This window comes from Chlorocebus sabaeus, chromosome 6 (assembly GCF_047675955.1).
Source record: "Chlorocebus sabaeus isolate Y175 chromosome 6, mChlSab1.0.hap1, whole genome shotgun sequence".
NCBI lineage: Eukaryota > Metazoa > Chordata > Mammalia > Primates > Cercopithecidae > Chlorocebus > Chlorocebus sabaeus.
The window spans coordinates 38,833,668-38,905,756 of record NC_132909.1 but is presented as its reverse complement, the minus strand read 5'-3'; the positions used below and the strand labels follow the sequence as shown (position 1 = coordinate 38,905,756).

General features: G+C 44.7%; 1 protein-coding gene across 1 annotated transcript; it reads right to left on the bottom strand.

Moving 5' to 3' along the window:
* Positions 1–23,912: 23,912 nt before the first annotated feature.
* Positions 23,913–48,107, bottom strand: LOC140711879 (cleavage stimulation factor subunit 3-like). The gene is made up of 18 exons (XM_073016692.1): positions 48,077–48,107; positions 47,606–47,703; positions 45,508–45,574; positions 45,392–45,426; positions 45,059–45,185; positions 42,583–42,660; positions 41,659–41,821; positions 39,129–39,238; positions 38,556–38,672; positions 38,212–38,286; positions 36,345–36,488; positions 35,831–35,933; positions 32,122–32,191; positions 29,946–30,141; positions 26,376–26,529; positions 25,276–25,370; positions 25,095–25,155; positions 23,913–24,676 (listed from the first exon to the last, which is right to left on the bottom strand). The coding sequence occupies exons 2-18, from the start codon at positions 47,683–47,685 to the stop codon at positions 24,474–24,476; spliced, it is 1,878 nt and encodes a 625-aa protein (XP_072872793.1). The 5' UTR covers positions 47,686–47,703; positions 48,077–48,107; the 3' UTR covers positions 23,913–24,473.
* Positions 48,108–72,089: the final 23,982 nt, after the last annotated feature.

Sequence of the window (72,089 nt, the reverse complement as noted above, 5' to 3'; positions counted from 1 at the left end):
GAGGCAGCTCACAGGCACAGGAATTAGGATCATGTGTGGGAAACAAGTACTTTCCGGTGCAAGCTGGTGGTTGACCCCCCTCCACGCCCCCCTCAAAATTGGTCTGTTCCTTTCAGTCTACTCTCTGGCTTCCTCTCTTCTTCTTGGAGGAGAGACCGACCTTGGATGCGGATGGGGAAGGTCCCCAGCTCAGAGTTCATGGCTCTCTGTCCCCTGCAGCTTGTGTGAGTCCCTGCTCTTGTCTCATTTCTTTATTTTTTCCCTGCCTTCTTCCCACCTCCCCACCCAATGAACAGCATGCACGAGCTCCCTCCTTCTCTCCCGTGCTCCTTCCTGCCGGGGTGCACCTTGCTCTTCCGCCCTTTCCTGACTTGAGCACTGCAAGATCCTGCCCCGTGGCTGCCGCTTCTGACTGCTGCAGAGTGTGCTGGGCGGGCACCCCCCATCATAGATCAGGACCTAGAGCTGGTACCTGGGCGCCCGCCCCTGTGCGGGGCTGCTCCTGCCTCCGGGAGGTGGAGCCGTCCTGCTCTATGCGTGGAGGGTGCAGTCGGGTGGGACTGGAGTCTTCCTGGGAACGGGGTGCCAAGGGCCATCAGGCCTCATGCTGGCTCTGTCGGGACTTGCAGCCTCTCCCCCGGGCAGGGCACCAAGCACTGGAGGTCAGGGACGTGGGGCCACTTCTGGCTCTGTCCTCGTCAGCCAGCTGCTGGCCTCCCTTCTCCCTCATGGAGTGTCCGCCTCAGTCAGATGAGACCGTCTGTGCACCCCGTGTGAACTTAGCCCCTCCTGGCACTTAGGGCCCTGCCAGTTCACATACCTCCCAGCGTCAGAGCCCCCAGCATGGGTTAGTAGAGCTCGTGCCTCTCCCACGGGGCTGTGACTGCTGGGGGCCAGGGCAGGGGTCTACACGCATCTCAGTCAACACGGCGTGAGGGCCTCCTGTGTTCACTGCTTTGGTGCCAGAGATTCAGTGATGGATGGCACAGAAGTGCCCCTGCCCGTGTGGCCTGAGGGTGAATGAAGTCACAGGTGGTACACAGCAAGCGGAGTGAAGAGAATTGATCAATGCGCGGGGTAGGCTGGTGGTGACTGGGGTGGGAAACTCCTTGACATCAGATGGTTGGGGAAGATCCCCCTGGGAGAGTTGTGCACTGAGAAGGACCCAGCTGTGAATTCATGCTGCACGATGGAGGCCTGTGGGCCTGATCCTGGTGATCCTGGGCCGCTGACCAGCTGGGGCAAGGGCATGAATTTTATTCTAGAGGCCACTGGGGGTCTTAGACAGGGGAGGACAAGGTCTGATTCGGGGTTCTGAAGGACCCTTCTGGGTGGAGCCTGACTGTGGCAGGCAGGAGAGGACACCAGGGCACCAGGGGAGGTTGACGCAGGTGTCAGTGAGAGGCCAGGGTAGCTCAGACTGGACCTGGAGGTGGCCCAGGAAGAGTGCAGTATGGGCTTGGCTCTGGTTTGGAAGTGAAATCAGCAGGATTTGCTGGTGGGGTATGGAGTTAGGGGTGAGGGAGATGGCTGACCTGGTATCCTTAGGGCCTGGCAGCCTAGCATGAGGTGGGCATTTAACAAATAGTTGTTAAAGGAATGAGAAAAGAAAAGACAAATTTTGTGATGTGGTCACTTTGATAAAAAACATCCAGCCAACTTTTTTTTTTTTTTTTAAAAGAGCTAACAAGAATTCTCTCTGAAAGTGTACAGCAGACTTAAAATGGATTCTGGTACAACGGCCTGATTCAGACATTTCCAGACACACATTTTTATTCTCTCAGACTTGAGATTGAATATTTAAAAAATAATTTTACTTTTAAACTCTAGAGCCTCTTGTCACCTCCAGCACTCTCTGGTGGGAAGCTGGTTGGTGTCCAGGGATTTTGGTGGCGTAGTCACATGGCCAGCGTGATTGATAAACAGAGTGACCACCTGGGGAGACAGATCAATGCTCAGATGAAAAATGGATGGCTTGTGCAGCAGAAGTTTGGTCTTCATTTAAAAAATTAATTTTCTATATTCTTCATCAAAAAAACTCCTCACAAGCCACGCTGTGTGTTAGAGGCTAAAAGGGAGAAAATTAACTTCTAAGAAAGATGAAAAATCTAGAATTCTAAGTTGTAGTCAAGTGATTTTGGCCAGCCATAATTACAGCATTTTCATGTTAATGTATAAACCTCTTGAAAGGTGTGCTTAAGTGATAATTATCTATTTACAACAAAATGGCTTTGGAAATGAAATGAGACCCATTGTGTGTGTGTGTGTGTGTTTGTGTGTGTGTGTGTATCAAATATGTTATGCAGTGGTTTTTTTTCTTTCTTTCTTTTTTTTTTTGAGATGGAGTCTCACCCTGTCACCCAGGCTAAAGTGCAATGGCGCGATCTCAGCTCACTGTAACCTCCCCCTCCCAGGTTCAAGCAATTCTCCTGCTTCAGCCTCCTGAGTAACTGGGATTACAGGTGCCAGCCACCACGCCTGACTAATTTTTGTATTTTTTGTGGAGACAGGGTTTCACCATATTGGCCACGCTGGTCTCGAACTCCTGACCTCAGGTGGTCCACCTGCCTTGCCCTACCAAAGTGCTGGGATTATAGACATGAGCCACTGTGCCTGGCCCTTTCTTTATTTTTTTTTGAAGACCATCATCCTAAGTATCTCTGCATTAAAATTAAAAACTTAAAAAAAATATAAGCAGGGTAGAGAGATTCATTTCTCTGAAGGGACTGGGCTCTCTGAAAGTTCTTGTGTGGCTTTGTTTTGTGTAATTTGTTATTCGTTTAGATTTTTTGTTTGCTTGTTTATATCTCATTTTGTGTCAAAGAGTTGGAGATAGCTTATTAAAATGACAAAAATAGTAAATTGGGTAGAATATTGATGATAAATTAAAAGCCGGGGTTGAAAAAAAGTTAGAGTAGCTCAGACAGAGGGCCTAGAATTCCAGCACCCAGTGCTATGTGGGCTCTAAGTGGGAAACTAGGGTCTGAGCTTCCTGGGGGCCAAAGTGAAGAAGGTAATTTGACTAATGGCCCTAATTAGTGGGATATGTGCCAGCTCCTCTGATTGGTCCTCTGTAGTGTATTTGGCATCCATCTCATTCCACTGGGAGTAGCTTGAAGGCCTATTCCTGTGTCCTCCTTATTTCTGTGTGGAAAGACCTTGGTAAAGGCTTTTGTATTTGGATAATAACAACAAATATTTATCTAGTTTCTTGGTATATAAAACATGCCCATTTCTGTCATTCATTTTGTGCTTTCTATCCCCCCCACTTCTGCTTTCTTTTGGATTGATTGAAGTTTCTTTTTTTCGCCTCTACTGGTTTGGAAATTCTATATTCTTTTTTGATTTGTTTAGTAGTTACTCATACATTTTTAATGTGTGTATCAGACTTAACACAGCCTAAAATTAATCAACATCTCCATTCCTCCCTGAGGAACTCGGGGACACTCCTACCCTGCCCCCTCTTGCTGCCATTTTATCTATGTCTTGGCTGTCTGGTGTTTACTTTTTTTTTTTTTTTTTTTTTTGCTGACGGGACCTCACTCTGTTGCCCAATGTAGAGTGTGGTGGCACAATCATTGCTCACTGAAGCCTCAACCTCCTGGGCTCAAGCAAGCCTCCTGTCTTAGTCCCCCACCTCACCCTGAGTAGCTGGGATTATAGGCATGCACCTCCATGCCTGGCTAATTTTCATATTTTTTTTTAGAGATGGGGTTTTACCATTTTGCCCAGGCTGGTCTTGAACTCCTAGGCTCAGGTGATCTGCCTACCTCGCCCTCCCAAATTGCTTGGACTACAGACATGAGCCACTGTGCCTAGCCTGGTGTTTACATTTTTTTTTTGACACGAGGTCCCAGGCTGGAGTGCAGTGGTGTGATCATGGCTCACTGCAGCCTCAACCTCCTGGGATCAGGCGATTCTCCCACCGTAGCCCCCCTAGTAGCTGGGACTACAGGCATGCACCACGACACCCAGCTGATTTTCTATTTTTTGTAGAGGTGGGGTTTTGCCATGTTGCCCAGGCTGGTCTCGAACTCCTGAGCTCAAGTGATCTGCCTGCCTTGGCCTCCCAAAGTGCTGGGATTACAGGCATGAGCCACTGCACCCAGCCTGGTGCTTACTTTTAATGCATTTTAAACTCTGCCTCAAACTAGTCATCGTTGTTAGTATTTGTTTTCCAGGTTGCACTTGATTATTTACTCAACAGATGTTTCCGAGCACTTTTTCTGCACTGGGCATGATTCTAGGCACTGGGGATGCAGCAGTGAACGAAACTAGTTCCTGCCTTTGTGAGTCAGGGGAGAAGACAGGCTGTGGATAAACAACTGTCATGTGATGTGGGGTGTTCAGGCTGAGGGGACATGAAGGGATGGGGAAGGGCAGGACTCTCTGCTGAGGTGATGTTTGCATGAAGATCTGAATGGAGGCAGCCAGCCGTGCCCATGTCTGGGCAGAGGCAGCAGCTCTGAGTTGGGGGTGTTGATGGCACATGGCAGGATGTGGCTGGAGCTCCACGGAGAGTCTGAGTGAGTGAGTGGAAGCAGCTGAGTCCCAATGGGGGATGGGACCCAGTAGGGAAGCTCCGGAGGCTTCACACAGGAGGTGGCAAGTGAGGCAGCCTGGGCATTTGGGCAGTGCTTGGACACATGAAGTATGAGCACAGGCCTTCCAGCTCAAGTGGTGAGGCTAACCAAGGGCTCAAGGCTGAAGCTGCTACTTGCCTTTGGTTTGCAATCATTCATTCACTTAACAAACATTTGTGGCGCCCCTGTTTGTTCTACACCCTGTGCCAGATGCCAGAGATACCGTAGGCAGCAAATCAGGCAAGATTTCCACTTAAGAGCCACACGAACAAGAAAATGCCACGATACGATGGAGATAGGACAGGGAGAAGTGGTAGCGTGGGACCAAGTTGGACCATCTAGGCTTAACTTGAAGCTCACCTGCTTCCCAGGTGTGAGACGGAGGGCAGGTGACTTTCCTGTGCAATGGAGGGTGGCAGTGCCTTCCTCCCCCCAGCTGATGGTTCTGCGGATGAGAGATGATGTGTGCCAAGTGTGTGATCTGGGGCTGTGCCAGGTTCCCTCGTGTGAGTCTTCCTCTTCCTGTGCCACTTCTCTTCAGCTCATTCAAGGCTGTGGACCCTTTGGGGAGAAATTGCTGGCTGGTTGATCAGAAGTTGGTGGAAGCAAGATTTTCTTACTGACATGCTTCTTCTCTCTTTTCACAAACATGGAGAGAGGTGTTTGTGTATGAAACAAGCCTGTAGATTTTTTTAAAATGTCATTTTCATACAGGATTTTATTCCAGAACAGGAATAATGAACAAGCCAGAAAATCCTGGCCAGCACAGAATTAAAATATTCTGTCCCTGCGTGCACATAAACTTCGGAAATGTCTGGAAGTTTCCACTATTTCCCTGTCTATACAACCTGCCCCTGCCTGCCTCCTGCACCTGCACTCAGTGTAAACGTTGTCAGAAACCCTGGGACTGGTTCCGTTTGGAGAATATGATCGCCACTTAGAGAGAGTGGAAACCAGCAGGTGCTGTTATTGTTCATATAGAGGGGCGTCTCCCCTCCTGGTTTCTCGTTTATCTTCACAACGGGCCCATCTCATACTTCAGTGCTCAAGAGCAGATTATGCAGGTCTCAGGAGGGCATGACATTCTGCATTTCTAATGAGCTCCCAGGGGATGCCCCTTCTCTGTTCTCCCGAGAACTCTTGGGGAGCACACTTTGATTTTTTTCTTTTTTCTTTTTTTTTTTTGAGAAAAGGTCTCACTCTGTTGCCCAGGCCGGAGTACAGTGGTGCGATCTCGGCTCACTACAACCTCTGTCTCCCGAGTTCAAGCAATTCTCCTGCCTCAGCCTCACAAGTAGCTGGGATTATAGGCACCTGCCACCACGCCTGGCAATTTTTGTATTTTTAGTAGAGACAGGGTTTCACCATATTGGTCAGGCTGGTCTTGAACTCTTGAACTCAAGTAATCCACCTGCCTTGGCCTCCCAAAGTGCTGGGATTACAGTCATAAGCCATCGTGCCCGTCCTGGGGATCACATTTTGAGTAGTAGGGCCCGACACCAGCATTGTCCAACTTCCTAAGAGAGTGGAGAGGCTGTATATCTGTGCTGCCCAGTGTGGTAACTGCGAGCCCACACGTGGGTATTGAGCACTCAAAATTCAGTTAGCGTGACTCAGAAACTGACTTTTGTATTTTTGTTTCATTGTAGCTGATTTGAAATTAAATGTCCACAGGGAGTTCATGGCTACTGCGTTGGACCACACATCTAGACATCCCTGGAGGTGTCTGCTGTTGCTGTCTCTGCTTTGCAGATGCAAAAGCTGAGCTCAGGGAAGAGAAAGCTTGCCTAAGGTCATACAGCAAAGAAAAGTAGAGTCAGGATTCCAACCCAAGGTCTAGGCTCTTTTAAAATCTTCATGGATTGATTGATTGATTGACACAGAGTCTTGCTCTGTCGCCCAGACTAGAGTGTGGTGGCATGATCTCAGCTCACTGCAACCTCCACCTCCAGGGTTCAAGTGATTCTCTTGCCTCAGCCTCTCGAGTAGCTGGGATTACAGTCACCTGCCACCATGCCCAGCTAATTTTTGTATTTTTAGGAGAGACGGGGTTTCACCATGTTGGCCAAGCTGGTCTCGAACTCCTGACCTCAGATGTTCCACCCACCTCGGGCTCCCAAAGTGTTGGGATTACAGGCGTGAGACACCATGCCCAGCCCTAATTTTTTTTATTTGTTTTTAATACCTAAGGAGACCTTTTGTATATGGGAACTACTCTTGCGTATCTGGAAAATCCCCTGCCAGCTCCTGACTTTTTTTTTTTTTTTTTTTAAAAAAAGCAAATTCTTCGTTTCCAAGACGGTTTCAATATTTATGGTCAGGAGTAATGCTTTATAGGCTTAGGACTAACTAAAAAACGTCCTGTGTCAGTTGCTGACGGGATACAGGGATTTTTACATCCTGTGTTTCATATTCGAAATACACGTTTTGCTGCAAAGCCTCGTATCCAAGTCACACGGGGGCTTAACAGCAATAATGACTTCTGGACAGAAGTTTACAGTTTACAGGCACTTTCACGTTGTTTTTTCACTGATCCCTAGCAGCAAACATCCTGGGCCTTGAGCATATTGTCCCCACTTGACAGATGAGGAGACTGAGGCCCAGTGCAGAGAGGTGGTTTCTGGAGGTCATGCAGGTCTCCAGGGCAGGGATCTGGATCGTTGGGCACACTGCCATATCTTCAGCACCACGGACAGTGCTAACCCCCCCCCCAGTAGGCTCTCAGTGTTGTTATTGGCTAAGTCAAGGAATGCACTCATCCCCTTCCCCTACCGCACTGAGTTCCAGATGTGGGCCCTGTGTGTGCCCTGGCAGACTGTGGATATGCTAGACCTCTGCCTGCCTCGATCTCCTGCTCGGCCCCATTCCTGCGCCCTGAAACTCTTCCACCTACCACCCAGCAAGGGAGGGATTTGGACGCTGAGGGCCACACACATACGTCGGGGTGACATGGCTGAGAGCTCAGACTATGAACTGAAACCAGAGCTGGGTCACCTTGCCTTCTCAATGTGTGATCTTGGGCAGGTGACTTAGTCTCCCTGGACCTCAGTTTTATCATTTGGAAAATGGGTCAGTAACGGGATGTTTCTCACAGGGCCCTGGTGAGACCTGAACAAGAGAATGCAGGTGAAGTGCAAGCTTCAGGTGGATGCAGCATAAACTCTTCATTGTTTCCGTCCCTCCTGAGCAAACTGCATTCTAGAAGCAGAAACGCAGTGGAGGCAGTTGGAGGGATGAGGCTGCAGAATAGGCGGGCCCAGCTGGGTGGTGGTGGTTTGTAGAGCCAGGGACACCAGCAAGTACTCTGAGGAGGAGGCATGCAGGGCGTAAGCCCCCTGACCCTTGTCCTCAGTGGGACCAGCTCCGTTCTGGTCAGGTGTCAGTGACCTCCCTCCCACTCAGTGTTCTCTGTGGCTTTTGGAGCCTCCCCCATTGCAGGGCTTATCTGGGTTTCAGAGGGAGCCATGATGTGGTCATGTCCATGGACCTGGCCTAGTTTAATTCCTGAATGAGACAGGCACCAGGGGAAAGGAATGGGCAGACCCCCTCTCAGCCCTGCCTGGCCACATGCCTGCTGGGCAGCCCTGAGAAGGTCATTACTCCCCTGTGCCTCAGTGTCTTCACCTAAAAAATGGGGCCACACACTTGCTTTGGAGGGCTGTTGTGAGGATTGAATAAGGCATTGCAGCTGGGATTCCGCTTAGGCTTGTGGGTCCTGAGAGACCTCTCGAGTTTGGATCCTGGCTCTGCTCTTCCCAGCCATATGGCCTTGGGCATGTTCTGTCTGCTCTCTGAGCCTCAGTTTTCTCATCTATCAAAGGGAGCTGATATTGGGAGAGTTCAGTGAGGCAGTGGGTGATCTGGGCTCATCATAGGGCCTGGCGTGGGGTAAATGCATAACACACGCAGCTGTTGCTGTGATGGTGATTTTATGAACACATTAAATCTAAAGTGCCTGGCACAGAGTAGACGGCTCAGTTGATAAGACTCCTTTCTTTTCTTTCTTTCTTTTTCTTTTTTTTTTTTTTTTGAGACAGAGTTTCGTTCTTGTTGCCTAGGCTGGAGTGCAATGGTGCCATCTCGGCTCACCACAACCTCTGCCTCCCAGGCTCAGGCAATTCTCGTGCTTCAGCCTCTTGAGTAGCTGGGATTACAGGCATGTGCCACCATGCCCAACTAATTTTGTATTTTTAGTAGAGATGGGGTTTCTCCATGTTGGTCAGGCTGGTCTCGAACTCCCAACCTCAGGTGATCCACTCACCTTGGCCTCCCAAAGTGCTGGGATTATAGGCGTGAGCCACTGTGCCTGACTTTCTTTTTCTTTTTTTTTTTTTTTTTTTGGAGTCTCGCTGGAGTACAGTGGTGCCATCTCGGTTCACTGCAACCTTAGCCTCCCAGGTTCAAGCGGTACTCCTGCCTCAGCCTCCCGAGTAGCTGGGACTACCAGCGTGCACCACCATGCCCAGCTAATTTTTGTATTTTTAGTAGAGACTGGGTTTCACCATGTTGGCCAGGATGGTCTCAATCTCTTGACCTCGTGATCCACCCACCTCAGCCTCCCAAAGTGCTGCAATTACAGGCGTGAGCCACGCACCCGGCCAGTGATAGCTTTAATTACTACTATTAATATCATCCAAAGAGGACTTCCGCTTTTTAAAATCGTGCATTTAAAAGTTAGAATTTAGTTCTCTGAAATTTGTTTTTAAAAGAAAAGCGGATTTTTAAAAGTGTATAGGTTTGTTTCTTTGATCTCTCTTAAAAAGAAGGATTTCACACCTTTCGGAGTGTGCACGATGCAAATGAAGATCCGAGAGCTCGCGGAAGGCCGTTTGGAGCTAATTCTGGGCTGGTTTGACAGCCACGACACTGAAGGGGAAGCATGGAGCTGACAAAGCGAGGCTTTCTTTGGTAACATCCCAACCTCTCAAAATAGTCACTTTCCAAACTAACATTTGTCATGTTGGTGTTTGAAAGAAGTTTTTTGTTCATTGATTCAACCATGCACCGCACCCCCTTAAAACTCTGCAGAGGTTCCCTCCTGTGTCCTGGGTGAGTCCAGGCACTGTTCCTGTGGTCAAGGCTTCTGGGAGGGACCCCATGGTCCCTACTAGGCCTGGCTCCACCCCTCCCCTTTGTCTGTCTGAGGCTTCAGGGCAGTTGTCGTATTGTTGGATGTTTTCCCACCTCTGTGCCTTTCTTGTGTGGGCTGCTCCTGCCGGAGTGCCGATCCCGTCGTCTGCCGAGGGAGCTGCTGGCCACTGTGGATACCTGTTTCTGTGATCACCTCCTCATATTTTTCTTTCTTTCTTTCTTTCTTTCTTTTTGAAACGGAGTGTTTCTCTGTCACCCAGGCTGGAGTGCAGTGGTACAATCTCGGTTCACTGTGACCTCTGCCTCCCAGGTTCAAGCGATTCTCCTGCCTCAGCCTCCCTAGTAGCCAGGATTACAGGCGTGTGCCACCACGCTTGGCTAATTTTTGTATTTTTAGTAGAGGTGTGGTTTTACCATATTGGCCAGGCTGGTCTTGAACTCCTGACGTTAGGTGATCCACCTGCCTTAGCCTCCCAAAGTGCTGGGATTACAGGTGTGAACCAGTGCGCCCAGCTAATCACTCCCTTTTATCAACTTTGTGGAAACTCTCATACTCCTGGCCAGGGAAAGGAAACAGCATGCTGCCTGTGGTTCTGTAGAACTCAATACCCTCCCCACTGCTGCTCCCCAGCTGCCTGAGCGTGTCTCCCTCCATAACCCTCGGCCATAGAGGAAGGGATTAGAGGGGGCCGACCAAAACTTACTAGGGCCAAGAAAGAGAACTGGGGAATGGGGAAATGAATAAACAGAGGGGGAGCAAGATGATTTTATTTTAGTGTATCCTAACATTCAAAATGTTTATTTAGCCTTAAAACACTTGGCTTTACGAATAAGTATTTTATTATTTTTTTTTTGAGACAGAGTCTTGTTTTGTCTCCCAGGCTGGAGTGCAGTGGCGTGATCACAGCTCGCTGCAGCCTCGCCTTCCTGGGCTTCAGCAACTCCCCCACCTCAGCTTCCCAAGTAGCTGGGAGCACAGGCACATTCCACTGCACCTGGCTCATTTTTTTATTTTTTGTAGAGACGAGGTTTTCCTGTGTGTCCCAGGCTGGTCTCAAACTTCCGGGCTCAAGCAATCCTCCTTTTTCAACCTCCCCAAGTGCCAGGATTAAGGGTGTGAGCCACCACACCGAGCCATAAATATTTTAAAATTTTAAAAATAGGAACTTTTAGTCTTACTCATTTTTTTTTTTTTTTTTTTGAGATGTAGTCTCGCTCTGTTGCCCAGGCTGGAGTGCAGTAGCACAGTCTCAGCTCACTACAAGCTCCGCCTCCTGGGTTCAAGTGATTCTCCTGCCTTAGCCTCCCGAGTAGCTGGGACTACAGGTGCCCACACCACGCCCAGCTAATGTTTTATTTAATTTAATTAATTTATTTATTTTTGTATTTTTAGTGGAGACAGGGTTTCACCATGTTAGCCAGTGGTCTCGATCTCCTGACCTCGTGATCCGTCCATCTCGGCCTCCCAAAGTGCTGAGATTACAGGCGTGAGCCACCATGCCTGGCCCAGGATTCTAAGATTTGAGAAGCTGCATTGCTAGAACTCTCAGAGCTCCAAGAGCCTACAGTTCTGCCTGCTGACGCTTCTACTTGTCTAGGATCTAGGCTCCCCAGATTATTTATTTAAATTGTGGTGAAATATACATGACATTGATCATTTTAGCCTTTTAAAAGTGTATAGTTCAGTGGCATTAAGACCATTCACATTGTTGTACAAACATCATTGCCTTTCCTCTCTAGAACATTTTTTGTCTTCCCAAATGGAATGATCCATTAAACAACTTCTTCCTCCCTCCTCTCCCCAGCCCCAGGCATCCACCATTCTACTTTCTTTTTTTAAATTTAAATATTTATTTATTTCTTTATTGAGACAGAGTCTCACACTGTTAGCCAGGCTGGAGTGCAGTGGCACAATCTAGGCTCACTGCAACCTCCGCCTCTCAGGTTCAAGCAATTCTCCTGACTCAGCCTCCCAAGTAGCTGGGATTACAGGCGCCCACCACCATACCTGGCTAATTTTTGTATTTTTAATAGAGAGGGGGTTTCACCATGTTGGCCAGGCTAGTCTCAAACTCCTTACCTCAGGTGATCCGCCCTCCTTGGCCTCCCAAAGTACTGGGATTACAGGCGTGAACCACTGCTCCCAGCCTATTTTCTTCTTTTTAGAGACAGGGTCTCATCCAAGGCTGGAGTGCAGTGGTGTTCTTGGTTCGCTGCAGCCTTGATCTCATGGGCTCAAGCAATCCTCCCACCTCAGCCTCCTGAGTAGCTGGGACTACCGGTGCACACCATCACACCTAGCTAATTTTTGTATTTTTAGTAGAGATGGGGTTTTGCCACATTGCTTAGTCTGGTCTCAAACTCCTGACCTCAGGTGATCCACTTGCCTCAGCTTCCCAAAGTGCTGGGATTGAGACATATATTTCTGTTCTTTCGCATCTTATGGAACGTTTGTATTCAGATTCTTCAAGTGCATTTTCTGCATTGATACTGCGTTAGTTTGATAGGGCTTCCCTGACCGAGTACCGGAGACTGGGAGGCCCAAACAATAGAAACCTGTTGTCTCCCAGTTCCAGAATCTGAGGTTGAGATGTTGGCAGGTTGGTTTCTTTTGAGGCCTCTCTCCTTGACGTGCAGATGGCTGTCTTCTCACTGTGTCCTCATATGGGCTTCTCTGCCTGTCTGTGCCTTCGTGATGTCCTTTTTTCTTGTTTTTTTGTTTTTTTTTTTTGAGATGAAGTCTTACTCTGTCACCCAGGCTGGAGCACAGTAATATGATCTCGGCCCACAGCAACCTCTGTCCTGGGGTTCAAGCGATTCTTCTGCCTCAGCCTCCAGAGTAGCTGGGATTACAGGTGCCCGCTACCACGCCCAGCTATTTGTAGTTTTAGTAGAGATGGGGTTTCACCATGTTAGCCAGGCTGGTCTCAAACTCCTGACCTCAGGTGGTCCACCCATCTTGGTCTCCCAAAGTGCTGGGATTACAGGCATGAGCCACTGCACCGGGCCAATGTCCTCTTGTTATAGGGACACCAGTCACTGAATTAGAGCCCACTCATATGACCTCATTTTACCTGAATTACCTCACTAAGGGTCCTGTCTCCAAATGCCATCCCATTCTGAGGTACTTGGGATTAAGACTTCAACATGTTCATTTTGCAGAGGGGGACACAATTTTTAGCCTGTAACAGGTGAAACTGCCATCACTAGAGCTATTTTCTGTTTCCGACATATTTTTCAGAGCATTTTCCAATCTGTTGCAGGAAGCTCTAGAAACCCATTCATAATCTCAGCAACAGAACTTCTCAGTGTAATTGCTCCATGTTGAATGATCAGCTATCAGCATTACTGTTGATTCTTTGAAGATAATGTGTGCTTTCCTCCGCCGCAATTGCTTGAAAGTTTCTTGTCTTTGGTTTCCAGCACTTTGACTGTTATAGGCTGCAGTAACAAGTTATCACAAGCTTCTTGGTTTAAGATAACAGAAATGGGCCGGGTGCGGTGGCTCACGCCTGTAATCCTAGCACTTTGGGAGGCCAAGGTGGGTGGATCACGAGGTCAGGAGATCAAGACCATCCTGGTTAATACGGTGAAACTCCATCTCTACTAAAAATACAAAAAAATTAGCCGGCATGGTGGCGGGCACCTATAATCCCAGCTACTCGGGAGGCTGAGGCAGGAGAATGGCGTGAACCTGGGAGGCAGAGCTTGCAGTGAGCCGAGATTGTGCCACTGCACTCCAGCCTGGGCGACAGAGTGAGACTCCATCTCCAAAAAAAAAAAAAAAAAAAAAAAAAAAAAAAAAAAAAAAAAAAAAAACCAGAAAGGTAAGGTATCCTTTCACTGCTCTGGGGGTCAGAAATCTGACATTCAGGTGTCAGCAGGGCTGGGCTGTGTTCCTTCTGGAGGCTCTGGAGAGGGAGAGGAAGCAGGGAATCCTTCCTTGCCTCTTGTAGCTTGTGGTGGCTGTTGGCAATCTTTGGCTTCCTTGACTTGTGGCCACAGGATCGTGTTTATCTGTGAATAGAGACAGTTTTATTTCTTCCCTTCCATTCTGGATGCTTTTATTTCTTTTTCATGCTTCACTGTCCCGGCTAAAACCTCAAGCATAATGCTGAATAGACATGGTAAGAGTGGACCTCCTTGTTTTCTGACTGATCTTAGGAGGAAGACTTTCAGTCCTTCACTATTAAGTATGATGTTAGCTGTGGGATTTGTAATATGTATGTATTTAGTTGTTTATTTAGAGACAGGGTCTCATTATATTGCCTAGGCTGGCCTTGAAAACTTGGGCTTAGGTGATTCTCCTGCCTCAGCCTCCCAAACAGTTAGGGCTGCAGGTGTGCATCACCATTCCTAGCTCACTGAGAAACCTTCAGAGATGTTCCTTGACAGGTTTAGAAGGTCCCTTCTCTTCCCAGTTTGTTACGTGTTTTTTGTTTTGTTTAGAGACAGTGTCTTGCCCTGTCGCCCAGTCTGGAGTGCAAGGGTGCAATTTTGGCTCACTGCAACCTCTGCCTCCCAGGTTCAAGCGATTCTCGTGACTCAACCTCCCAAGCAGCTGAGATTACAGATGTGCAACACCATGCCTGGCTTATTTTTGTCTTTTTAGTAGAGACAGAGTTTTCGCCATGTTGGCCAGGCTGGTCTTAAACTCCTGGCCTCAAATGATCCATCCACCTCAGCCTCCCAAAGTGCTGGGATTATAGGCGTGAGCCACTGCACCCGGCCAAGAGTGTGTGTGTGTGTGTGTGTGTGTCTAAATCATGGAAGGGTGTTTTATTTTGTCAAATGCTTTTCTGTGTCTGTTGAGATGATCATATGTTTCCCCCCTTATTACGGTATATTACATTAATTGTTGTTGTATGTTGAACGAACCTTACATTCCTGAGTTCAATCCCGTTTGGTGATGGTGTATAATCCCTTTTTATATGGTGTCTAATCCTTTGTTATTGCTTGATTGGACTTGCTAGTATTTTTTTGAGGATTTTGCGCCTATATTCAGAAGGAATCTAGGTCTGTGGTTTTCTTTTCTTGTGATAGCTTTGTCTGGTTTCGATATTAAAGCCTCCTAGACTGAGCTGGAAAGTGCTTTCTCTTCTTTTGCATTTTGGAAGAGTTTGTCAAGGACTGGTGTTAATTCTTGAAATGTTTGATACAAATCACCAGTGAAGCCATCTGTTGCTGGGCTTTTATCATTATAAAATATTCTTCCTTTCCTCTAGTAACAATTTTTGTCTTCAAATCTATTTTTTTCTGATGCTGGTATAGCGACTACAGCTCTCTTTTGGCGTCTGGATACTGTTTGTATATCTTTTCCCTTCTTTTACTTTCAACCCACTTGTTTCTTTGGATCTAAAGTGTGCCTTTTATAAACAACAGATAATTGGATTTTTAAAAAATTAAAATTTTAATCTCTGCCTTCTTTTGCATAAGTATGCTGTTTGTCCAATATCAAAATCACCTAACAGTGCATTTCTCAGAATATGTCTCTGTCATTAACAGTCCATGACTGTGTTCCTTAGTGTAGTTGTCTTTTAAACTGGATAGGAGAACAAAAGAGTTACAAACAGAAATACAATTATACTCTCCCTTTTTTTTTTTTTTAATTTTTTGAGACAGAATCTCGCTCTGTCTTGACTCACTGCAGCCTCCGACTCCCTGGTTCAAGCAATTCTCCTGCCTCAGCCTCCTGAGTAGCTGAGATTACAGGCACGTGCCACCACACCCAGCTAATTTTTATATTTTTAGTAGAGATGGGGGTTCACCATGTTGGCCAGGCTGGTCTCAATCTCCTGACCTCGTGATCTGCCTGCCTCAGCCTCCCAAAGTGCTGGAATTACAGGCTTGAGCCACCGCGCCTGGCCTGTACTGTCTTTTATATTTACCTGTGTAGTTACCTTTACCAGTGCGATTTCTACATATGCATTTGAGTTGCCGTCTGGTGCCCTTTCATTTCAGTCTGAAAGAGTCTATTCAGTACTTTTTGTAGAGAGTGTCTGCTAGTGATAGATTCAGTTTGTTTTTGTTTATCTGGGAATGACTTAATTTCTCCATTTTTAAAGGATAGTTTTGTTGGATGTAGAATTGCTGGTTGACAGTTCTTCCCAGCATTTGTGTATCCCACTGCCTTCTGGTTATCATGGTTCCTGATGAGAAGTCAGCTGTTATTGAGGATTATTTGTGTGTGATGAGTGATTGTCTGCTTTCTGACAGTTTGATTATGATGTGTTTCGGTGTGGACCTCTTTGAGTTTATCATGTTTGCAGTTACTTGAACTTCTTGGATGTGTAGATTAATGTTTTTCATCAAGTTTGGGTAGGTTTTGCTATTGTTTCTTTTTTCTTTTTTTTTCCTTTTCTTTTTCTTTTCTGTTTTTTTTTTTTTTGAGACAGAGTCTCAATCTGTCACCAGGCTGGAGTGCAGTGGCACAATCTTGGCTCATTGCAACCTCTGCCTCCCAGGTTCAAGTAATTCTTGTGCCTCAGCCTCCCAAGTAGCTGGGACTATAGGTGCACAGTGCACACCACGACACCCAGCTAATTTTTGTGTTTTTAGTAGAGATGGGGTTTTGCCATGATGGGGTGTTGCCAGGCTGGTCTTGAACTCCTGGCCTCGAGTAATCCACCCACCTCAGTTTCCCAAAGTGCTGGGATTACAGGCGTGAGCTATCGTTTGGAAATACAGCTATTGTTTCTTTAATTACTCTTTCTGTCCCCTCTCACTTTAGTACTAGGACAGTACTAAGGGCCAGGGAGATCCGCTTCGTTCATTTAGTCACTCAGGAAGCATTGCTAAGCATCCCCTTTACCGTCCCCTACAGCTCTCCTTCCAAAACGAAACATCCTTTGGAGTGTGTTGTCCTTCAGAATCGAATGGATTCTATATGCTGCATTCAGTAACAGGTTGTGGAGACAAGTGTCTCTTCCTGAAATTGCTAAGTGTATTTGGCAGTAGTACTTTACTACTTGTAGATAGAACTGAGAGTGAGGTCAGTATCACCAAGCCTCTTGGATTTCTTCAGTAGTCTCATGGATGAGTGAATGTTTAGAGCAGTAACTGCTACTTTGTTGGCTCTTGGTTGGGTGGATGGATTCTCAGTCCTGGTGTTTTAAAAAATCTCATTCCGGCCGGGCACGGTGGCTCACGCTTGTAATCCCAGCACTTTGGGAGGCTGAAGCGGGCGGATCACCTGAGGTCAGGAGTTTGAAACCAGCCTGACCAACATGGCAAAACCGTTCTCTATTAAAAATACAAGAATTAGCCGGGTGTGGTGGCACGTGCCTGTAATCCCAGCTACTCGGGAGGCTGAGGCAGGAGTATCACTTGAACCCTGGAGCTGGAGCTTGCAATGAGCCGAGATTGCACCATTGCACTCCAGCCTGGGTGACAGAGTGAGACTCCGTCTCAAGAAAAAAAAAAATCTCGGCCGGGCGCGGTGGCTCAAGCCTGTAATCCCAGCACTTTGGGAGGCCGAGATGGGCGGATCACAAGGTCAGGAGATCGAGACCATCCTGGCTAACACGGTGAAACCCCGTCTCTACTAAAAAATACAAAAAAATAGCCGGGCGAGGTGGCGGGCGCCTGTAGTCCCAGCTACTCGGGAGGCTGAGGCAGGAGAATGGTGTAAACCCGGGAGGCGGAGCTTGCAGTGAGCTGAGATCCGGCCACTGCACTCCAACCTGGGCGACAGAGCGAGACTCCGTCTCAAAAAAAAAAAAAAAAAAAAAAAAAAAAAAAAAAAAAAAAAAAATCTCATTCCGTCTAAAGCAAGCTACAAAATGTGATTATTTATGTCACAATATGACTCAGCCATAAATGTACTTCAGGTAAGAAGCACACTAACATGATATCTTACTGATCAAATGCAGTCGGTAGATATATATGAATTTTTTTTGTCTGTGAAGAAAAGCTATTAATAAGTTTGACTTAATAGGCCTATAGTATGCACACACTGGCCAAGATTCTAAATGGATTATTCAGCAGTTGTGTTTTTGTGGAGGTGCTTATTCTCATTTCTCCAAAGCCTTAAGATTCCTGGGAATAGAGGAAATGTTGCTGCCACCAACTTTGCTGGTGAATTTCAAAGAGAATAGGTGTTTGCTGTTTGATTTCCGGTAACCTTTTGGCGAGCTCTGATGTATTTGTAGAACATTTGTGTTTCTTTCCATTTTGAGGCCAGGTGGTAGAGTGGAAAGACTGGGAGCTGTCAGGAAACCAGGGCTCGGATCTCCACTCTGTTATGTACCAGCTGGGGCAAATCAGGGCCCATTCCCAACTCCTTTAAAATGAAAAGACTAGACTTGGTCTTTAAGCTCCCTTCTGATTCTAACATTTTGTGGTAGCAGGATTGTGCACAAAGAATTAGAGAAATATCTGGTTTTAGTCTTTTTTCCTCTATCGCCGCCTTACTGGTTGTACAACATTGAGCCAGTCATTCTCCCCAAGGCCTCAGTATTTTCATTGTTAATTGGGAACACTCCTAATTCACACTGTTGCTGTGAGGATTACATTTGGTAATGAATGTTAGAACGCTTTGTACATGGAAAAGGACTATACCTTTCTTTTTTAACTACAAAGGCGAACATGTAACCCCATACCTGTAGACGCACATCTGCTGTGGTGTTACATTCCACTGTTAGTGCCCAACCTCCCTTCTGTCAACCACATTTTACAGGCCTGTAGGGAAGGTTTTCTTCCTGTCCTCTCCCAACACTTGTTTACGTTCATTATCTCTTCTGTACTAGAGCTGCAGTCTTACGTTTGCTTACTTCCTGACATCCACCTCCACCCCAGTGATTTCTCCCCATCTCCAGCTCTATATTATTTGAACTAAATGAATCCATGAATGAACCAATGAGTGGATGAATGAATGGTAATGGATAATGGTCTATGAAGTCATATTTAAAGGCACTGTCTCATTTGTAAACAATCTAAATAAATAACTACAATGATATTTGCAAGTGTGTATCTATATTGGATTTTGCATTATAGAATTATTTTAATGGAAAGTCTTTTTAGTCATAGTATTCAAAGCAACTTCAAGGGCTGGGGAAGGGGATAACCTTTAAGCCCAGGTAAGCTCTGTTTATTAAACTATCAAATGTTCACTGGTACTTTCAGAAATAGCCAGAGTTCTACAAAATATGTGTTAAGTCTAAATAGATATAATTCTACTTAAAACTGTCCCTCATGTGGGTTTCTGTCACACCTGACTTACATTTATTACCTACCAAACTTAAGAACCAGAACTAAGGTATAGGCCTGGTTCGATGGAGTGTCACTTTTCTTGACTTAAAAGTTAGCTTAAAACAAGAAGGGCCGGGCGAGGTGGCTCACGCCTGTAATCTCAGCACTTTGGGAGGCTGAGGCAGGCAGATCATTTGAGGCCAGGAGCTCTAGACCAGCCTGGGCAACATGGCTCTATTAAAAGTACAAAAATTAGCCGGGCGTGGTGGCATACACCTGTGCTCCCATCTCAGTAGGCTGAGGTGGGAAGATTGCTTGAGTGCAGGAGGCAGAGGTTGCATTCAGCCAAGATCACACCACTGCATTCCAGCCTGGGTGACAAAGTGAGACCCTATCTCAAAAAAAGAAAAATGAAGAAGGGCTGCACATGGTGGCTAATCCCAGCACTTTGGGAGGCTGACGTGGGAGGACTGCTTGAGCCCAGGAGTTCAAGACCAGCCTGGACGATACAGGGAGATCCTGTTTCTACATAAAATTTTAAAAATTAACTGGGCATGGTGGATGGCGGTTTATGCCGGTGGTCCCAGCTACTTGGGAGGCTGAGGTGGGAGGATTATGCTGTGATCATGTCTCTAAACAAAAAGACTTCTGAAAATTTGTATTTTCTTTTGTTTTGATTGTTTTTGAGATGAAGTCTCATTCTGTTGTCCGGGCTGGAGTGCAGTGGCACAATCTTGGCTCCCAAGCTCAAGTAATTCTCCTGCTTCAGCCTCCCCGAGTGTCTGGGATTGCAGGCGTGTGCCACCACGCCCGGCTAATTTTTGTATTTTTTAGTAGAGAGAGGATTTCACCATGCTGCCCAGGCTGGTCTTGAACTCCTGACCTCAGGCGATCTGCTCGCCTTCCGTGCCTGGCTGAAATTTTTATTAAGTAAAACATAAGTTCTCTTGTTCATTGTCATAGTCAAAGAACTACCATGTTAAAAAAAAAAAAAAAAGCAGAATTTATGAACATGATGACTATGGTTTAATAAAATTGAACTCAACATTTATTTATTAACTATAGGCCAATACTGGGTTATAATATCAAATAAATTCATAATTATTGACTAAGGTCAATATACTAACAAAAATGGTGTTTTTTTCATTCTTTTTCATTGGTACAACTTGATTGTTCAGAAAGTTTACTAGTAGTTTCTATTAACCTTTTACTGTACTAAGTGTGGCCACATAGGTGCAACCTCTTGTTTGAAGTTTAGTGGTAAAGGCCAGAGTTTGACTAATTTTTGTTTAGGAAGGACATACATACAGTCCTTGAAACTTTTGTCTAGTTCTACAATCTTGAGGAGATGCTGTCATTGCTTTTATAAACAGGAAAAAGATGGATATCTTTTGGCAAATTCTTTGGGTCCAGCAATACTGATATGAGTCCTTGGAACTGTAGGACTGACTATCCCATGAGTCTGCACATTAGATTTCCAAAGGTAAGTTCAGATGTCTAACATGCTGCTTGTTGAACTGTTTAACAAAAGGAATGATCAAATATCAGGCAGAATCACCTTAAAAACTAAAAATTCATACATATCTGTAGCAGTTAGAGCATTCAAAAATGTTTTCTTCTAATGAGAATCCTTTTTATGCTCAAAGAGCTGATCATTTCTAGGGTAAAAAATCTTATAAATAAATGCAATAGGAACAGTTATACATAGTAGCCTTAACAATAATTGGTATGGTTTGAATCTGTGTCCCCACCAAATCTCATGTCAAATTGTAATCCCCAGTGTTGGTGGTGGGGCTTGGTGGGAGGTGATTGGTCGGGGGAGGAGGGCGAAGTTCCCATGAATGGGTTAGCACCATCCCCTCGGTGCTGTTCTTCTGATAGTGAGTTCTCGTGAAATCTGGTTGTTTAAAAGTGTGTGGCACCTCCCTCCCTCCTTTCTTCATCCTGCTCTGGCCATATAAAATGTCCCTCTTCTCCTTCATCTTCTGCCATGATTATACATTTTCTGAGGCTTCCCCAGAAGCAAATGCCACTATTCTATCTGTACAGCCTACAGAACCATGAGCCAGTTAAGCCTCTTTTCTTTAAAAATTACCCAGTCACAGGTATTTCTTTATAGCATTGTGGGAATGGACTGATAGGTGATTAAAGACACTTTTCACCAAGTGTGTGAGTGTGTGTGCGCGCGTGCACGCGCTAAAAAACGTTTTTTCACGCATGTTTGCGTGGCTTTGTTTTATTGTTTATGGGAACACTTTTGCAGATCACTTACTTACAAGTATTTGAAACTGTTTTGTCTTTTTTTTTTTTTTTTTTTTTTTGAGACGGAGTTTGAGTTTTGCTCTTGATGCCCAGGCTAGAGTGCAATGGTGTGATCTTGGCTCACTACAACATCTGCTTCCCAGGTTCAAGCAATTCTCCTGCCTCAGTCTTCCAACTAGCTGGGATTGTAGGCATGTGCCACCATGCCCAGCTAATTTTGTATTTTTAGTAGAGACAGGGTTTCACCACGTTGGTCAGGCTGGTCTCGAACGCCTGACCTCAGGTGATCCGCCTACCTCAGCCTCCCAAAGAGCTGTGATTTTAGGCGTGAGCCACGTCGCCCGGCCTGTTTGTCTTCTTCAAAACACTAACTGTGGAGTCCTAATTAGGGAAAGGGAGTCAGGCTGCTAGGAACAGGGAGAAGCAGATAAATTATGAATCTGCCTTTCTTCATGGTCCAGGACATGCAGCTGTACTGCACCCAACTTATCACCAGACACCTTCAAGTTAGCTCACTGCAACCTTGGCATTCTCAGTAGTACATAAAACCCTCTTCAGCACATAGCACCATCCTATAAAATCCCCAGCAAGCCTTTGTCTCTTTGCAGACAAGCCCCATCTCTGCCTGTTCCAGCCTTGCAGTGCATCTTCATACCTTCTCTAATCTACCTTTCTCTACCTATAATCGTCTTGGTAAATTTCTTCTTACCCCCACACCATCAGCCCCAGATAGTCGCTGCTCACCCATGACACTAACCACCAAAAGTGGCACTTCAGGAACAAGTCTACACCTCTATATTTTATTTTTGAAACAGGGTCTCACTCTGTCGCCCAGGCTGGAGTACAGTAGTGCGATCATGGTTCACTGCAGCGTTGGCCTCCTGGGCTCAGGTGATCCTCCCACCACAGCCTCCAGAGTAGCTGGGGCTACAGGCTTGTGCTACCATGTCCAGCTAACTTTTTTTTTTTTTTTTTTTTGGTATTTTTAGTAGAGACGGGGTTTCACTATGTTGGCCAGCTGGCCTCGAACTCCTGGCCTCAAGTAATCTTCAGCCTCCCAAAGTGCTGGGATTACAGGCACAAGCCACCGTGCCCAGCCTATACCTCTGTATTTTAAAGTCTATGCCATATGGCACTACTTGTGTCTTTTTTTTTTTTTTTTTTTTTTGAGAGTCCCGCTCTGTCACCCAGGCTGGAGTGCAGTGGTGCTCTCTCAGCTCACTGCAACCTCTGCCTCACAGGTTCAAGCAATTCTTACGCCTTCGCCTCCCAAGTAGCTGGATTTACAGGCTTGTGCTACCATGCCCAGCTAATTTTTTTCTGGTATTTTTAGTAGAGACAGGGTTTCACTATGTTGGCCAGGCTGATCTTGAACTCCTGGCCTCAAATAATCTGCCCGCCTCGGCCTTCCAAAGTGCTGGGATTTACAGGCGTGAGCCACCGCACCTGGCCTACTTGTGTCTTAAGTTTTGATGGTAACTGTGATATTTTTTAAAAACTCACAACTTGAAAGTCATACTTGAAAGGGTAAGAAAGTCTGAATTAGAGGCAGCTGACTTTGTTTTGAGAGGCGATTTTAGCTTTAATGGGAAAACACTGGAAACTAAACACACTTTTGACCAATTTATATAACCTTGCTACATATAAATTTATATGAGAAAATGATTCAGGATAACTTTTTTTTTTTACAAGTAAGGCTTTTGTGGGCCATTTGAAGCTGATTTTAAATGTCAGATTATTTAATCACATCTGAATTTAAATTCTAAACTGTCTAAATTGTTTCTAATATGTAAGATCATTTCTTTATAACCATAATACTTGTCCTCCTCTCCTTTTTGTTTCCTTCCTGCTTTTTAGTTTTTAACACGTAATGAGAAGAGGAGGTAATGTTACCAAAGAGCACAGTCTATTTCTTTGGACTTAATTTGCATGACAAGTTTTTGCTCACTGTAATTAGAATTTAGTTAAATAGATGTCATTTTCCTTAATGTTATCTATGTTTAGCTCATGGGAAAAAAAAGGTTCTTGAGAACTGGCCATGTGTGAAAATATTCAAGTTGAGTATCCCTAATCTGAAATCCAAAGTGTTCCAAAATCCAAAACCTTTTGGGTGTCAACATGATGCACAAATAAAATGCTTAGTGGAGTTTTTTGGAATTTGGACTTTTGGATTAGGGATGGTGAACTGGTAAGTATGATGCAAATATTCTGAAATCTAAACAAATCCAAAATCCTGAACACTTCCGGTCCCAAGTATATTCAGATAAGGGACACTCTATGTGAGAACAAGACAGCAGGTGGTTAAAGGAATTTCCACACTTAGGTTGCTTTCAAGAGAGACAAAAATATTAACAGGATCTTAATCTGCCTCAGATTTACTGGGGAGCAAATGCATTCATATTTGAGGATTTCTAAAATGGTAGAGGCTGAGGTGGATCACGAGGTCAGGAGATTGAGACCATCCTGGCTAACAAGGTGAAACCCCGTCTCTACTAAAAAAATACAAAAAAACTAGCCAGGCGAGGTGGCGGGCGTCTGTAGTCCCAGCTACTCGGGAGGCTGAGGCGGGAGAATGGCGTAAACCTGGGAGGCGGAACTTGCAGTGAGCTGAGAACCAGCCACTGCACTCCAGCCTGGGCAACAGAGCAAGACTCCATCTCAAAAAAAACAAAAAAAAAATGTTTTTAGTTAGCACCAAAAAAGACCAGGAAAGAGTATGTGATTAATACATTTAGTAAATACAAGATGACTTTTCCTTGTACTGACATTTATTTTTAAATGGTATTGGATAAATAACATAAAATAAGTAGTTATTGTAAATAAAATCTGAAAGGAGCAGAGGAAGCATGATGTTTCTGAATCCTTTTATTTTTCAAAGGACTTTTAAAATTTCAAACTACAAAACGGATTTCATACATTCTGCCATAAATAAAAACAAACAATAAAGCAGGACTCTACATAAGCAAACCAAGAACAGTTGTTTTCAGAAAATGTGATAAAATGCTTTACAATCATAAGCCATCCAGTTTTTAAAATAAAACTGTTGAAAGACTCACAAATCTTCAAGCGGCACATACAAGACACCCTTGAAGAGGGAACAAAATGTGGTTCTGCCATTTTGTATTGTTCTCACATTTTTGAAAACCTAATTTTGCCTAGAGCATAGGTCTGTTCCATATTCTAAAATTCACACAGGTTGGTTTTTTCTCAAGAACCATACGATAGAGGCACCAATGACAATGCAACTTTGTTTCCAAGAACCTTGTAACAAAGCGTTGTCTCTTTTAAACATACGACTTGAGGCAAAAGGAATCCTGGACAGGAGTTTTCTGCAGAGGCGTTTAAGCCCTACCGAATCCGCTTCTGCTGCCGTGCTCTGTAAATGTCATGAACAGCGGGGACAACGGCTCCCTTTTCTTCATCTTCATCTGAATCCTCGTTGGGCCTTTTGACGGCCTTGGTGAGTACTGCATTACTTTCCACAGGGCCGTTGCCTTCTACAGCTAGCTCTGGGGCCCCACCAGTAATGCTCCTCACAGCTTCCTCAACAGCTGTTAAAACAACAAAACGTAAAAACATATTCCACTATGAAAGGGTATGTATGTTCAGCTGTGGACACTTTATAGTTCACTTCATAGCCTACTAATTTAGCAAAACATGGGATAGTACTACTGATACTAAATAATGAAAGAAAAAGACAAAAGCTGCTGTTAAAACTAATAATTTTCATAAGCCAAAGTGTATGTTCACATGAATAGAAAAGATAAACTTTTATGACATTTTACTTAGTGGAATTCAGTATGAATAAGCCTCTCTCTGCCAAAGAGGGTTTGGGTAACTCCTGGGTTTCACTGTACTTCAAATTGGCTGGCTGGTTTCAAAAACTTCAGTGGCAGAGAATAATCATCTCTACTGCTTATGAGACAACAATGTGGAATGACACTCTGAAACGGATTTTCTGTTACTTACTATTTGGTATCTTGCATCTTCGTAAAATTTCCATCAGTTCATCCACTTGTACGAAAGGACCCTATTTTGACATGAATAAATTTTAATCCCAGTAATCTGACAAGTTAAAACAGCAGTAACTTTATACACAATTACTGTAACCCACAGAGCCAGTATCTACCATGAAAATAAGTGAACAAACCTGGAAACAGATAGGAGGAGGGAGAAGTTTCATTAAAACAACAGCTGCAGGAGGGACTGGGAACACTCCACCAGGTACAGGGTGTAAGCCTGGAGCTGTGAGAAAAAGAAAAGTATGAATCAAGTGGGATGGAAGAATTTCTACACAGAGCTAAAATCAAGTGACTTGCACATAAAGATCTTCCATGTCTATGCTGCTTTGTTCTGGACACTGAAAATACTTTTAGGGCTTTACCAAACCAAAGTGGGTGAGACAGAGCAGTCTCAATGCCATGGCCACTGCGAGGCAGAGAAGTAGACAAGTGACTTTGTATAAGACAATTGGGGACTGAACTAAAGTCAGTTTTTGTCAAAGACTGTTTCTGAGTTACACAAGTCATTTGTTTAGCAATCCTTTTTCAAGCCAATTATTCAACAGCATATTTAATCAGAAGGGCTTTGTTCAAAAAGAATCTAGAGAGGCTACTAACCATTAGTAAGTAAAGAAACCAAATTGTATCAGTGAAGAAAGTTTCCAGCTGTTCAGGTAAAAAGCTGTTTAGCCTTTTTTTTTTTTTTTTTTTTTTTTGATACAGAGTTTTGCTCTTGTTACCCAGGCTGGAGTGCAATAGCAAGATCTGGGCTCACTGCAACCTCCGCCTCCTGGGTTCAAGTGATTCTCCTGCCTCAGCCTCCCAAGTAGCTGGGATTACATGCGTATGCCACCATGCCCAGAAAATTTTTGTATTTTTAGTAAAGACAGGGTTTCACCATGTTGGTCAGGCTGGTCTTGAACTCCTGACCTCAGGTGATCCACCTGCCTTGGACTCCCAAAGTGCTGGGATTACAGGCGTAAACCACTGCACCTGGGCATAGCAGCATTTCTGAAAACCAAGTATTACTGCCAAAATGGGTTCCTGGAATCTGGATCATTGAAATTTTGTTTTTAGGACATTCTTAGTTAATCTGTTTCAAAGATTAAAGCTAAATCACTTGTCATAGTGACCCTAAGTCTAATAATTAACCCACAATTGAGAGGCCATGTCACTTTACCCCCACACTTTGGATTTAAATCAACAAACAAACCGAGGTCTCAGTACTGGATCTAAAGTCATGGCTTACATGCTAAATGTCGTGGCTGAAATGGAATCATCTGCTGAGTGTCTGGTTTAGGGTATTCTGGTTTTCTATCCACTTCATCTTTCAGAACAGGCACTATAGAAGGAGCTACAACTGGGTCTGGAATTATAGCTGCTAGCTTAGCACGGGAGACATCCTGAAAATGCAGAACAGAAGAATCCTAAACCTGAAAAAGGGACTACTAGAGAATAATAGTGCAATTCATAACCTTGAGGATACAGTGTGAATATCTGGGTTAAAACCACAGGAAGAAAATGGAGACGGATAAGCAAGGACTCTGATGATGGTAAAGATTGTTACTCAACAAGGAAAGCCATTTGGTTCTAAGACTCAGTGTATTATAACTTTACCCCAACACAAGTTAAAAGTCATTAAACTCAGTGTTGCCAGGTAGGACATTTGTAGGACAGATACAAGTTTTTTTGGGTAGTCATAAGACTGGGAACTAAGTAGAGGTCAGGATAATTTGGAGGAAAATTCAAGATTTTAGATCTTCTGACACCTCCCTTCCCTTAGAATTGAACATCAGTTTCATTAAACGAAGCTGGATTGTGACGTCCTGTTTTGTGAAGGCATCACACGGGTTAAGATTTTGCTATTGCAATGAAAAGTTATTTCCAATGTGCTATTTATTACAGGGGACAAGGAATATTTATTGAGCAGACACTATTCATCAGGCAATTTTAGCCATTTATTCTCTCTTTGATGAGGCAAATAGTAACATCTCCATTTTATAGAAGGGACTGAAGCTCACAAAGGTTTTGATATTTCCCAGGTCACACAGCTAGTAAGTAGAGAGAGGAGGATTGGGAGGGCAGTCCTCTCTGACCTCAAATCCATCCACAGTCTTCCTTTCAGTACACTAGCATTGCCCTGCCAGGGCTGAGACAAGATATGCCAAAGGGAGCAATACAGTCACCTATGAACAGAGGCCCTATCTCAGAGGAGCTCCCCTGCTCCAGGCAACCCAGTGTCACTCTGTCTGTCTAGAAACAAAATAACCCCTTTTTGCCACCAACGAGGGATATAAAAGCATTCCACTTTCTCAAAATTTGTTGAAATGCAGTTGGTGACATCTGGTATTAATTATATAAGCAAATCTAAATGGTAGGCACATTGGGTATCACTTTTAAAAAATCTTTCTCACACAGATACATATATACCATGCCACTCACTATAACACACAGAAGCACATTAATCCTTCCCCAAAAAACAAGAGTAGAAACAAATGTAAGATGGAAAACATCATATTCAGGAAGTAGTTCTACTCCTGAATACTTGCTATTTTCTTTTTTTTTTTTGAAACAGAGTCTCACTCTGTCACCCAGGCTGGAGTACAGTGGCACTATCTCAGCTCACTACAACCTCCTGGGTTCAAGCAATTCTCCTGCCTCAGCCTCCTGAGTAGCTAGGATTACAGATGCCCGCCACCAAGCCCAGCTAATTTTTGTATTTTAGTAGAGACGGGGTTTCACCATGTTGGCCAGGCTGGTCTCAAACTCCTGACCTCCGATGATCCAGCCACCTTGGCCTCCCAAAGTGCTGGGATTACAGGTGTGAGTCACCACATCTGGCCACTATAAGATCTTTCTTTTCTGTTTATTTGTATTTTTTAATTTTTTTTTTTTTTTTTTTAAAGACAAGATCTCACTCTGTCACCCAGTCAGGAGTGCAGTGGCTTGATCACGGCTCACTAAAGTAGCCTCAGCTTCCCTCTTGGGCTCACCTTGGCCTCCCGAATAGCTGGGACCATTGGCAGGTGCCACCACACCTGGCTAATTGTTGTATTTTTCCCACTTTTTTTGGAGGAGATGGGATTTAATCATGTTTCCCAGGCTGGTCTTGAACTCCTGGGCTCAAGTGATCCGCCCGTCTCAGCCTCCCAAACTGCTGGGATTATAGGCATGAGCCACCATGCCTAGCAGATCTTTATTTTAATTAACTGCCTTAATTTTCATTTTCATCTTGGAAAAGTTGAAATAGCCTTTTCTAGCAATGGCACAAAGTACAGTAAGTCCCTCACTTAACATTGTTAATAGGTTCTAGGAAACTGCAACTTTTAGAGAAATGATGGGCTAGGCGTGATGGCTGCCGCCTATAATCCCAGCACTTTGGGAGGCCAAGGCAAATGGATCCCTTGAGCCTAGGAGTTAGGGGCCAGCCCGGGCAACATGGTGAAACCCCATCTCCACAAAAAAATACAAAAATTAGCCAGGTGTGGTGGCATTTGCCTGTAATGCCAACTACTTGGGAGGCTGAAACAGGAGATCACCTGAGCCCAGGGAAGTCAAGGCTGCAGTGAGCCATGATCTCACCATTGCACTCCAGCCTGGGCGACAGAGTGAGACCATCTCAAAAAAAATAAAAATAAAAAGAGAGAGAGAGAAACGATGTATAGCAAAACCAGTTTTTTTCTTATCAAGGTTATAACAAAACCATGTTAAACACAAAAACGTTATTTGAGGACCCACTGCGTATCATTTAGCTTAAAGTCAAAGTTCTAAGAACCTATCAGTAATGTTAAATGAGGACTTACTGTAGTCTTAAAATATCTTTGACTTTTCATTGAGAAGCAGTTAAAACTAGAAGAAGAAACTAACTTATCCCTGAGCAGTAATCCTATGGTTCATACCAGGAATCTGCATCTGGCACAGAAATAGGGCTTCCATTAACAAAAATGTCTGAATATCAATTATGAGTAGTTTTTCCTCAAAATATTTTATCTGGATGAGACAGAGCAAGACCCAGGCTAAAAGAGGGCTGTGAGAAAAAGGAGAATGATGGTCAGGAACATCCTAATGGTGGTTGGCTTAAAAAGATCAACCAAGGACTTCTCTGTGAATTTCCATCTTAGTCTTTGTTCACATGTCACAGAAAGATTAAGAGATGATATAACGGTTTTCTTAGCACGGGATGTTTCTGGGGCTTTGTAAATATTAATCTCTCCCTGTGGCCCGAACAGGTACAGGTGCCAGATTTGTTTTCTTATGACTCAGTAGTCTCTATAGAAGAGTTCCATTCATAGATGAGTTAATTCCCCCAAAGGTCACTGAAGGAGCACTGTTTTAAGAATACAAATCCCTCAAGGAACTTTATGGATTTAATAAGCTGTAATATTTCTTCATTTTATCTTACAAAATATGCAACAGGAACTATATTTGGTTTAAGATCGGTCAAAATATATGTATCAATTTGATAAGAACTATTAGAAAAAAAAGTAATACCTAAGGTAACATTCAGATTTTCTTTTGTTTCTCTTCCCTCCACACCTCCTCCATCTTGCCCACCAGATATAAGATATAAGGCACTGAAAATTTCAGGGACAGAATGAAACTATTAAATCCCATTTCAATTCTCATTTTGTGCAGCTACTCTGACACTCAGCATTTCCTAAACCCCAGGAAAATCTCTGAACTTTTTTCTTGTTTCCTGCAAATCTATTCCAAAACTAGATTAATTCACATTTCAGAATTTAGAGTGCAGGTTATCAATGAACTCTTCTAAAACACTGGAAAAGTGAGGACATTCCACATCTTGATCCTAAGTACATACCTTATAACCAAGTGCTTTTAATTCACTTGCAGAGCAAGGATATAAATCCATGAACTTGTATCTATCTACTAGTAAAACCGTTTCTTTCCCTTCATACTCTTCTTTGAATGCTGTAAACCGTCTTTTCTCCACCTTGAGTATACTAGCTAGATCACCAATATTACTTTCAAATGCTAGAAATCGGGCCCAGATTTCTCTGCAAGAAAAGAAATACAATTAATACTTTAATTATTCTGGGTTTCGGGCAGGGAGTTCATTTACAAAAACGCCTTAAGCTCTCTCTTTTCCCCGTAAGTTATAAAAAGTGACTTTTTATTATAAAGATTTTTAAACTATAGAAAAATAGAATAGTATAATGAATACCTACATACCACTACCTATATTGCTAATATTTTGCCATATTTGCTTCATCTTATTTTTGCTTAAATATTTTTTTTTTTTTGAGATGGAGTCTTGCTCTTGTCCCCCAGGTAGGAGTACAGCGGCACGATCTCAGCTCACAACGTCTGCCTCCCGGGTTCAAGCAATTCTCGTTACTCAGCCTCCCAAGTAGCTGGGATTACAGGCGCCCGCGACCATGCCCGGCTGATATTCGTATTTTTAGTAGAGATGGGGTTTCCCCAGGTTGGCCAGGCTGGTCTCAAACACCCTACCTCAGGTGATCCACCCGCCTCGGCCTCCCAAAGTGCTGGGATTACAGGCGTGAGCCACCGCACCCAGCCTGCTTAAGTGTTTCAAAGTAAATTATAAACCTATCACTTCAGTATTTAAGCCCATTTTTGAGTTTTTACTTATTTAGTATATAGCTTCTTCTTTGTGGTCAACATGAGAGACTTACCTTAGAGAGGGTAAACTCTAGGCGGAGGAGTTGGAAAAGGAACCTAGACAGCTTTCTAATTTCTCCTGAATAATATGGCTTCATTATTTTGTTTAAGTGGCAGGAATTATAATGTAGAATACATTCTTCATCTAATATATGAATAAAAATATACTCCAAAATCTAGTGTGATTACTCTATTGTTTCCCATTAATGTGGATCACTGGGGATGAACTGGTGCCTCATCATTGTTCTAACAGCTAAAATTAATGCTCTGAGACTGCTTAAATGTCACTATGCATCTTTGTACTAAAGTAATATATTAAGTACCTCTTATATACCAGATGTGTGGCTATCACAAAAAATCCTATACTGGTAGACATTATTGTTAATAAGAAAATGAGGATTGGTATAGCTATGAAATTTGCCATCTAGTTGGCTGAGCTGGATATTGAACAAGACTCCAAAGCCCTACTATATTTCCACTGTACCAATCCACAGTGTTGTTCCTCTGTATGGTAAAACGAACAGAGACAAAACCATAAGTCAGAGACATAATATGTAAAACAAACTTTCAATATACAAGAAGAGTCTTCGCTTTTGAGTAAGGGAGGTGAAAATTTCAGAATGCCTAACATGTTAGTATCAATTTCTAGGGGGAGATATATATGTGTGTGTGTGTGTGTGTGTATGTATATATACATATATTGTATATCTATTATATATGTGTATATATACATACACACACATACATAAATATACATATATATACACATCTCTCTCTCTCTCTCTCTCTGGGTTTTTTTTTTTTTCTTGAGACAGAGTCTCACTCTGTCACCCAGGCTGGAGTGCAGAGGTATGACCATAGCTCACTGGAGCCTCAACTTCCTGGGCTCAAGCAATCCTCCTGCTCCCACCTCCGCCTCCCAGTATCTGGGACTACAGGCATGCACCACCACACCCAGCTAATTTTTAAAGTTTTTTTGTATAGATGGCGTCTCACTATGTTGCCCAGGCTGGTCTCAAACTCCTGGGCTCAAGTCATCTTTCCACCTTGGCCTCCCAAAATGCTGGGATTACAGGCGTGAGCCACTAATTCTGGTTAGAGATACATAGTAAACAAGAAAGATGATAATAAATTGCTATGGCATCTCTTAAAAACAATTCTAATCACTGTGCAGAAATTTAAAAATAATCTTAAACAGGTATAAAAGTATAGCTGATAGGTAAAATAAGTCTTGAGAAGGAAAGGAAATTTCTCTTGAAACTCATACTCAAGCAAACATTCACCCCATAGACACAATTCAGGTAAGAAAGCTGTCTTTAGAAGCGGACCAACAACTTTTCACGACGGCTTACCCAGACTTCTCAGGAGGAAGGCTTCCAGATGTTAAAACTCGTTCAAACAAAACTCGGGTATTATTGTCCTCTAGGACATTGAAAAAGATTTTAAATGTTTTTTTTTTTAAATTCACTTTTACGATGCAATAATATTTTCATATGCATTATCTCACTTCATCCTTACAAAAATCCTATGCAGAAACGTTAACTATTATCACACTTGGTTTTTATAGATGAGGAAACTTGAGCTTCAGAAGATTAAGAGATTTGATCTGGCTCTTGGTGATTGAGTAGCAGAGCAGTAACTGGAAGCCATGTTTTTTCCCCTTCTAGTTCAGCCCTCCTCTACTACACTGCAGTTCTAATGCAAAACCATTTGTAACAGTGCTGTCTGAACCAGGTATCCCATTTGCCTTTTAAAAATAATGACAAGTACATATCTGCTGACATTAGTCAGACTACTGCACGTGGAAGGATGGCAAACTCAAACTTAGAAATAATTGAGTTTCTTATTTTGAGGCACCAGGACTATGCTATATTTAGCTACTTTAACTCTTGCAGAGGTACAATATCTAGGTTGGCAGGTAATATGGAAATGTAAATGAATTAAGAATTGTTGACAGAGGTGTATTAAATTTTAAGAGTCTTAGGAGGTCCTCTGTAGCTGGAAGTGGGAAAATGACACTTCTTGCCTTCTTGCTAAACTCTAAGTTATCTTTTAAAACTTAAGAATCTAACAGTAACATCCATTGAATCTACTACTAACAACCACTGAATTGTACACCTAATGGATGGACTTACAGTATACAAATTATACTTCAATGAAGCTGTTCAAAAGAAAAATTAACCCAGCAGAGGAGTTGTTTTTTATTGCCTCAGGGTAGTTATTCAGTTTATTACATGTCCATATGCAAAATAAAACCAAGAAATTAAATATATTAAACCAAAGAAAATGGCACTATTTTTGTGGCTTCTATCTTCAATTTAACATATTATACTTTAAAAAATGTTAAACAAATCTACATTTTATCTTTTTCTGTTTTATCCCAAGCTGTGCTCCAGACACACCTTTTACCATTCCACAGAACTTTCACACTGCCTGCCTACATGTTGTGCTCTCTGCCCGGAATAATGCATTTATCTTTCTTTAGCTGGGTAACTACCACTCATGTCTCAAAATCCAACTCATGTGCCCTTGTCTATGACACCCCCTAGAACACTGCTGTCCATCAGCAATATAATACAAGCCACATGTGGAATTTAATAAAAATGGGTAAAAATAGGTGAAATTAATATATTTAATCAACCTAATATATCCAAATCTTATCATTTCCACATGTAATCAATATGAAAAATTGTTAAGATAGTTCACTTTTTTTTTTTTGGTCCTAAGTCTTTGAATTCTGCTATGTAGTTACACATTTACACCACAACTCGTTTTGGCCTAGCCACATTTCTTTTTTCTTTTTTGAGATGGAGTCTCGCTCTGTCACCCAGGCTGGAGTGCAGTGGCGCAATATTGGCTCACTGCAACATCTGTCTTCCAGGTTCAAGCGATTCTTCTGCCTTAGCCTCCTGAGTAGCTGGGACTACAGGTGCACGCCACCATGCCCGGCTAGTTTTTATATTTTTCAGTACAGACGGGGTTTCACCATATTGGTCAGGCTGGTCTGGAACTCCTCACCTTGTGATCTGCCCGCCTCGGCCTCCCAAAGTGCTGGGATTACAGGCGTGAGCCACCGCACCCAGCCTAGGCTAGTCACATTTCAAGTTCTCAATATCTAATAGTGTAGTGACTACCATAATTGTGCGGCATAGCTCTATAACTTAAATTATACTCTCTTCTCTGTGCTTCCACAGTACTTCATTCAGGAATCTATTACAGTATTTAGCACATTTTTAATGATCACCACCCTCATCATAAATAGTTAACATTTATGGAATAACCACAACATTCTATATATAAGTGAAACACATGCAAAAACTCATTTACCCTCTCAACGATCCTATGAAAGATATTCTTATTATAACCACTCTACAGGTGAGAAAACTGAAATTTAAGATTATACACCTAACCTCAGAACTATGCTACAATGAACCATCAAATGATGATGCAATGATATTTACACATTGGATTCTCCCACAAAAATGTTCTGGTGAATCCTATTCATCTTTGTATTCCCAGACCCTAGTAACCAGAAGGTAATGAATAAATATTTCATGGATGGATAGATGAATGAAAGAATCATCTAAGATACTGATTTTGGAAGACAATAATGCTAACACCAGATATCCTCATTTTAAAAAAATAAAAATATACATACTAGTAACTTCTAAAAAAAATCAGGCAAAACAATTTAAGATTGATGAGGAATATTAAATGCCCCACTATCTCATTTTTTGGAGTTAAGTCTTTTTCCCAGAATGTAGAATCATTAAGCTGAAATACAAAATCATATTTCAGTTTTATTCTTTTATATTATTTAGGTAAATAGAATGCTCTTTTTCTGAAATATTAAAATTACTGATTTATACCTATGATATCTAATTCTATATCATTTACATGACACATAATTGCATATTTCTTTAAGTCAACTTTTAGTGATGTATTTATTTTTATTTATTAATTTATTATTTATTATTATTATTATTTTTTTGAGGCAGAGTTTTGCTCTTGTTGCCCAGGCTGGAGTACAATGGCACGATCTCGGCTCACTGCAGCCTCTGTCTCCAGGGTTCAAGCGATTCTCCTGCCTCAGCCTCCCCAGTAGCTAGGATTACAGGCGCCTGCCACCATGCCCAGCTAATTTTTTGTATTTTTAGTAGAGACGGGGTTTCGCCATGTTGGCCAGGTTGGTCTCAAACTCCTAGCCTCAGGTGATCTGCCTGCCTCAGCTTCCCAAAGTGCTGGGATTACAGGTGTGAGCCACCATGCCTGGTCTACTCATTTATTTTAAATATGTTTTAGAGACAGGGTCTTGCTCTGTCATCCAGGCTACATGGAGTACAGTGGCATGATCACAGCTCACTGTGATCTCCAATTCCTGGGCTCAAGTGATCCTTCCAAGTATCTGAGACTACAGGCATACGACACCACACACCTAGCTAAAAAAACAACTTTTATACTACATCTTTTTTTGTTAAGAAATTACATATTGTGGACTGCAGTTAACTAGACTAAATGATATACATATATGAATTACCTAGCACAGTGCCTGGTACATGGTAGGAACTCAGTAAAGGATGGCCAGTGTTATTCATACAACAGAATAGGGAAATAAATACTAAAAACCAAAATGTTTCTTTTTGAATCTTTTCCCTAGTACCCTCGAAGTGTTCTACTTTACTATTTGGGCATCTTTTGAGTTTGAGTTTTGTTGGCTAGAGGGTTTTTTGTTTGTTTGTTTTCCTTCCAGGAAACAGGAGATGATTTGCCCAGAGTCATCAGAGATGAATATAAACAACTCTATGTCTCCTGACTCTGACTTTGAAGCTTTATCCCACTACTGATGCTACTTTACTGTAAAGACAGTTCTGCAGAGTCAAAAAGCATCTACCATTGCTCAGTAAATATATTCATGGTTATACTCAAGTATTTCCTGAGTGCCTAACAAGTGCCTGTCTGCTATGTCAAAATTATAATACATTCAAGAAGGAAGAAATCTAGCAACATAATTTCAGATGGTTTAATATTAAGTAACCATTATAGATTCTAGAATCAACCTACCATTGAGGTGAGAAAGATAGTCAATATAGGCCAGGACATACTCTGGAATGTCTCCATACTTTTTTAGCCCCAGCTCAAAAATCTTAAAGGCAACAGATTTGTCCTACAAGTAAAGAAAATAAAGTACAGATTTCCATGAAATGTCAGATAAAATACTTAAAAGAATATTAAAATTACACCTAAATATGACAAAATACATAAGAATTAAAACAAAATCATGTTAAGTAAAAATTGCTGAGCTAGAAACTATTCAAAGGAGTTTAGTGATTAGAAATCACTAGTCATTAATATAATGATTAGTAAAGCATGAATTAGAAATAGAGTGATTAATATAGCATAAATTAGCAGGTAGTTGGGGATTTGGATGATGCTCCATATAATTTTACACAGATACACTTAGACTGCCTTTACAAAATGGAGCAATAAAAGCTTAATGACAGAAGCTAAAACCACCTTTTACGAACCTCAGATGAAGGAAGTTGTTTTACCTTTACACTGGTATTTCAGTATTTACCTTACTACAGTAATATTCCATGAGTGCTGCAGTAACATAGACATGGTGGCAGGTTCTGGTATCTTCTCTTGCTTTTTTAAATATCATTCTTCCAGATTTGATGCCTTCTGCTCTCCGTGCAAATTTCATATATTGGATATATACCTATGCAAAATAAAATATTTGTGTTCTATAAGTTAGGCAGTATGTTTCCTGTATAAGAAAGCAATCCTCAATACCCAATAAATTAGAAAGTAGGAATTTAGATAATATTCTATTTAAATCCACAAGCTAATTTTTTTCTGGTATTAAGAGATGCATGCAAATTAGTTTTTTATTGAGATATAATTCATATACCACAAAATTCACCCTTTACAATTCAGTGGTTTTAAATATATTTACAAGGTTGTGCAATCATCACCATTATCTAATTCTAGAATACGTAAAGTTTAAGAGTGAAAAGTGTGACACTACTAGAACATACTCCATTAATCAATGCCAGTATCTAAAAAACTCAAGAGTTGGTTTAATACAAGCATGTTTTACAATACATGTTTTTTGTTGAGACAAGAGTCTCGCTCTGTTGCCCAGGCTGGAGTGCAGTGGTATGATCTTGGCTCACTGCAACCTGCGTCTCCCGGGTTCAAGCCATTCTCCTGCCTCAGGTTCCCAAGTAGCTGGGACTACAGGCGCTCGCCACCAGGCCCGGCTAATTTTTGTATTTTTAGTAGAGACAGGGTTTCACCATTTTGGCCAGGCTGGTCTCGATCTCCTGACCTCATGATCTGCCTGCCTCAGCCTTCCAAAGTGCTGGCATTACAGGTGTGAGCTACCGCACCCAGCCTGCAATACATGTTTAACTTCATATTTTCTTGGTGTCTTTTTAAAAGCCCACTACTCTATTTTCCAAACAACATATTATAGAACTTCATGGATAAACGATGAGCCATTTTTTACCCAGCACCTACAGAATGTCCAGCACATCATGAATATGCAGTTTTGTTTAGTGAACAAATGACTAATTAGTAGGGTCCTAGTTTGCTCAGTTTTGATAATGTCTAGCTATGTTATCCAGTTTTGATGGATGGATGAATGGATGAATGGATGGATGGATGAACTATGAGTTCCTCAAGAAAAGGAATTTTATCTAGTTTGTCATTATGTTGCTGGAGTCTAGCACAATGCATAGACTTCAGCAATATATTTGCTAGATATCTTTGTGGAATGAATTATAAGATGATGAATAAATGTAGGAATTATAGCAGTGGAATCCCAATATAAATCATTAACAAGAAAAAGTAGTGTAGCTATAATTGACTTGAGGCAGATGGTCTGAAGACACACCCACAAGCCTGTCCCCTTCCTCTCCCAATGGGAGAGCACAACTGCACTTTTGCACTTGGGGCTTTGAAAACCACTATGATAGAGCAGGATTTAGAATAAAGTGAGTTTCAGTCTAATTTCTTCCCAGGATGTTGGTTTCTCCTGCCTCATTTAAAAAGAAATATTTATTAAGCAACAATTCTGTGGCATAAAGTGGCTTCAAACCATGATCACAAAGAAAGTGTTAGAGAAAGTGCCTCTGTATCTATTTTATACTGCTGCATTAAAAAGAGAAATTCTAGCAGAAAACAGATCAGTAATTGTCAGAGGTAAGGGCAGAGGGAAGGGTTATATCTACAAAAGGGTCACAAGGGGGAATTTTTGGAGGATGGTGGAGGTGTTTTCTATCTTAATTGTGGTGGTGATCCCATGACTCAATGTTATTTGTCAAGATTCATAGAACTATACAACAAAAACAGTGAATTTTACTGTATATAAATTTAAATTATTTTTTGTTAGATAAGACTGTAAAGGTGGGAAAAAAGAGATCTGTAAAGTTACTCACCAAGGTGGGGTCAATATCCTCAATTGCCAGAAGTCTGTTATATATACTGTGAACCTTTTCATACTTCATGCGACTCTAAGGTGGTAGAGAAGAAGTGAGTATCAACATATGGTCATAAATAAGCAGGATTTGAGCTCTAAGGAGTCCAAAAGCTATAACCTCCCACCCCCAATGGCATCTCCATTGAGCATAAATATAGTATAAGCTGACAACTAATAACTGTTCATTTGGCATCATCTCTGCCTACCAAAAGCAATATGCCTGGCAAACAACCAGCCAGAAAAAAAGTTCAGTCCTGCAGTAAAAAATTGAATTATAAGAAGGCTTTAAACATTTTTACTTACCTCTTCATAATCTGCATATGCAAAATAAAGAAGCATATTCTTCTTCAATAAAGTGCTTATGGCTCTTTCATACATATTAGCAGCTTCGTCACTAAATAATTTGGCATTATTCATATCCTAGGAGAAAAAAAAGAAAGCTCATCTTCAATAATTCTAATATAGTTGTGAGAGAATAAAATTAATAGTTACATCTATTTTATTTATTTATATGTGTCTAAGAAAGCATATATGTATGTACACACACATATGTGTATTCACACACACACATACATAAACACATATGCATTTCTGGATTCTAAAAAAATTCCAAAAACTCCCTTCAGTAGTTTAACTTACAAAATAACCATGCAAGTACTGTAAATGATTCATCACTTTATTATGTTAAAAAACTGCCAGTTTATTTTAATTCTGAGGCGATCTAATTATATGAGTGTCACTAAGATTCATATGAACGTAAGCTTAAATTTTCAATACTTATGCTTTACTACCAAAATTCAGTTATATTTTTCAGTGAATCATTGCTATATCAAAACCACAAATATATCAAAGTGGGGATAGGGAAGGAACACTTACTCCTTTTTCTGCAAGCAGTTTACTTGACTGCTCAAGATACTGGGCAGCTTCATACCAAATATCAGGGTGATGGCCCAGCACAAGCAGGCACTGTTCATAAGCAAACATAACTAAGGGAAGAAATTAACAAACAACATTCAATTAAAATAATTATTATTTGTAAAACTATCAATATAAGTATCATAACCAAATTAGGATCCTCAAAAATGAATGATAATTAGAAATAAAAACCATCATCCATCTAAGCTCCCTCCATCTATCCATCACTTATTAATTTTTTTTATTTTTGGAAGCAGGGTCTCTGTCACATAGGCTGGAGTGCAGTGGCACAAATATGGTTCACTGCAGCCTCAACCTCCTGGGCTCAAGTGATTTTCCTGCCTTAGCCTCCCAAGTAGCTGGGACCAGGTGTGTGCCACCACATCTGGCTTATTTTTTAAAATCTTGTGGCCGGGTGCGGTGGCTCACACCTGTAATCCCAGCACTTTGGGAGGCCAAGACGGGCAGATCACAAGGTCAGGAGATCGAGACATCCTGGCTAACATGGTGAAACCCTGTCTCTACTGAAAAGCAAAAAATTAGCCGGGTGTGGTGGTGGGCGCCTGTAGTCCCAGCTACTCGGGAGGCTGAGGCAGGAGAATGGCGTGAACCCGGGAGGCCAGCTTGCAGTGAGCGGAGATCGCGCCACTGCACTGCAGCCTGAGTGACAGAGCGAGACTCCGTCTCAAAAAAAAAAAAAAAAAAAAAAAAAAAAAAAAAAAAAAAATCTTGTATAGAGACGGGGTTTCACCATGTTGCCCAGGCTTGTCTTGAACTCCTGGGCTCAAGCAATCCTCCCACCCCAGCCTCCCAAAGTACTGGGATTACAGACGTGAGCCACTGCACCCAGCTTAAGTTAATACTTATCAAGCACCAACTATATGACAGGGAATGTGGAAGGCACGGTGAATATACAAGTGAATAAGACTTCCTGTATTCCAGAAGTCTGCAGTAAATGGGGAGGATAGACAGAAAGCAAAGATCAAAAGTATTATAATGATGAAAGTATAGTATACTCTGAAAACTTACAGCAAGAGGACTTAACATAGTTTAGGGACTCAAGAAAGGCTTCACTAAGGAACTGACATGTAACACAACACCTGAAGAAGGGATGAAGCTGGTCAGAGGCAAATAAATGAAGTGGCATAAGGATGGGGTGGATAAAAAAATGGCGTAGGCAAAGGAAACAATATTTGCAAAGACCTACAAGTAAGACAGCAAGCCAAGATTGAGGAATTCATAAAGCTCCAAATTAAGATTCTGGCACTGGCATAGTAGTTTGTATCAGACCAACCCTCAGTAAGTAAAAATTATAAACAAACACAAATACAAAAGCAACTATCTAAAGGTACTGGAAATGACCAAAAGAAGCAGAAATCAGATTGAGCCCTTAAAAAGGTAGAACACTAGGTGAAACCCACATTTAATATGGCTTTTCCCTTCAAGTGCATGCCCATGTCGTGCACTTCTGGGATAGCTAGAACTCAAGTCAAATGCTGCAGTCATACTGTCCTGAAGTAACATGGAGTTCTGGCCTATGAGAGCAGCTAGAAATTAAGGGGAGACATCCCCAAAAGGAGAAAGCCAGAGCCTGAAAATCTGGGCATAAATATTCTCAAATCCTCACCTGATCCCTAAAATGTACATACACAGGAAAGGATACAACCAGACCAGCAGAAAACAAAGCTGGAAGGCGGAAAGAGTTGAATAGATACCTCAGCAACTAAGGGAGATGAAGTTTAGTATTTGTTGGGGCAAATACCTTAGACTTTTCATTGTCTTAGGAGCAAAGACTATGTCCCAAGAATAAAGTATTTAATCTGAGATTAAGGGTAAAACTAAAACAGATCTGTCTTCATATTATAAAACCAAGCCTCCACAAAGTCCAAGTAATCTGACAGTAATACTTAACTTCCTGCTAAAATAATAAAACATTCTTCAGAGGAAGATGACAGAATCTAGAGTCTTTACAATGTTTCATTTGTACCTTCCTACAATATCTAAAAGAAAAAATTTAAACAGGATATAGGAAAATGTAAACCACAGTCAAGAGAAAAAACAATCAAAGAAAATAAACTCCATGGTGGTTGAAGGCCCAGATGTTGGAATTGGCAGATGAAGACTTTATAACTACTGTTATAAATATGTTCAAAGATATAAAGAAAAAGATGGTAATGAACAAACAAGGAATCTCAACTAAGAAATAGACACCATAAAAAAGAACTATAAAAAATAAAAAATTTCTAACATGGAAATTTATAGAACTGAAAAATACTGTATCTGAAACGAAGAATTCACTGGATGTGCTTAATTGCAGACTGCATATGATGAAAACAAAGGTTCAGTGAATATGGAGATAGATCTATAGGAATTATTGAATCTGAAGAACAAAAGAAAAAAAGATTATGGGTAAAAAAGTTTTGGTAACCTATGGGGATACCAAGTGGCCTAACATACATGTAACTGAAGTCATGAGGGTTAATCTTGTTACCTCTTTTTGTTATAAGGGTCTGATCCTCTGTACAAAGAGGGTTGCTCTTTTCCCACTGTATATATTTCTTCCACATATCTACTTGTTGAGCTTCTTGAGGAGTATTCTGAGGAGGCACCGAGGGAGCATTACGGTCCAAGCCTTTCACTACTGTCTCATATTCCTAGACAACAAGCATTTAGAATTCTTTGGTGAGCCAGGAACAACTCAGATGTATGGGGGATGGGGTAGATCAGTTTGGAAGACTGTTCAAAATGCCTACTTTTTCCAAATACCACTTTGTTAATATAATCTGAAAACTACTTAAGAGTAGAGGAAAGATGAGAGTATTATCCACTCAAGAACAGGTTCCCAGGAGTGGGTGAACAAAACACCCATGGGCCCTCTCTATAAGTGATCTAGGAGGTTACTTTACAGGATATAAGAGTTGACAGATCAATAGAATTGAAGATCTGGTGGCATTTATTATTGCCATCTTTGGAGAAACTGTCTTCTACAATTTCAGTAGTTTATATTAATAGGCTATTTTTCCCAACTTCTAAGAGTGTCAATGAATGGAAAGGTATGCACACAATCAAAATGTGTCACTGAGAGCTATGTTATTAGATCACAGAATAATACAATATTCAGACAAACCCAAATAAGAGAGGGAAAAGAATTACTTCATCAATTCTAAGTAGAGTCTTATCTCTATGTCCTGTTTCCATATTTAAAAAAATAATTTCTTCTAAACCCAATTTATTATATTTTGTTCATACAAAGAGATATTTCATTTCAAATATGTCATCTCCTCAGACTTTGCAATTAATTGCTGTTAAGATTGCTAATGATTGAAAATATCAAAAGTAATACCAGACAGGGAAAGCTCTCCTGTAAACAACAGGTTCATAATAATCATTAAAATAGATGGATGGAATTCCATACCTTTGCTACACGTCTAGCATTCATATAATCTCTACTCCGATCTTCAATCATTTTTTTAGCTAAATGAATATTGATACCCTAGAAAAAACAAAAATATTTTAAAATTAAGTATAGTTTCTTAAAAATTAGCACAATACAGTTAATTTATTCATTTACTAAATAACTTTAAATTCTTTATTTTAAAAGATTTCTTGTTTAATAAAGGTTCATACAGCTCATGAAAAGCAGGAAAAAAAGGTTCAATCACGTTATACATTTCAAAGATTAAGGAGGATGTGCTTACGTCTTATGAGCTGGCACTAAGTTTCCATTTATCAGGAACTTTTAAAGATAGAATCATTTGAAAAGGGTCAATTATTTCATATAAGATTCTACTAAAAAAAAATGACATGGCTCATGCCTGTATAGGAGGCTGAGTTGGGTGGATCACTTGAGGTCAGGAGTTCGTGACCAGCCTGGTCAACAAGGTGAAACCCCGTTTCTACTAAAAATACAAAAAAATCAGCTGGGTGTGGTGGCGTGCACCTGTAATCCCAACCACTTGGGAGCCTGAGGCAGGAGAATTGCTTGAACTGGTGAGGCAGAGGTTGCAGTGAGCCAAGATCGTGCTATTGCACTCCAGCCTGGGCGACAGAGCGAGACTCCGTCTCAAAAAAAAAAAAAAAAAAAAAAAAAAAAAAAAAAAAAAAGATGTACAGATTCATCTGGGTGAATAGCCATGGTTTGACTTTGATAGCCCTTTTTCTTTTTTATAGACAGAGTCTTCCTCTGTCACCCAGGCTGGAGTGCAGTGGCGCCATCCTAACTCACTGGAACCTTAAACTCCTGGGCTCAAGTAATCCTCCTGCCTCAGCCTCCTGACATAGGACTACAGGTGTATCCTGCTAGGTCTGGCTCATTAAAAAAATTTTTTGTTGTTGAGACGTAGTCTTGCTATGTTGCCTGGGCTGGCCTCAAACTCCTGGTCTTAGGCAGTCCTCCCACTTCAGCCTCCCAAAGTGCTGGGATTACAGGCATGAGCCATCACACCTGGCTAATAGCCCTTTTCTAACTAATTCTGTTGTATAACACTTTTTAAAGAGACAAACAGAAGTAGCAAGGAAAGATAAACATTACCATTCAGTGAGTACTCCAAGGATTCTAAGACCCTTTCAGGGAGTCCATGAGATCAAAATAGTTGTCATTAAAATACTAAGACATTATTTGCGTCTCTCATAAAAATACAGGAGTTTTACAGAGGCTACGTGACATTTAGTATATAACACACTGAATGGAAGCAGATGTGAAAATCCAGCTGTTTTCTATTAAACTAGACATGAAAGAGATTTGTGAAAATATAAAATAATGCCACTCTTCTAACTACATTTTTTGTTTTAGAAAATACAGTTTTTGGTCAGGCATGGTGGCTCGTGCCTGTAATCTCGATTACATTTTGGGAGGCCAAGGCAGGTGAATTGCTTGAGCTCAGGAGTTCAAGGCCAGCCAGAGAAACATGGAGAAACCCCATCTCTACAAAAAAATTAGCTTGAGAGTGGTGGCGCATGCCTGTAGTCTCAGCTACCTGGGAGGCTGAGGTGGGAGAATCACCTGAGCCCAGGAAGTTGAGACTGCAATGAGCTGCGACTATGCCACTGCACTCTAGCCTGGGTGACAAAGTAAGACCCTGTCTCGAAAAAATAAAAATAAAAAATTCTTTGTGATCTTCAATAATTTTTAAAATCCAAAAACCATAAAGTTTGAAAACCACAGCTGATGCCTGTGAGGGAACAATTTCACTACCCTATATAGTTCTTCGAAATCACAATATACATACGAAGAACTTTCTTTTTTTCTCTTTAGAGATGGGGGTCTCACCATCTTGCCCAGGCTGGTCTCAAACTACTGGGCTCAGGCAATCCTTATATCTCGGCCTCCCAAAGTGCTGGGATTACAAGTGTAAGCCACCATGCCCAGCCAAGGAACTTCCTTTTAACGCTAGAGCTTATTTGGCATGTGTATTTATGTATTCAGATTGATTAGCTCAGTTATTAAAAGCAGATACCAATAACACAAAGATCTTGGATTGTAGCCACACACCTCACAAATTCAAACCAATAATCACATCACTGTAATCAGGTGATAGAGGTGCACAGCAACTAAAAAATAATTCCCAAAAGGTACTATTGGAAACATAATTCCCAAAAGGTACTGTTTTATAGGTCAATGGCAATGTGTATGTGTGTGTATGAATGTGTGGACACGGCTTAGCGCAGGAAAAAAATAGTTTTATAAGAACTATTGTTCTTCAGAGTATCCTCTAAAAAATAACACTAATATGGAGACTCTTAAAACCTTGCAAAAACATTATAGTGCTTTCATTACAATCAATAAAGAAATGTGTAACAATGATATAGAAAAGCTATAATCTACAAAGCCACAATGCATAAAAATCAAAATGGCTTGGTTTATAATAAACAACTACTCTGACCTAATTTACCTCTTCATACTTGTTATAGTCTCTCCAGAGTTGTTCAGTGTTGATCATCGGATTAACACAACCTCGTTGATAAACTCTTCGGACAGCTGTTATTCTTTGATTTTCTGCATAAGATCCTACAGCTTCCCTGAGATTGTATAAGAAATGCCATCAATTATATTATAGCTAAATCTCATTCAACCCAGCAATCTCACTACTGGATATCTACCCAAAGAACAACTCTATGGAAAATAGTATGGAGATTTCTCAAAGAACTAAAAATTATATTTTAGCGAAATCAACTGTTTATATATATATATGTATATGTATGTATATATACACACAAATACTTACACGCCTTTTAGGAAATTGATGTAATCCACCCAAATCTAAGAAATAAAAATAAAATGTTAATATCTTTCTTGGTATTTTCACATTGAAGTGCATATATTAAAAAGTTTTAACTCTACCTGATAGGACATAATTTCCATTCCAATTTTATCCAGTGCAAAGTCATATGCTTGAGCCATTTTTTCTCTGAAATGAACATGAAAGACGTGGTTTTTAAATTCTTTTGTTATTAAAATTTATCTACAATTAGGTCAGACATGGTGGCTCATGCCTGTAATCCCATTGCTTTGGGAGGCCGGGGCAGAAGGATCACTTAGACCCAGAGTTCAAGACCTGCCTGTGCAACATAGCAAAACCCAATCTCTAAAAACATAAAAATTTTAAAAATTAGCTGGGCGTGGTGGTGTGCATCTGTAATCCTAGCTACTCGGAAGGCTGAGGTGGGAGGATTGCTTCAGCCCAGGATTTCAAGGTTACAGTGAGTTATGAATGCACCATTATACTGCAGCCTGGGTGACAGAGCAAGATGCTGTCTCTAAAAAAAATGAAACATAAATTATTATTTGAACATAGGTATAGTGGTTCACTCCTGTAATCTCAATGCTTTGGGAGGCTAAGGCAAGAAGATCATCTGAGGCCAGGAGTTGGAGACAAGCCTGGGCAACACAGTGAGACCTTGTCTCGAAAGAAAGAAAGAAAGAAAGAAAGAAAGAAAGAAAGAAAGAAAGAAAGAAAGAAAGAAAGAAAGAAAGAAAGAAAGAAAGAAAGAAAGAAAGAAAGAAAGAAAGAAAGAAAGAAAGAGAGAGAAAAGAAAAAAAGAAAGAAAGAAAGAAAGAAAGAAAGAAAGAAAGAAAGAAAGAAAGAAAGAAAGAAAGAAAGAACTTATAAGTAAAACGTAGCTTCTGATCACAGGATCAGAACAACATTTGAACATTTTCTATAAACAAAAATTAAAGACATCTTTGTAAGTATATAAAGTCATTATTTGATGTTAAGCTTGTCAGTATCATAAATTGTTTCCTTTATCTACTGCTTGTGAGTTTATCAAAAATAAGGCTCATGTCTTATATTTATATCCTTTAAGTTGCATAACTCTATACATAGCAGATTCAAATGTGGAAATTTGTGGTTCCTTTATTAATGATACATTAAGTCTGAAGATCTATTAGCTCTAAAGTAAAATGTAGAAATCTGGAAAGTATAATTTTATTAAAATGCTACTTATGTTAAAATGTAAGGGGTACATTAGGGAAAAAGAACTTCCACTTCAATATAACACAATAAAGTATAAACAGACCAGATGTTGTGGTTTATGCCTATAATTCCAGCATTTTGGGAGGCTGAGGCAGGAGAACTGCTTGAGCCCAGTAGTTTGAGACCAGCCTAGGGACATTAGCCTACACTTGAGACCCTGCTATGTTTGGAGTCTCAAACATAAGGAGACCCCATCTCTACAAAAAAATAGAAAAAAAATCAGCCAGGTGTGGCCGCTCGTGCCTGTAGTCCCATCTACTTGGAAGGCTGAGGTGGGAGGATCGCATGAGCCCAAGAGGTTGAGTGAGGTTACAGTGAACCTGTGATTGTGCCACTGCACTCAAGCCTGTACGACAGAGCTGAAACTGTCTCAAAACACAAAAATCATAGCAAGAAATATAATCAGGAAAAGACAATAAAGACAGAATTTTAGTAATAGACATAACTTGACTGTTAGTTACATAGAAAAATGGCACCTCAGAAGAAGGTCTATTATTTAGATTTGGCAAAGATGGGGAGGTGGGTATAATTTGCAGTGGGGATGGTAACTTCTCAATACAACTGTCAGAGACCCCTTAGATCACTATAATTGTCAGAGACCCCTTAGATCACTTAAGTAGCATATTGCATTGTGACCTGACCTGCCAAAAGTGGTACTAGCACAAGTATGAAGATGGTTTTTGAAAAAATTTGACAAGTCTGCCAACAAAGTGGTTTGGTGTTGCAAATATACAGTGTTTCAGTATAGAAAGGCCTTGGGCGATTCAATTCTCCAGAGTAAGACTCATGGCCAGTGACTTTCTTTGAAGTACTTTTTTCAAGGTTACTAATTTCTTAGAAAATCCTGACTTTTCAAATCCTGATATTTCTTCCCAACTGGAGCTAACAGAAGGTGTGAGTTTATGTGGGATTAACTGTGTGCCTGGAGATGACTTGCATTCTTAAGATCCTGGTTTCACTTACTTGTAACTTGGTAGTTTACCCTTGGTTTCTTGGACATATGAAAGATAACACTTCCATAAATCAATGTGCAAAACCTTCATAAGGCATCTCTGAAATAGCTTTAAATACAAGAATATATTATCAGAATCCAGTTAAATAAATTTCATATGGACATAGATGAAATGAAACATTAAAAACACAAATTCAGCTCCCTTTACGAATTTATCTTCTTATAAATAAAAGGCAAATAATTTCCCCATTTTCAGTTCAGATAATTAAAATGCTTCTCATGATTTGTCAGGGGAGTATAATTATTTTCTTTTCCTTTCCAAAATTTTTATTGAACATTTTTAAGCATCTAAAAAAGTTGAGTAACTATAATTAACTTGTAAAAAATCACAATCTAGATTCAATTATTGTTAACATTTGTCTTATACATACTAGGTTTTAAGTTAAACTTCAATATAAAATTTAAAGTATTTGAGGACTCACCTTTTCAACCTTGTCATAATTTTTAGCTTTAATCTGAAGAGAAACAGAAAAATATAGAATTAATACTGCTTTTTAGAGCATCAATTTGAATTTTTGACCAATTTTTAACCAACTTTGGAAATGCATCCCTATACTTTCTTATTAATTTTGTTCTTCAAAAATAACAGAAGTGTGAAGCAAACATGGGTAAAATGCATTGCAAATATACCTGTGTAAATGGAATCTATATGGATTTTCATACATTCATTTACATAGAAATTTTGTGAATTTAATAAAATTCTGTAAAATAGTCATGAGATGAATACAGAAATATATACATACCTGATAGGTCTACCTGAATAGGACTTTATGTATATCCACTGAAGAAAAACTTAAGGCTTTCCTTTCCCTGAATAGCTACCAGAACAATCTGAGTGGCAAAAAAGATTTGCAAATTTGGACTACATACAACATTCAGTCACACCATCAACCTACTATATTGCAGATATTGTGCTAGGCGTGGGTGCTACCACTGTCAACAAGACAGGTCTGCCCCTGCCCTCATAGAGCTTACAGTCTTATGGGGAAAATAGAAGGTCATTGTAAGATATTATGATTAAGTGCTAAAATGAAGAAAGTACTGGGTGCTACAGGAGCATTTTGGAAGAGCAAAAGACTTAGACTCAGGGAAATTGCAAAAGATTTCCTGGAAAAAGATAACTTTTTCTAGGAGAATCTGAGGTATTTGGTGAAGAAAGGGAAGAGTTATTCCAGGCAGGAGAAATAGCATGTGAAAGGACCAAGATTAAATACTATTAGATTTCTCTTTTCTTTGAGGATTTTCATCACATAGTGGGTGGGGTTAGGTGCTCAACTGTGTTAATCAGCAAATCTGTTTCACCCAGATAGGTAAATACAAATTTTGGCTGATTAGAAAAGTTTTGGTCCTTTTATCTCAAGTAGTACAGTAATAAAGTATTCCCAGTTTTATGGCTTAAGCTGCTGCAGATGAGAATGCTGATGACAGTCTCTTCTGCTTTTGCTGATAACTTGTTTTCTTTCTGGACTTTTTAATCTTGATCTTCAGAGTTCATAAATTTTAGCACACACTTAAACACAACTCTTTGTACTTTGAAGCAGTTCAATCAAGGCTCTGGAGTCAGACCTCTTAGGTTCACAATCTGGCTATCTACTTAACCTCTTTTTCCCTCAGCTGATTAAGGGGGATAATAATAGCTACTTTGTTAGGGCTATTCTGAGGACTCAATGAGTTAATAAATGTGAAACGTTTAGAATATTGCCTAGTAGGTTGAGCACTAACTATCATTTATTACCACAAACCTGCTTGGAACTCAGCATGCCCTTTGAACCCATATACTCAGGGCTTTTAGCTCAAGAATAAGTGTCTCTCTTCCATTTGTTCCTTTTTCTCCTTCTAGAACTATATATGTTAGATCTCCTGGTTCCATCCTTGAACTCTGTTATCTTTACCCTTCCTTTGAATTTTTGCTCAAGGTGTTAAAATAGTTTGTCCAGTAGATCTTACAGGCAATTCATTTAGGGCTCCATGTGACTATTCTCTTCCACTTAGCCTATTACTATATTTGGTTCATACATAATGGTTTTTGACTCCAGAGTTTTTAATACAGCACTTTGAATCCTGTGTTCATATTACTTTGTTCCAGTTGTATTTCTCCTCTAGTAGCTCTATTTTGTTAGGGATCTGATACTTTTAGTTTATATTCCTTTCTGGTTGCTGGATCCTTCAGATGTGCTGTTATTTTTTCCTGTCTATTCACTGAAGCTGTGGTGGCAGTCCTAAAGTAGCAGAAATTGACCCTTCTCTACCATGACAGCTGTGTAGCAGGTGTAGGCAGCAAACAAGCTGCTGCTAGTCCTCTGCCAAGAAACCAGAAAGAAATCTCTGCTCAAGAGTAGGGAGGACTCAGCCTGCCTGTTTTGATCCTTTTTGATTTCCAAGAGGCCAGGCTGATGTCAACATATGTCTGGGGTAGAGACATTTGAGGGGTTCCAAATTTTCTATGGGTTAGCTTCTTAGTCCTTTCCCTAGGCTCTCTACTGGGCCTCTTCTGTGAGATTCCCATAGAACCTGAGGCTTCCTTGCATTCGGCTGCTTGGCTTAGTAGAGGTAAATAGGCTGAGTTGAGAATGGGAATAAAGTAGGATGAGTTTAAGTCACCAGCTTCCCAGGTGCAGGTGAGATTATATATAGTTCACACAACTGGTCAGGAAAACCAAAGCTACCCATTGGGAAAACAGTCATAGAATATTAATAGTTAATTCCCAGAAGAGAAAATGTAAATGGTTGAAAGCTATATGAAAATGTGTAAACCTCCAATGTGAGAAAGACAAATTAAAATAATAGATATTACTTAACAACCATTAGAATGGTAAAAACTTACAAAGTTATTAACACTACTGAAGCCATGTAATGAAAAGGCACTTCACACACAGCTGGAGGAAATATGAATTGTTACAGCCTTTATGGAAAGCCATTAGTAACAGCTATTCTAATTTTAAAAAAAATGTATCTTTTGACCCAGGAATTCCACTCCTGGGATCTATATTATAATAGTAAAAAGCAGGCCGGGTACGGTGGCTCACACCTGTAATCCCAGCACTTTGGGAGGCCGAGGCGGGCAAAGCACAAGATCAGGAGTTCAAGACCAGCCTGGCCAACATGGTGAAACCCTGTGTCTACTAAAAATACAAAAAATTAGCTGGACATAGTGGCGGGTGCCTGTAATCCCAGCTACTCAGGAGGTTGAGGCAGGAGAATCACTTGAACCTGGGAGGTGGAGGTTGCAGTGAGCTGATAATCCGCCACGGCACTCCAGCCTAGACGAGAGTGAGACTCTGTCTAAAAAAATAATAATAATAAAAATAAAAGCAACAGAATAGAGAGGTATTTGTACAAGGTTATTTACTGTAAACTTTATGTAGTAGCAAAAACAGTTTAAAAATCAAATGTCCACCAGTGGGGAAATAGTTTAATAAATTATGATGCATCCACATCATGGAATATTATGTATTCAGCTTTAACAAGTAATTGGGAGGGATTGCCACAAGATGTTATCGAATGAAAAGAGTAAAATTTATATAATCTATCTCTACAAAATAACTAAAAATAAATCCTATATATGTTTATATATATTAGCATAGAGAAAAATAAGGAATATCCACAAGGTTGTTAAACATAATTATGGTTGGCAGGGTGATATGGGTGGATGCAAAAATAGGGACAAGGAAAAAGACTTTACTATCATCTATGCATTTCAGTAAAAATTGTGTCTATTATGTATACCTATGAAATAACCAAATTTTACATACCCCTCCCCAACAAAGTGGTCCTGTATCTTGGATTCATCAATTATTTCTTTAATTGGTAAATTGGTATTAGCCCAATAAATGTATGTAGAAAGACACTTTTGACTAATACAGAAAAAATCTCTGATCTCTAGTATGTGGTCACTGATTGTCATTCATTAATGGAACCAGTAAATATTATTTGAGAGGCCTTCTACAGAACTGGTACTGGTGGCCTTACCACAATAGCTATAATCTCATTATTTTTTTAAACATCATTCATTTAAAAAATACTTTTAAAAATCATCGACCAGGCACAGTGGCTCACGCCTATAATCCTAGCACTTTGGGAGGCCGAGGCAGACAGATCACCTGAGGTCAGGAATTCGAGACCAGCCTGGCCTACGTGATGAAACCCCGTCTCTGCTAAAAATACAAAAATTAGCTGGGCATGGTGGCGCACGCTTGTAATCCCAGCTACTTGGGAGGCTGAGGCAAGAGAATCACTTGAACCCAGGAGGTGGAGGTTGCAGTGAGCTGAAATTGTGCCATTTCACTGCAGCCTGGGCGACAAGAGCAAAACTCTGTGTGGAAAAAAAAAAAAAAATCATCAATGTGCTTTGGAGATTAAATCTGCAATGTGGTAAAATGAAAATAATTGATCACACTGCATCAGTTACTTACTCTCTTACAGTATCAGCTTTTCCACCTATAAAATGGGAATGATAACATCCATTTCAAAGGGTTATCAAGAATTAAAAAGAATATAAAGCATCTAGATGTTCCAGGTGCCCATAAATCATACTAGTCAACAAAGCTATGAACTAAAGGAGTATAAACTTTTCATTACATCTTCTCTAAACAGAGCTATGTAAACCAAATAGCCAGAAAGAGCAATGGTGTTACGATAATTGGCCCATTTGATGCAGAGGAAAAGTGCAGGCCATATTCAAATGCCATTATTGGTGAGGCTAGCACACCAATACCCTGTTCTTTAGCCATCCCACCACTAGTCCATTTTCCTTCTTTAAAAGATTATTATCCTATGTATTACTTACTTCTATACGAAAAATCTTACCTATGAGTTAAGTATTCTTAAATATATTTTTCATAGTTACGTGTATTTGTACAGGAATCCATTCTACCTGATAATCAAAGCTTGGTTTAAATTCTAAAAATAAAAAATTCTTGATACTTAAGATTACTTTGTTTTGACACTTGGGATTCTCAGAACTTCCTGTCATTAGTCAATAGAAAATGTCTTCATTTAAAGACCACTATAGGCCAGGTGCGGTGGCTCACACCTGTAATCCCAGCACTTTGGGAAGCTGAGGTGGGTGGAATGCTTGAGACCAGGAGTTCAAGACCAGCCTGGCCAACATAGTGAAACTCTGTCTCTACTAAAAATAGAAAAATTAGCCAGCCATGGTGGTGCATGCCTGTAGTCCCGGCTATTCGGGAGGCTGAGGCAGGAGAATCACTTGAACCTGGGAGGTGGAAGTTGCAGTGAGCAGAGATCGTGCCACTGCACTCCAGCTTGGGCAACAGAGTGAGACTTTGTCTCAAATACATACATACATACATACATACATACATACATACATACATACAATTATATGCATACAAATAATTTTGCAAAACTTACTAAGATTTGATTATATTTAATCTATTAAAAGTAGTGTATAATTTTCAATGACAGAGGCTCTTAATAAAAATTAACTTCAAGCCAGGTGCAGTGGCATATGCCTGTAGTCCCAATTGCTTGGGAGGCTGAGGTGGGAGGATTGCTTGAGCCCAGAAGTTTGAGGCTGTAGTGTGCTATGATCACACCATTAGATTTTCAGTCTGGGTGACAGAGCAAGACCCTGTCTAAAACAAACAAACAAAAAACAAATACTGATCCTTCTGGTACACCTACTTTTTATCATAAAAATTTGTCAACTGCATTACCTTTTTAATGAATTATCCAAATTTTACAAAGATATGAAAAGTGTCTATAGAGAAAAAATAATACATTTTTAAAATTGCCAACTTCCTATTATTTTTTTAATAGAAGAGTATGATAATTAGAATAGCAATATCAAGATCAATTAACCTTTAAGTTTAATTGCATTCAAATCAGTGGTTATCGGCCAGGCGCAGTGGCTCACGCCTATAATCCCAGCACTTTGGAAGGCTGGGGTGAGGTGAGTGGATCTCTTGAGCCCAGGAGTTTGAGACCAGCCTTGGCAACATAGCAAGACCCCATCTCTATTTAAAAAAAAAAAAAAATCAGTGGTTATCTTAGGAAGAGTAAAACAAGTATAACATATTGAATAAACACAGATCTTTTCCTGACACTTTTGAATACTTCATATTTCCAGGCCTTTGTTTAACTTCCACAATTATTTCCCAAGCATTAATTGGTCATCACTAATCTTTTGGAACTAAAACTATCCTCAGGTAAATTATTGGAACTAATGATCACCTATTACTTAATAGGTTAAAACAAATTAATTATTTAATTTTGTAAAGTGTTAACTTTGCCAAAAAAGGTCTAATGAACCTTTGACTAATATCTATTTTTAACAGTTTAGATTAGCCATGTCCTTTCCCTGGAATATATTTATATTGAGATCTAAAGAAAGCATGATATTTAGTTGTTCATATTTAGTTGTTCAAAAATAAATGAGTTTTTCCTGATCTTAGGAACATATTTCATGCTTCATTGGATGTTTTATGAAATGCTGATGTAAATGCCTAAAAAAAATTCACATTTTTCTGACCAGAGAAATAAGACTCTATGTCAACTGCATTTTGATAGGTTTCTTCAAATTCAATTTTTTCCCTTATCCCTTAGAGAAAAAAAATCCCGTAACATAAAAAGTTTTAAAAAGTATGCTGTTTTTAAAATCACCAGTTATAAGAATCATTATACAATTAACTTGAAATAGTTTAAAAACGTATTTGAGGCTGGGTGCAGTGGCTTACACCTGTAATCACAGCACTCTGGGAGGCCGAGGCGGGCGGATCATCTGAGGTCAGGAGTTCAGGACCAGCCTGGATAACATGGTGAAACCCCTATATCTACTAAAAATACAAAAATTAGCTGGGCATGATGACAGGCACCTGTAATCCCAGCTACTTGGGAGGCTGAGGCAGTAGAACTGCTTGAACCCGGGAGGTGGAGGTTGCAGTGAACCAAGACTGTGCCATTGCACTCCAGCCTGGACAAGGGCGCAACTCCATATAAAAAAAAAATTGATAAATAAATGAAGCCGACATAACTCTATAGAGGAACACCAAGAAGCTATATAATCTAAAGGAAAAAGTAAGTCTCTATATACTTTGTGTAGGTTTTCACACAATAACCATTTGGGACAAGTCAACACTTAGGTTTTCAGACAGTACTGGGCACATAGCAGAGGCAGGGCTAGGATCCATCTAAAGTGAGTTCTTATGGTAGTTGTTCACAATGTGATGAATAAACAAATAAATGAATTGCAGAGTCACATTCCTAATTTGTTCCCTGCATCTTTTCTACTCTAAAGTATAGCACATAAACTTTTCTGGGACTTAAGATAATCATCTTAAACTGAATTTGAGATGCAGAGAAGCTGTCTGATTCTACTTGTATTAATTATCCAAAAAGCTTAGTCCAAATCCTGAAATCTGAAAGCATATGGAATCCTAAATATAAATTCATCTTCTGTTAATTTACTTTTTCACTACTCTTTTCAGCCACTCTCTAATCCCCTAGAGCCTGAAAAAATGTCTTGAAAGATTACAGAATACAACTAGTTTTAAGGAATTTTGAAATATTGAAGAGTGACATTTTAAGATCTACGAACAAGCCTTTAAGTTAGATGCTGGAGTGGTTGCAGAATATTCTCCTTTTCCACCACCCACTCCCAATTTTAAGGTAAAGAAATCAGGAAAGCAGTGTCTGCAAATAAATTCATTTTTATTTGACAAATAATTATGTGCCTACTATGTGACAGTCCCTTTTCTAGCACTGGAGATAAAGTTGTACATTAAACTAAGTCATAACTCATGGAATTATATTTTGGTTATGTTTTGGGAGGCAGCCACTACCTAAAGAATAATTTTATCTGTACTTCCTAATTTTCCTGTGATAAATTGTACTGTTTCTGCAATTTGTATTTTCATATTAAATATATATATAAATGCCAGGTGTGGTAGTTCATGCCTATAATCTCAGCATTTTGGGAGGCCAAAGGGTAAAGGTCATTTGAGGCCAGGAATTTGAGACCAGGCTGGGCAACATGGTGAGATTCTGTCTATAGAATTAAAAGTATAAATAAATATGTAGATACAAATGTATACCTATAATATATACTGATTTAGATATAACAGGTTGGCCACAACCTCTTCATGTCCTATGAACTTTCAATTATCCAGGCCCTTAAATATATCACAGAACTACTTGTCAAAAGTGAGTGTAAATTATAGACCACTGTGAAGTATATAGTCAATTATGATTAAAATTGAAATGTGCTAAACAAAACTATGATTATCTTTGAGTGTAGATTAAATTTACTTTCATTTTAATTTATTGTACTAACCATTAGGTATAATTAGTCTTCCACTTTCCCAAGCCAACTAAAAACTATTTGTCATGTGTCCTTAGGATTTACCAAGTGGAAGTAGGGATGTGGACCTGAACTATTAAAGAGTTTATGATCCAGTTGAAAACATAAAACTAATGATGGAAACAATAAAGGACTAAATTTAAATTCGAATTATTTTGTGTATGCTCTATGTCCTATAAGATTCAGAGGAAAAGGTGTTCCATGCAAACTAGAGTTATCAAGGAAAACTTCACTGAGCAGACAGTATCCAGGCCATTAATGAAAAAAAGGAGTCTGTACAAGTCAATGAAACAACATGAGTTTCTTTAGTTTTCGGTGGAATAGTGAGGACATCCACGCAAGAAAAAAAGAATACGCATTGGAAAAATAAGTTGGCTGATTATGGTGAAGGTCCATTACCAAGGGCATAAAAAGGCAGAGTTAAATCTGACACACAGAAAACCTTACTGAATGCCACTGAGGTTTTCCTGGCAGGTAAACAATGAGGAAAGTTGAAAAAAGATGGCTCATAAGTAGGTTAGGGAACACAGGTTGTGGAGAATACAAAGGTGACTTCTAGTGCTGTGGGATGAGACAAGCAGGTACTAGCTATAACAGATAAGATGCTATTGCTGTTATCCTTAAGTGGGGTAATACTGGCTTTGGCTCAGAGAAGGCAGAACAGGGAAAGAAAACTAGTAATGTAGAGGGAAGAACAACAGATTTTTTTTTAAATGGAAACAAGTGTTATGAGAGTTGCTGTGAAGTTTACTTTTTATTAGGTTTATTCTGAGGTGACATAACTCAGGTATAAATTGTCTGATTAAAGTTAGCAGATAGGGGGTTGGTTTCATCAATAAGACAGTGGAATTAAAGATGCATATTTGAGTCATTTGTAAAAAAAAAATTTCTTATCAATATCTAGGGCATACAATACCTAAGGCATTAAGTATATTCTCTGAAGTAGAGAATATTCAGACAAGCAAAGACTCATTTCTCCAAACTATTCATTCCCAGGCAGCAAAAAGAAAGAGAACCCCAGAGTACTTGATATAAGAAAAACAGGATAAAATAATATCTATGAAGTCAAAGATGAATATTACAAGAAAAAGGGATCTGGTGGAATATGCCACAGGTCAAAAATAAGGGTATATGAAAGGTAAGTGGATCTGGCAATAAGAAACTCATTGCTTATTACACACTTAAAAGTTGAAGCAATTCAGCTTCTTATAATTTAAAGTGACAAATACTGCTAATACTAGCAGCATTTATTAAATATTTAATGTTTGTAAGCACTGCTCCAAGATTTTATATGTGTTAACTCATTTAATCCATAAACAGCACTCAGGTAAAGTACTATTATTCCCTACTTAAAGATGAGAAAACTGAGGCACAAGGAGGAGATTTAATAACTTCCCCCAGATCACACAACTGAGCTCTTAACCATTATACTATACTGCTCTCAGCACTATATATATATATATGAGGATGTTCACTGAAAGAGTACACAGAAGATTTGAGAATCTATTATTACCAACAGGTAGAATGATTAAATTGTGCTTTGTCTAAATAATTGTTTTGTCTAAACAATAGGATGAGATATATATACACACAAACACACAGGAACTTTAAAAGCAATGATGTATATTTATAATACTGAATGGAAATATATCCATAGTACATTTAAAAAGTGAAATCTAAAAAATATATACTGAGTAGGAAGAAATGCACACAGTAACTGTTGACCAAAACTATTTTCACTGGAAGGGTTGAGACAATTTTTCTGTCTCAGTTACATTTCATTTCCATGACAATTTCACAAAGGAGAGAGCTGGGATTCCCCCTTCGCTCAGCTTTCATTTCTCTCTCCTGCCACCTTGTGAAGAGGTGCCTTCCACCACAATTTTCAGTTTCCTGAGGCCTCCCCAGCCATGTAGAACTGTGAGTCAATTAAACCTCTTTTATTTATAAATTACCCAGTTTCGGTAATTTTTTATAGCAGCAAGATAATACATGGGGTTTTGCTGTGTTGTCCAGACTGATCTCGAACTCCTAGGCTCAAGCCATCCTCCCACCTCAGCCTCCCAGAGCACTAGGATTACAGGTGTGAGCCACCATGTCTGGCTCCAACATTCATTCTACATAAGAAATACTAAGAACCAGGCAGGGCGTGGTGGCTCATGTCTATAATCCCAGCACTTTGGGAGGCCGAGGTGGGTGGATCACCAGAGGTCAGTAGTTTGAGACCAGCCTGGCCAACAAGGTGAAACCCTGTTTCTATTAAAAATACAAAATTTAGCCGGCACAGTGGTGGGCACCTGTAATCCCGGCCACGCAGGAGAATCGCTTGAACCCGAGGGGGAGGTTGCAGTGAGCCGAGATCACGCCACTGCACTCTAGCCTGGACAAGAGTAAAACTGTCTCAAAAAAAAAAAAAAAAGAAGAAGAAATACTAAGAACCCTTACATGAGAAAAAGAAATAGGAATCTTGGGTTCTAGTCCCCGCTCAGCCACTATCTAAAAGTGTGGCCTCAGAAAGCTCTGTCAGTCTGGTGGTTCTCGGAATTGTGATCCCCAGACCTGTAGTATCGGTATCCAATGAGAACTTGTTAGAAATGCAAATTCTGGCCAGGCAAAGCAGCTCATGCCCGTAATTCCAGCACTTTGGGAGGCCCAGGTGGGAGGACAGTTCACTGACCCGTGAGCCCTCTGCCTCCCTCCTTTCAAAGAGCGGTGACCTGCCGTGATTCTGAAGGGCTGGGGGCTCCTTCAAGCTGATCCCGCTTTCCATGACACGTGTCAACAGGTCCAGGGGCGAATCCCAGGTGGAGCCAACGCGTGGCACTGGCGTAGCCACGAGCAGATGGTGCGAACGTGTGACACTGAGGGCCCACGGGGCGATGGCGAAGGAAACAATGGTGTCCAGGCATCTGCCCGGTGGAAGGGGGGCACAGGTGACCTTTCCAAAAATGCCAGGAAAAAATCAAAGGACGCCTGGGATCTAGGAGCGGGCCCAAAGTTTCAGGGGGCCAGTCCACCCAGGAGCAGAGGGGAGTCTCCTTCTCAGGAATGAGACTGGGTGTGCAGAGGAAATGCGACCGCACCTGCCCCAGAAGACCAGGACCTGTCTTTCAAAGGAGGAGGGAGGCAGAGGGCTCAGATGCGGCCGTGAACTTTCAGTTGACAGCAGGCCTTGAGGCCTGTGGGATGACTGTGGGCTGCAGCGAGACCCTGCCTGCCTCAGGAGATGTGCTCAGCCCATGCTCTCTCACCCGGAGGGTCCATTATCGGATCTGAAGCGGAGTCCTGAGTCCCCAGCAGGGGCCCTGAAGCTCCCCCTCCCCCGGTGGAAATCGGGGCAAACCCAAGCAGGTTTGCAGAGAGCAACAATCATGACAGGGATCTCCCGGAAGTGTCTCCCTGATGGACTGGGAAGTCATCCTTCTGGAAGACATCCAGCCAGACCAGGAAGCATGTAAGCCGCGGAGAAACAGGGGATACACAGCCAGAGGGTGGACGGAGCAGAGGCCAGAGCCCAGGCCGGGCACAGCACTGTGCCACTGCCACGGGCTGAAGGGGAGGGGTGCCAAACGGGTGGATTGTCCAGTGAGCCAGCGTTCCAGTGGTTGGGATTGTGGCCATCTCCCATTCCTGGTCTCCTCTTTCAGCCTGTGTCATGGTGTGGCTTCTTTTCTCAGAGAGGAGCCCTGGAAAGATACAAGCCTCTTCTGTGATGGGGGCCTCCTGCTCTCCTGCAGGAGGATGAGCTCCCTGTTGCTTTTGTCGGCGGCTGCCGTGTGTTGGTCTTGATCAGTGAAAAGAGGCCGCACCGGATGGGGATGAGATTTCAGCTGCTGCGGGAGACACGCATCTCCTCACGTGGTCGAGGCCTTCACAAACCCAAAGTGGAACCGCCTGGAAAACGGTTGACAAGCGGACACATGACCCAGGCACGGACGCGGAGGGAAGCTCACCAAACACAGGCGACAGGAAAGAAATCGCTTTTGGGCACGCAGGACACTTTCGTCCAAACACACACACACACACACACACACGCTCACACACACACACACACCAGCTGACAGAGAGGGGGCAAGAAACTCACAGAGAGTGAGAGACAGAGAGAGAAGCGAAAAGGGGAGACACACAAACACATACACACACAGAGAGAGGCATACAGCAGTGGCCCGGCAACAAACACCCCAAGGCAGCCGCTGAGGCTACGAGGTTCGGCTCTCGACCAGAACGACCTTCGGTTGAGAGAGCAGCCCACGGGCCTGCAGGCCGACCCGTCCTCGAGATCACGGGGGCACGACTTCTAGGGAGACTCACCCGAACAGCCTCCGGGCGGGCCTGAGGCTGGGATGCTGCGCTGCTTCCCCCGAACCACGCCTGTGCTTTCAACGTCCTGGTCAGCCCTTTGCCACGACTCCTGGCATCCGGAGAACGTCCTGTCGACCCCGTGGAGAGGTCAGGCTGGAGCCTCGGAGCCCTGCCACCCAAGCGCTGCCACGGAGGGCTCCTGTTTGCCAAGCCTCAGGGAGCGGTTTCTCTGACAACCGTGGGAACCACTGTGACGCCGGTCCCCGCTCGCCACTCGCGCCCCCGCTCGCCACTCGCGCATGCGCATTGGCTGGGCCGTCCCGCGCTCCGCTGCCGGCAGTCCGGCTGCGCGTCCCCTTTAAAGGACGGTGACCGCTGGGCGCCAGGGGCTCTCCTGCTTCCGCCTTGCCAGCGGCTGCATCCGGGGTTCAGTAGGGGGCCGCGTGGGAGAGGCGGCCGCGGGCGGCCTCCCAGGATCAAACCCCCAGGGGTCTCGTCTTCAGGACCTCCTTGAACCGATTTCCACCGGGGGAGCGGCAGCTTCAGGGCGCCTGCTGGGGTCATCTCATGACCCCCCATCAGATCCGATTCTGGACCCCTCCGAGTGAGAATGCACGGGCTGAGCACATCGACTGAGGCAGGCAGGGCCTGGCTGCCGCCCACAATGGTCCCATGGGCCTCTAGGCGTGGAGTCAGCTGAAAGTTCACTGACCCGTGAGCCCTCTGCCTCCCTCCTTTCAAAGAGCGGTGACCTGCCGAGATTCTGAGGGGCCTGGGGCTCCTTCAAGCTGATCCCACTTTCCAGAACATGTGTCAACAGGTCCAGGGGCGATTTCGAGGAGGAGCCAATGCGTGGCAATGGAGTACCCGAGAACAGATGCCGTGAACGTGTGTCACTGAAGGCACATGGGACAATGGAGAAAGACGCAATGGTGTCCAGGCATGTGCACGATGAAAGGGGGGCACAGGTGACCTTTCCATGAATGCCAGGGAAAATCAAAGAACACCTGGGATCTAGCAGCGGGCCAAAAGTTTCAGGGGGCCAGTCCACCCAGGAGCAGAGGGGAATCTCCTTCTCAGGAATGAGACTGGGTGTGCAGAGGAAATGCGACCGCACCTGCCCCAGAAGACCAGGACCTGTCTTTCAAAGGAGGAGGGAGGCAGAGGGCTCAGATGCGGCCGTGAACTTTCAGTTGAGAGCAGGCCTTGAGGCCTGTGGGATGATTGTGGGCTGCAGCGAGACCCTGCCTGCCTCAGGAGATGTGCTCAGCCCATGCTCTCTCACCCGGAGGGTCCATTATCGGATCTGAAGCGGAGTCCTGAGTCCCCAGCAGGCGCCCTGAAGCTCCCCCTCCCCCGGTGGAAACCAAGCAGGTTTGCAGAGAGCAACAATCATGACAGGGATCTCCCGGAAGTGTCTCCCTGATGGACTGGGAAGTCATCCTTCTGGAAGACATCCAGCCAGACCAGGAAGCATGTAAGCCGCGGAGAAACAGGGGATACACAGCCAGAGGGTGGACGGAGCAGAGGCCAGAGCCCAGGCCGGGTACAGCACCGTGCCACTGTCAGGGGCTTCAGGAGAGGGGTGCCAAACGGGTGGCTTGTCCAGTGAGGCCAGCGTTCCAGTGACGGGGATTGTGGCCATCTCCCATTCCTGGCCGCCTCTTTCAGCCTGTGTCGTGGTGTGGCTTCTTTTCTCAGAGAGGAGCCCCGAAAAGATACAAGCCTCTTCTGTGATGGGGGCCTCCTGCTCTCCTGCAGGAGGATGAGCTCCCTGCGGCTTTTGTCCGCGGCTGCCCTGTGTTGGTCTTGATCGATGGAAAGAGGCCCCACCGGATGGGGATGAGATTTCAACTGCTCCTGGAGTCACGCATCTCCTCACGTGGTCCAGGCCTTCACAAACCCAAAGTGGAAGCGCCGCGAAAACGCTTCACAAGCGGACGCATGACCCAGGCACAGACGCGGAGGGAGGCTCACCAAAGACAGGCGACAGGCAAGAAATCGCGTTTAGGCGCACAGGGCACTTTCCTCCAAACGCACTCCCACACCCACACACACACCAGCCGACAGAGAGAGAGGGCAGGAAACTCACAGAGCGTGAGAGACAGGCAGAAATGCGAAAACGGGAGACACACAAACACATACACACACAGAGAGAGGCATACAGCAGTGGCGCGGCAACACACCCCCCCAGGCAGCCGCTGAGGCTACGGGGTTCGGCTCTCGACCAGAACGACCTTCGGTTGAGAGAGCAGCCCACGGGCCTGCAGGCCGACCCGTCCTCGAGATCACGGGGGCACGACTTCTGGGGAGACTCACCCGAACAGCGTCCGGGCGGGCCTGAGGCTGGGATGCGGCGCTGCTCCCCCCGGACCCCGCCTGTGCTTTCAACGTCCTGGTCAGCCCTTTGCCACGACTCCTGGCATCCGGAGAACGTCCTGTCGACCCCGTGGAGAGGTCAGGCTGGAGCCTCGGAGCCCCGCCACCCAAGCACTGCCACGGAGGGCTCCTGTTTGCCAGGCCTCAGGGAGCGGTTTCCCTGACAACCGCGGGAACCACTGTGACGCGGGCCCCCCCCCCCCCCCCGCGCTCGCCACTCGCGCATGCGCATTGGCTGGGCCGTCCCGCGCTCCGCTGCCGGCAGTCCGGCTGCGCGTCCCCTTTAAAGGACGGTGACCGCTGGGCGCCAGGGGCTCTCCTGCTTCCGCCTTGCCAGCGGCTGCATCCGGGGTTCAGTAGGGGGCCGCGTGGGAGAGGCGGCCGCGGGCGGCCTCCCAGGATCAAACCCCCAGGGGTCTCGTCTTCAGGACCTCCTTGAACCGATTTCCACCGGGGGAGCGGCAGCTTCAGGGCGCCTCCTGGGGTCATCTCATGAGCCCCCATCAGATCCGATTCTGGACCCCTCCGAGTGAGAATGCACGGGCTGAGCACATCGACTGAGGCAGGCAGGGCCTGGCTGCCGCCCACAATGGTCCCATGGGCCTCAAGGCGTGGAGTCAGCTGAAAGTTCACTGACCCGTGAGCCCTCTGCCTCCCTCCTTTCAAAGAGCGGTGACCTGCCGAGATTCTGAGGGGCCTGGGGCTCCTTCAAGCTGATCCCACTTTCCAGAACATGTGTCAACAGGTCCAGGGGCGATTTCGAGGAGGAGCCAATGCGTGGCAATGGAGTACCCGAGAACAGATGCCGTGAACGTGTGTCACTGAAGGCACATGGGACAATGGAGAAAGACGCAATGGTGTCCAGGCATGTGCACGATGAAAGGGGGGCACAGGTGACCTTTCCATGAATGCCAGGGAAAATCAAAGAACGCCTGGGATCTAGCAGCGGGCCAAAAGTTTCAGGGGGCCAGTCCACCCAGGAGCAGAGGGGAATCTCCTTCTCAGGAATGAGACTGGGTGTGCAGAGGAAATGCGACCGCACCTGCCCCAGAAGACCAGGACCTGTCTTTCAAAGGAGGAGGGAGGCAGAGGGCTCAGATGCGGCCGTGAACTTTCAGTTGACAGCAGGCCTTGAGGCCTGTGGGATGATTGTGGGCTGCAGCGAGACCCTGCCTGCCTCAGGAGATGTGCTCAGCCCATGCTCTCTCACCCGGAGGGTCCATTATCGGATCTGAAGCGGAGTCCTGAGTCCCCAGCAGGCGCCCTGAAGCTCCCCCTCCCCCGGTGGAAACCAAGCAGGTTTGCAGAGAGCAACAATCATGACAGGGATCTCCCGGAAGTGTCTCCCTGATGGACTGGGAAGTCATCCTTCTGGAAGACATCCAGCCAGACCAGGAAGCATGTAAGCCGCGGAGAAACAGGGGATACACAGCCAGAGGGTGGACGGAGCAGAGGCCAGAGCCCAGGCCGGGTACAGCACCGTGCCACTGTCAGGGGCTTCAGGAGAGGGGTGCCAAACGGGTGGCTTGTCCAGTGAGGCCAGCGTTCCAGTGACGGGGATTGTGGCCATCTCCCATTCCTGGCCGCCTCTTTCAGCCTGTGTCGTGGTGTGGCTTCTTTTCTCAGAGAGGAGCCCCGAAAAGATACAAGCCTCTTCTGTGATGGGGGCCTCCTGCTCTCCTGCAGGAGGATGAGCTCCCTGCGGCTTTTGTCCGCGGCTGCCCTGTGTTGGTCTTGATCGATGGAAAGAGGCCCCACCGGATGGGGATGAGATTTCAACTGCTCCTGGAGTCACGCATCTCCTCACGTGGTCCAGGCCTTCACAAACCCAAAGTGGAAGCGCCGCGAAAACGCTTCACAAGCGGACGCATGACCCAGGCACAGACGCGGAGGGAGGCTCACCAAAGACAGGCGACAGGCAAGAAATCGCGTTTAGGCGCACAGGGCACTTTCCTCCAAACGCACTCCCACACCCACACACACACCAGCCGACAGAGAGAGAGGGCAGGAAACTCACAGAGCGTGAGAGACAGGCAGAAATGCGAAAACGGGAGACACACAAACACATACACACACAGAGAGAGGCATACAGCAGTGGCGCGGCAACACACCCCCCCAGGCAGCCGCTGAGGCTACGGGGTTCGGCTCTCGACCAGAACGACCTTCGGTTGAGAGAGCAGCCCACGGGCCTGCAGGCCGACCCGTCCTCGAGATCACGGGGGCACGACTTCTGGGGAGACTCACCCGAACAGCGTCCGGGCGGGCCTGAGGCTGGGATGCGGCGCTGCTCCCCCCGGACCCCGCCTGTGCTTTCAACGTCCTGGTCAGCCCTTTGCCACGACTCCTGGCATCCGGAGAACGTCCTGTCGACCCCGTGGAGAGGTCAGGCTGGAGCCTCGGAGCCCCGCCACCCAAGCACTGCCACGGAGGGCTCCTGTTTGCCAGGCCTCAGGGAGCGGTTTCCCTGACAACCGCGGGAACCACTGTGACGCGGGCCCCCACCCCCCCCCCGCTCGCCACTCGCGCATGCGCATTGGCTGGGCCGGCTGCGCGTCCCCTTTAAAGGACGGTGACCGCTGGGCGCCAGGGGCTCTCCTGCTTCCGCCTTGCCAGCGGCTGCATCCGGGGTTCAGTAGGGGGCCGCGTGGGAGAGGCGGCCGCGGGCGGCCTCCCAGGATCAAACCCCCAGGGGTCTCGTCTTCAGGACCTCCTTGAACCGATTTCCACCGGGGGAGCGGCAGCTTCAGGGCGCCTGCTGGGGTCATCTCATGAGCCCCCATCAGATCCGATTCTGGACCCCTCCGAGTGAGAATGCACGGGCTGAGCACATCGACTGAGGCAGGCAGGGCCTGGCTGCCGCCCACAATGGTCCCATGGGCCTCAAGGCGTGGAGTCAGCTGAAAGTTCACTGACCCGTGAGCCCTCTGCCTCCCTCCTTTCAAAGAGCGGTGACCTGCCGAGATTCTGAGGGGCCTGGGGCTCCTTCAAGCTGATCCCACTTTCCAGAACATGTGTCAACAGGTCCAGGGGCGATTTCGAGGAGGAGCCAATGCGTGGCAATGGAGTACCCGAGAACAGATGCCGTGAACGTGTGTCACTGAAGGCACATGGGACAATGGAGAAAGACGCAATGGTGTCCAGGCATGTGCACGATGAAAGGGGGGCACAGGTGACCTTTCCATGAATGCCAGGGAAAATCAAAGAACGCCTGGGATCTAGCAGCGGGCCAAAAGTTTCAGGGGGCCAGTCCACCCAGGAGCAGAGGGGAATCTCCTTCTCAGGAATGAGACTGGGTGTGCAGAGGAAATGCGACCGCACCTGCCCCAGAAGACCAGGACCTGTCTTTCAAAGGAGGAGGGAGGCAGAGGGCTCAGATGCGGCCGTGAACTTTCAGTTGACAGCAGGCCTTGAGGCCTGTGGGATGATTGTGGGCTGCAGCGAGACCCTGCCTGCCTCAGGAGATGTGCTCAGCCCATGCTCTCTCACCCGGAGGGTCCATTATCGGATCTGAAGCGGAGTCCTGAGTCCCCAGCAGGCGCCCTGAAGCTCCCCCTCCCCCGGTGGAAACCAAGCAGGTTTGCAGAGAGCAACAATCATGACAGGGATCTCCCGGAAGTGTCTCCCTGATGGACTGGGAAGTCATCCTTCTGGAAGACATCCAGCCAGACCAGGAAGCATGTAAGCCGCGGAGAAACAGGGGATACACAGCCAGAGGGTGGACGGAGCAGAGGCCAGAGCCCAGGCCGGGTACAGCACCGTGCCACTGTCAGGGGCTTCAGGAGAGGGGTGCCAAACGGGTGGCTTGTCCAGTGAGGCCAGCGTTCCAGTGACGGGGATTGTGGCCATCTCCCATTCCTGGCCGCCTCTTTCAGCCTGTGTCATGGTGTGGCTTCTTTTCTCAGAGAGGAGCCCCGAAAAGATACAAGCCTCTTCTGTGATGGGGGCCTCCTGCTCTCCTGCAGGAGGATGAGCTCCCTGCGGCTTTTGTCCGCGGCTGCCCTGTGTTGGTCTTGATCGATGGAAAGAGGCCCCACCGGATGGGGATGAGATTTCAACTGCTCCTGGAGTCACGCATCTCCTCACGTGGTCCAGGCCTTCACAAACCCAAAGTGGAAGCGCCGCGAAAACGCTTCACAAGCGGACGCATGACCCAGGCACAGACGCGGAGGGAGGCTCACCAAAGACAGGCGACAGGCAAGAAATCGCGTTTAGGCGCACAGGGCACTTTCCTCCAAACGCACTCCCACACCCACACACACACCAGCCGACAGAGAGAGAGGGCAGGAAACTCACAGAGCGTGAGAGACAGGCAGAAATGCGAAAACGGGAGACACACAAACACATACACACACAGAGAGAGGCATACAGCAGTGGCGCGGCAACACACCCCCCCAGGCAGCCGCTGAGGCTACGGGGTTCGGCTCTCGACCAGAACGACCTTCGGTTGAGAGAGCAGCCCACGGGCCTGCAGGCCGACCCGTCCTCGAGATCACGGGGGCACGACTTCTGGGGAGACTCACCCGAACAGCGTCCGGGCGGGCCTGAGGCTGGGATGCGGCGCTGCTCCCCCCGGACCCCGCCTGTGCTTTCAACGTCCTGGTCAGCCCTTTGCCACGACTCCTGGCATCCGGAGAACGTCCTGTCGACCCCGTGGAGAGGTCAGGCTGGAGCCTCGGAGCCCCGCCACCCAAGCACTGCCACGGAGGGCTCCTGTTTGCCAGGCCTCAGGGAGCGGTTTCCCTGACAACCGCGGGAACCACTGTGACGCGGCCCCCCCCCCCCCTCGCTCGCCACTCGCGCATGCGCATTGGCTGGGCCGGCTGCGCGTCCCCTTTAAAGGACGGTGACCGCTGGGCGCCAGGGGCTCTCCTGCTTCCGCCTTGCCAGCGGCTGCATCCGGGGTTCAGTAGGGGGCCGCGTGGGAGAGGCGGCCGCGGGCGGCCTCCCAGGATCAAACCCCCAGGGGTCTCGTCTTCAGGACCTCCTTGAACCGATTTCCACCGGGGGAGCGGCAGCTTCAGGGCGCCTGCTGGGGTCATCTCATGACCCCCCATCAGATCCGATTCTGGACCCCTCCGAGTGAGAATGCACGGGCTGAGCACATCGACTGAGGCAGGCAGGGCCTGGCTGCCGCCCACAATGGTCCCATGGGCCTCAAGGCGTGGAGTCAGCTGAAAGTTCACTGACCCGTGAGCCCTCTGCCTCCCTCCTTTCAAAGAGCGGTGACCTGCCGAGATTCTGAGGGGCCTGGGGCTCCTTCAAGCTGATCCCACTTTCCAGAACATGTGTCAACAGGTCCAGGGGCGATTTCGAGGAGGAGCCAATGCGTGGCAATGGAGTACCCGAGAACAGATGCCGTGAACGTGTGTCACTGAAGGCACATGGGACAATGGAGAAAGACGCAATGGTGTCCAGGCATGTGCACGATGAAAGGGGGGCACAGGTGACCTTTCCATGAATGCCAGGGAAAATCAAAGAACGCCTGGGATCTAGCAGTGGGCCAAAAGTTTCAGGGGGCCAGTCCACCCAGGAGCAGAGGGGAATCTCCTTCTCAGGAATGAGACTGGGTGTGCAGAGGAAATGCGACCGCACCTGCCCCAGAAGACCAGGACCTGTCTTTCAAAGGAGGAGGGAGGCAGAGGGCTCAGATGCGGCCGTGAACTTTCAGTTGACAGCAGGCCTTGAGGCCTGTGGGATGATTGTGGGCTGCAGCGAGACCCTGCCTGCCTCAGGAGATGTGCTCAGCCCATGCTCTCTCACCCGGAGGGTCCATTATCGGATCTGAAGCGGAGTCCTGAGTCCCCAGCAGGCGCCCTGAAGCTCCCCCTCCCCCGGTGGAAACCAAGCAGGTTTGCAGAGAGCAACAATCATGACAGGGATCTCCCGGAAGTGTCTCCCTGATGGACTGGGAAGTCATCCTTCTGGAAGACATCCAGCCAGACCAGGAAGCATGTAAGCCGCGGAGAAACAGGGGATACACAGCCAGAGGGTGGACGGAGCAGAGGCCAGAGCCCAGGCCGGGTACAGCACCGTGCCACTGTCAGGGGCTTCAGGAGAGGGGTGCCAAACGGGTGGCTTGTCCAGTGAGGCCAGCGTTCCAGTGACGGGGATTGTGGCCATCTCCCATTCCTGGCCGCCTCTTTCAGCCTGTGTCGTGGTGTGGCTTCTTTTCTCAGAGAGGAGCCCCGAAAAGATACAAGCCTCTTCTGTGATGGGGGCCTCCTGCTCTCCTGCAGGAGGATGAGCTCCCTGCGGCTTTTGTCCGCGGCTGCCCTGTGTTGGTCTTGATCGATGGAAAGAGGCCCCACCGGATGGGGATGAGATTTCAACTGCTCCTGGAGTCACGCATCTCCTCACGTGGTCCAGGCCTTCACAAACACAAAGTGGAAGCGCCGCGAAAACGCTTCACAAGCGGACGCATGACCCAGGCACAGACGCGGAGGGAGGCTCACCAAAGACAGGCGACAGGCAAGAAATCGCGTTTAGGCGCACAGGGCACTTTCCTCCAAACGCACTCCCACACCCACACACACACCAGCCGACAGAGAGAGAGGGCAGGAAACTCACAGAGCGTGAGAGACAGGCAGAAATGCGAAAACGGGAGACACACAAACACATACACACACAGAGAGAGGCATACAGCAGTGGCGCGGCAACACACTCCCCCAGGCAGCCGCTGAGGCTACGGGGTTCGGCTCTCGACCAGAACGACCTTCGGTTGAGAGAGCAGCCCACGGGCCTGCAGGCCGACCCGTCCTCGAGATCACGGGGGCACGACTTCTGGGGAGACTCACCCGAACAGCGTCCGGGCGGGCCTGAGGCTGGGATGCGGCGCTGCTCCCCCCGGACCCCGCCTGTGCTTTCAACGTCCTGGTCAGCCCTTTGCCACGACTCCTGGCATCCGGAGAACGTCCTGTCGACCCCGTGGAGAGGTCAGGCTGGAGCCTCGGAGCCCCGCCACCCAAGCACTGCCACGGAGGGCTCCTGTTTGCCAGGCCTCAGGGAGCGGTTTCCCTGACAACCGCGGGAACCACTGTGACCCGGAGCCCCCTCCCCCCCCCCGCTCGCCACTCGCGCATGCGCATTGGCTGGGCCGTCCCGCGCTCCGCTGCCGGCAGTCCGGCTGCGCGTCCCCTTTAAAGGACGGTGACCGCTGGGCGCCAGGGGCTCTCCTGCTTCCGCCTTGCCAGCGGCTGCATCCGGGGTTCAGTAGGGGGCCGCGTGGGAGAGGCGGCCGCGGGCGGCCTCCCAGGATCAAACCCCCAGGGGTCTCGTCTTCAGGACCTCCTTGAACCGATTTCCACCGGGGGAGCGGCAGCTTCAGGGCGCCTGCTGGGGTCATCTCATGACCCCCCATCAGATCCGATTCTGGACCCCTCCGAGTGAGAATGCACGGGCTGAGCACATCGACTGAGGCAGGCAGGGCCTGGCTGCCGCCCACAATGGTCCCATGGGCCTCAAGGCGTGGAGTCAGCTGAAAGTTCACTGACCCGTGAGCCCTCTGCCTCCCTCCTTTCAAAGAGCGGTGACCTGCCGAGATTCTGAGGGGCCTGGGGCTCCTTCAAGCTGATCCCACTTTCCAGAACATGTGTCAACAGGTCCAGGGGCGATTTCGAGGAGGAGCCAATGCGTGGCAATGGAGTACCCGAGAACAGATGCCGTGAACGTGTGTCACTGAAGGCACATGGGACAATGGAGAAAGACGCAATGGTGTCCAGGCATGTGCACGATGAAAGGGGGGCACAGGTGACCTTTCCATGAATGCCAGGGAAAATCAAAGAACGCCTGGGATCTAGCAGCGGGCCAAAAGTTTCAGGGGGCCAGTCCACCCAGGAGCAGAGGGGAATCTCCTTCTCAGGAATGAGACTGGGTGTGCAGAGGAAATGCGACCGCACCTGCCCCAGAAGACCAGGACCTGTCTTTCAAAGGAGGAGGGAGGCAGAGGGCTCAGATGCGGCCGTGAACTTTCAGTTGACAGCAGGCCTTGAGGCCTGTGGGATGACTGTGGGCTGCAGCGAGACCCTGCCTGCCTCAGGAGATGTGCTCAGCCCATGCTCTCTCACCCGGAGGGTCCATTATCGGATCTGAAGCGGAGTCCTGAGTCCCCAGCAGGCGCCCTGAAGCTCCCCCTCCCCCGGTGGAAACCAAGCAGGTTTGCAGAGAGCAACAATCATGACAGGGATCTCCCGGAAGTGTCTCCCTGATGGACTGGGAAGTCATCCTTCTGGAAGACATCCAGCCAGACCAGGAAGCATGTAAGCCGCGGAGAAACAGGGGATACACAGCCAGAGGGTGGACGGAGCAGAGGCCAGAGCCCAGGCCGGGTACAGCACCGTGCCACTGTCAGGGGCTTCAGGAGAGGGGTGCCAAACGGGTGGCTTGTCCAGTGAGGCCAGCGTTCCAGTGACGGGGATTGTGGCCATCTCCCATTCCTGGCCGCCTCTTTCAGCCTGTGTCGTGGTGTGGCTTCTTTTCTCAGAGAGGAGCCCCGAAAAGATACAAGCCTCTTCTGTGATGGGGGCCTCCTGCTCTCCTGCAGGAGGATGAGCTCCCTGCGGCTTTTGTCCGCGGCTGCCCTGTGTTGGTCTTGATCGATGGAAAGAGGCCCCACCGGATGGGGATGAGATTTCAACTGCTCCTGGAGTCACGCATCTCCTCACGTGGTCCAGGCCTTCACAAACCCAAAGTGGAAGCGCCGCGAAAACGCTTCACAAGCGGACGCATGACCCAGGCACAGACGCGGAGGGAGGCTCACCAAAGACAGGCGACAGGCAAGAAATCGCGTTTAGGCGCACAGGGCACTTTCCTCCAAACGCACTCCCACACCCACACACACACCAGCCGACAGAGAGAGAGGGCAGGAAACTCACAGAGCGTGAGAGACAGGCAGAAATGCGAAAACGGGAGACACACAAACACATACACACACAGAGAGAGGCATACAGCAGTGGCGCGGCAACACACCCCCCCAGGCAGCCGCTGAGGCTACGGGGTTCGGCTCTCGACCAGAACGACCTTCGGTTGAGAGAGCAGCCCACGGGCCTGCAGGCCGACCCGTCCTCGAGATCACGGGGGCACGACTTCTGGGGAGACTCACCCGAACAGCGTCCGGGCGGGCCTGAGGCTGGGATGCGGCGCTGCTCCCCCCGGACCCCGCCTGTGCTTTCAACGTCCTGGTCAGCCCTTTGCCACGACTCCTGGCATCCGGAGAACGTCCTGTCGACCCCGTGGAGAGGTCAGGCTGGAGCCTCGGAGCCCCGCCACCCAAGCACTGCCACGGAGGGCTCCTGTTTGCCAGGCCTCAGGGAGCGGTTTCCCTGACAACCGCGGGAACCACGGTGACGCGGCCCCCCCCCCCCCGCTCGCCACTCGCGCATGCGCATTGGCTGGGCCGTCCCGCGCTCCGCTGCCGGCAGTCCGGCTGCGCGTCCCCT

Bases quoted from the DNA above. Each gene is read 5' to 3' on its own strand.
- LOC140711879 (XM_073016692.1), bottom strand. From the start codon at position 47,685: ATGAAGGTTTTGCACATTGATTTATGGAAGTGTTATCTTTCATATGTC. The intron at 38,287-38,555 runs GTAAGTAAAAAT...CTACCACCTTAG, and splicing joins CATATGCAGATTATGAAGAG to AGTCGCATGAAGTATGAAAA. The intron at 36,489-38,211 runs GTGAGTAACTTT...TATTTTGCATAG, and splicing joins AGGATATTGACCCCACCTTG to GTATATATCCAATATATGAA.